The sequence below is a fragment of the Zea mays genome, chromosome 3 (genome assembly GCF_902167145.1).
Source record: "Zea mays cultivar B73 chromosome 3, Zm-B73-REFERENCE-NAM-5.0, whole genome shotgun sequence".
NCBI classification, from domain to species: Eukaryota; Viridiplantae; Streptophyta; class Magnoliopsida; order Poales; family Poaceae; genus Zea; species Zea mays.
In genome coordinates, this window is record NC_050098.1 from 77,719,925 (window position 1) to 77,792,013 (window position 72,089).

The window sequence follows — 72,089 nt, forward strand, 5'->3', positions numbered from 1 at the left end:
TGAAGAACCTTGGCAGTCATTCTGCTGAAGCTTCCTCCATCATTTTTGAGCCCCTCAGGCATCCAAAGGTCGCAATAGGTACCACTAGGAGTTATGAAGCTTGTCTTTGGCTCATCCTCTTTCTTCATCCAAATTTGGTGATAACCCGAGTAACAGTCCAATAGGCTCATGAGTTCCGATGAAGCTGCTGCATCTACAAGGGAATCTATTCTTGGTAAAGGGAACTCATCCTTGGGACATGCCTTGTTGAGATCTGTGAAATCAATGCACATCCTCCATTTTCCATTAGCTTTTTTCACCATAACGGTGTTAGCCAGCCACTCTGGATATTTTACTTCTCTGATAATACTGGCACTGAGAAGTCTCTTTACTTCATTTCGTGCACCTTTAGCTTTATCATCGGACATTTTCCGAAGCCTCTGCTTTCTTGGTCTGAAAGATGGGTCCACATTGAGTGAATGCTCAATAACATCTGTATTAACGCCACAAAGGTCATTGGCTGTCCAAGAAAAAACATCTTTGTTACTAAACAGGAATCTTAACAAAGTTTTTTCTTGTTCATCGAATAGCTGAGATCCCAACAATACTCTTGGTTCTGCTTTGTCTTCACAGAAAAGCATAGGCTTCAGTTGATCTGCTGAAGCAGCCTTCTCTATTTTGTGCTTATACTACTGATAAGCTTTGGCTTCACCTATATTATGAATAGCCTTCGAATCCGTCCAACTCCCTTCAGCCCTCCTGGCAGCTTCTTGACTCCCGTGTACAGAGATGGGCCCTTGTTCCGAAGGTATCTTCATGCATAGATATGCTAGATGAAGTATTGCTTCGAAGGCATTGAGTGTTCCTCAACCAATGATTGCATTGTATGGATACTCCATATCAACAATGTCAAAGACAACCTGTTCTGTTCTTGTGTTATGAACATAGTCGAAGGTAACTGACATTGTTATCTTACCAAGTGCCACAATCTGTCTTCCTCCGAAGCCACAAAGATGGTGTGTTGCATCATGTATCTTATCCTCTGGGTCTTGCATTTCCCTGAAAGCCTTTGCAAAGATGATGTCCACTACACTGCCTATGTTAACCAGGACATTGTGAACCAGAAATCCCTTGATGACACAAGATATAACCATTGCATCATTGTGAGGATAATCCTTGAGCTGAAGGTCTTCCTGAGAGAAGGTAATTGGAATGTGAGACCACTTGGATTTGACGAAGGGTCCTTGCACCGCGACATGATGTACCGTTCTTTGTGCTTCCTTCTTCTGCTTCTTGTTGGCTAGTTCGGAACTTGAACTCCCTGTGATTGGGAGCACCAGCTTCGTGGCTGAAGGTGCTACAACTTGGTTGTTGTGCGAAGCCATCGTCACAACTGTGGAAGTGAGTTCACCGGAGGTGGGCGCCAATATTGGTCATTACTGAACAAGGCAACACAATTGTTAATGGATAAGGACCTTTGTCCTTCGAAACATTATTTCCCATAGGATATAATGATTTTTGGACAAAGGTCATGAAGGGCGTACCTTCATCATCTTGCTAAATAAATATAAATAAATAAAGAAACATGAAACATACAAGAATGTAAATAATGGCAACATGGAAATAAATTATTTACATTCTCATTTCATTTTATAAACATGAACAAATGCTCATAATATTTATATTTCGCTGATACCTTCTGCTTGGCAGAAGGCGGTAATGTAAGAGACGTGAGAGCAATTACAATGCAGCGTGAACAGTACATGGGTATTGTTCATCTATTTATGGGCACGGGACGCAGCCCGGACGAAATTACATCCATGTCCTTGATAACTAATTTTGATCATAATACAGACTATCAAGGACTCTACAGTCTTTTCCTCTTTAAGTCGGTATCATCCTTCATCTTCAGCATGACACCAAGCCGAAGCTTTTTCAATCGTAGCTTCGACTTATATCTTCATGTCCCAATTGCCTTTGTACTGTCTTGTCGAAGGTGTTTTTTCCTAAAAGACCTTCGGCGGAGAAGAAGACCCCCAACAAGCCGTGCTCACGATCAAGAGCGACTCATGACTCTCTCATGATTAACTTATGGAACTAAACTTAATTTTTCATATGCATTGCATTGTGGGTGTTATTATTAAGTTTGATCTCTTATTTAATTGGGTTGGTCCATACTTATACTTAGTAACTGCTAATAAAATTTTGACCAACTTTAAAAGCAATACTTAGCTTTAACCATCTTCTTTGGTAAGCATTACACTTCACATGAGCTCCCACCTTTGGTGAGTTCATGCACATTATTCCCCACAACTTGTTGAGCGATGAACGTATGTGAGCTCACCATTGTTGTATTCACATCCCCCAGGTCAAGAACAGGTGCCACCGGATGAGGCACATGAAGGATGCTGTGATGAGTTCGTGAGTGGTCTTCGTATGATGTAATTATTTAACTATTTTGTACAGAACTCAGTTATATATTAAAGATGTGACATTCGTTTTTGTACCATGAGTCATCATATGTGTGAGACTTGATCCCAGCACACTTGGTGATGATTCGCGCCTGGGTTTGCACCCCTAAAACCCGGATGTGATAGAAGTGGTATCAGAGGAATGTTGACTGTAGGACGTAATCTAGATAGAACTGGACAACCCTTACCTAATTACCTTTGCTACTCTGATTCTTTCTAAGCTTTCCTTAATTCTTTCTCATCTATTGCCGCTTAACTCTGATTACTCTTACCTTTTCTCTTCTAAAGACAAAAGTGGATTTCAGGCTTTGAAATCTTGTACCTAAAGCGACACTTATGAATAGGAGACCTAATCTTAGGAACAAAAACAAAACTATTTTTGTAGGTATCTATATGCTTGAATGTTTGTTCTTCTGATATCTGTTTGATTTGGTTCTTTGATTGAGTGTGATGAGTTGTGGAGTAATGTCCACAATCACATCTACATAGATACTTAGGCAAAAAAAATATATGCTTATAAGATAACCAATCAACTTAAATTATTCACCATTAGAAAGAGATAGTTGAATCAAAACAAGAATATGTCTTATCCAAATAGATCACTGTTGGGGACTTGTTCTCAAATGCTATGAATTAAGAACAAGGCAACATAAAATGTTAAATGTTAACGTCCTTCGTCCATGAAGCATTATTCCCTTGAGGATAATGGGCCTTGGACGAAGGTTGATGAGAGTAAAATTACGAAGCTTAAGTCTTCGTAATTAAATTTCAATACATATTGTGAGATAACATAAAATGAAAGGTATAAAGAAGGTAAATGAATCATAGACGAGTTATGTTATATTTACTTAATATATTGAATCATTGGATACAATAATACCTCTGCCTTGGCAAAGGTTGGATTCCGAAAGATGCGATTGCAATTACCAGAATGTGTGAACAGTAAAGGAATACTGTTCACTATTTATAGGCACAGGGCGCAGCCTGTGGGGAATTACAAGTATGCCCCTTATAAAAGTTTACAACATTGACTCAGACCTTTATGGACTAAAAGGTCATTCTATCTTTAAGTCGGTTTGTAATACCGAAGCTTCATGAAGAGGAACCTTCGGCCATCTTATACAAACAGCTTCAGCCGAAAGCCGCTTCTTTCTAGAAGACCTTCGGCGACGAAGCATAGGCCCAACAGTAGCCCCTTTCGCGGTGCTAGATCGTTTTTCGTAACGAGCTTGATCCGTGAAAAAAGTCTCTTAGGCTTCGGGGAGCCGAAGGTCCAAAAAACACCTTCCCTGAGCTCGTTGTCGAGAAACGATTCAATTTCCCAGCGTGTAGCGGTCCCACCTTGCAGAGTTACTGTTTGGTCTCTGCGGTCCACCGCACAGCGAGTGCAAGCGGGTGTCCGCCTGGTGTAAAAATCCTGGCGCTTCGCCTTCTTTCCTGCAGTACTATATAAACAGATGAGTAGGTGTGAAGTTACCACAGCATTCATTGCTATTTGCACTGTTCTGCTGCCAAAATTTTTAACCATCGCCGAAGCTTGTCTGTCGGAATCAAACGAAGCTCCAGTTTGAAGCCTGCTTCGTCAGAAAAAACTTCGGAAGAAGAAAGTATTAAATCTCCACACATTCATAATTAAATGGCCAGAGTGCGTTCTACCGCCAGGGTTGAGCGTGAGGGGGGCGAAACTGAAGCTTCGGAGACTGTTCCCATCTCCGAAGCCATGCAACGATCCGGGCTGGTGACTTCGGAAAAGATCCCTAGTGATGATGCAGAACAAGCAGAACAAGCAATCGCTGAAGTAGAAGAAGAAGATATTGAGGAAACTGATCCCGAAGATGATTATCGCATTGCCATGCCAAGCAAGCCCAGCCACTTGGACTTCGGGAAATCTACTGTTTCGAAGGCTGATCTGTCCAAGATGGTAAAGTCAGGCTTTTTTACTGAAGACCAGAAGAAGCTATTACGCTTCGGGGGAGAAGAGACTACCCCAAAGCCGGAGAAGGATGAAATTGTTATTTTCAAGAGCTTCCTAAAGGCTGGATTAAGATTCCCTCTACATGGGATTATTGCAGAGGTACTGAAGAGGTTCGGTATCTATTTTCACCAGCTGACCCCTAACGCTATCGTTAGGCTTAGTGTTTATATCTGGGCACTCCGAAGCCAAGCGGTGGAACCGTTTGCGGACAGCTTTTGCCGAGTTCACGAACTGCACTATCAGACGAAGGCTAGAAAGGATGGATTACATGACAATTTTGGTTGCTATAATTTTGCTTATCGAAAAACTACGAAGTTTCCTGTGATCAGCTACCGAAGCAAATGGGTAGCAGGGTGTAAATCGGAGTGGTTCTATGTCAAGGTTGATGACGATAAGGAAAAGCTTGTGCAAAGTCCACTTGAACTAATCTTCGGAGAAACCCGCCCCCACTGCAACATGACACCAGAGGGTCCAACTCAAAAAGCAATGTATGAATTCAAAATAATTGCAGAGCATATCAGTACAAGGGACCTGGTCCAGGAGTTTTTGGCTTTCAAGGTTTTTCCTAGTGTAAAAGAGTGGGAAATGCCGAAGCTGAAGGGGGAGAAAAAAGAAGGTGAACTCGTGCGCTTACCTTACTACTTCAAGTTTAAGAAATACTTTAAAACACCTTGCCAAGAGTGGCTGGATACAATTGAAGTGATGTGCAATGAAATACTTGGCAATTATTCTAAAAAAGAAGATCAGTTGATGACCGTAGCCTTCGGCACCCGTCCGAAGCGAAGACTAAACCGAGTGCTGGACGCCCTGGGTTTCGAATACCCTGATTACGTAAATCTGAACAAAGGTGCCGGAGGCCAAAAAAGGAAAAGGATAACTGAAGCCTTAAATGAAGATGAAAAAGAACTACCAAAGAAGAAAATTCCGAAGAGGAAGAAAGCGTCTTCTCCGAAGCGTAAAATATCCGACGAAGAAGAAACCCCCGCATCACCCTCTGCCGCTGATGTTGAGGAAATTCTGAAGGTAATGACTGAATCCTTACCTGCGAAGCTAAGTCCACTGGGGCCCCAACTGACAAAGTTTTTTCAGAAGGACAAGGAGCCCGAAAAATCGAAGAAAATAATCAAAGCAAAGAGACAAAGAATTATCACTGTGACAGAAGTAATTGACAAGACACCACCAAGAGCTTCAGCTCAGAAAACACCAGCGGCTGCGGAAGGGACAGATATTGAAATTACACCTTCGGAGGTCGCAGCTGCCGAAGCTGCCTCGGCTGAAGATTTGAACCTGGAGAGCACAATCGAACACATTGACAAAATACTGCTAGACATGGCTGCGGAAGAAGCTACCACCGCCGCCGAAGAGGCCGCGACTGCAGCGTCGGAGAAAGGGAAAGAAATTGCTGATGAAGCTTCGGAAAACGAAGCCTTTATGTTCCAGAATTTAGTTGGAGAACAACTATCAAAAGCTGAAATAGAAGAGCTTAGAGAGTACGCCAAATCCTGCGGATACAAACCTGGGGCACTCCTCTTCGGAGGCGTTGATGATGAAAAATTAGGTTGTATTCGAGATCAAACTGGAGCCAAAGTTATCGGTACTCTGTCCAAGAGTATCGGCTTTCCGAAGCTAGAAACAGACAACAGCCGCTACCGACGACAACATATCGTTGGTAGTTTATTTTATTCCAACTTCAAGGTCAACTACTTTTCCCTTAACTTTTATTGTTTCTAATAATAAAAACATGTCTGACGAAGGTCGTTTTCGTGCAGAGTATGCTGTGGAGCAAAGCCTTGCAAATGCAGCAAGATTTTGAAGATAAGAAGCACGAAGTTATAATTGAAAATTTGGAAAGCAGAATAAAGGAGCAATAAGATGCTTTCGAGAAAAAGAACTTTGAGCTCCAGGCAACCGAAGGTTTATTGGCGGAAGCTGAAGCAAAAATAACAGAACTGAACACGAAGCTTCTCCGCCAGTCTGAGCAGTTCGAACGAGAAAAACAAGATCTTAATGCAAAGCTTGAAGCCGAAGCTCAACAAAATTCAGATTTGAGAAAACTATTGACGGACCTTCAAGAAAAATGCTTGGAATTTAGCAACAAATGCATTCAACGATTAAGAAAGATTTTTCACTCAGTTGGAGCCAGCAGTGAAAAATTCACCCCCTCAGTTGAAGATCTACCGAAAACCTTCGAACATATTGAGGGTGAAATTGACGAGCTCGACGAAGTCATAGCTGGGCACGGTGACTTCTGTGCCTGGGTGGCTTCTCGGGGCACTGCTGCAGCTTTCCTAAAAGCTGGCTGCGATCATGGAAAGATTGTCAATAGGCCAAATTTCACTTTATCGCCATCAATCCTAGATGATATTCCTGATCTCGCCCGAAGTATCTCTAATAGATTTGTGAAAATGATATGGACAAAAGGTGGCCGAGAAAAGGCTGGAGACGAAGCTCGGAGTCACCTTGAACCTGTAAGAAACCATACCTTGCGCTTACCTCTTCCTGCAAGCTCGATTTTTACTTATGACAACCTTATTCATGTAGGATGACGAAGCCGAAGCCGATGATTAAGAAATGATGCCGAAGCTGAAGCTCCTTGGAGATTAAATAGTAGACTTGTAATATATCCTTATCCTTCCATTGATGTATGAGAAGTGCTTTGATGTGGACGAAATTTTCTTTTTTGAGCCGAAGGCGAAAAAACACCTTCCCTTCTTTTCGTACGCAGCGAAGCATAGAAAACAACATTTTCCTTCTTTCCGAAGCTCTCCTTTTTGTACACGAAGCTCTTTCTTCCCCTTCTTTTTTTTTTCTTTTTGCCGAAGCAACCACTTATGCCATGAAGATGATTATCCTACATATGCCTGGATGAATGTTTATGAATGCAAATGATATGATGTAATGTGATGTGCAAATGAATGGCCAAACACGTATCCGAAGCCACACTCATAGCCATTATTTCCTTAAAAACAATCACACCTCAGCTCTGCATTCCCTTAGGAACGACTTTGGAGCTTCTTCGCCTTTACTTTTGGCGGAATCAGCGTTGACTTTTCGCTGTAAGCTCTGCATTCCTTTAGGAACGACTTTGGAGCTTCTTCGCCTTTACTTTTGGCGGAATCAGCGTTGACTTTTCGCTGTAAGCTCTGCATTCCCTTAGGAACGACTTTGGAGCTTCTTCGCTTTTTACTTTTTGGCACTCGATGGTGCGCTCTCAGCTTTTACATTTACATTCCTTGGGGGATTTTGCTCTTATAGAACTAAAAAAGGAAATTACATGTGATGGCCCCATTAAAAACCTTTCTCCCCCTTTAGAAAGGAAAAGGGTGCCATAAGAAAGAAAAAACATAAAAATTACATCAAGTTACACATAATATCGCCGAAGCTCATCCGCATTCCAAGATCTAGGAATGTCGTTGCCGTCCATATCCTTCAATCTGTATGAACCGGGTCTTGACGAGTATGCTACTAAGAAAGGTCCATCCTATTTCAACTACAACTTGCCCACTGTTTCTGGGTTAGCCACTCTCCAAAGCACCAAGTGTCCTGGCTCAATATTTTTTAGCCGAACCTTTCTATCTCGCCATTTGATTGTTTCGGCTTGATATTTATTGATGTTCTCCACGGCTTGCAGCCTGATCCCTTCTAAAGCATCCTTTTCTACAGAATAAGCAGCTTCGGAATCTGATTCTGCCGAAGCTACTACCCTTATTGATCCGGTTTTAGCTTCCTCCGGAGTTATTGCTTCGTCACCGAATAACAACTTGAATGGAGTAAAGCCTGTAGACCTTGATGTTGTTGTGTTGTGGCTCCACACCACTTTGGTTAACTGATCTGGCCACTTTCCCCTGGGTTGATTGAAGATTAACTTCATTATTCCTGTCATTATAATGCCGTTGGCTCTTTCCACGAGTCCGTTTGACTCCGGATGCCTGACTGATGCAAAATGGATCTTCGTACCAATTTGGTCACAGAAATCCCTGAAAGCTTCGGAGTCAAACTGTGTTCCATTATCCACAGTGATAGCCTTTGGCACCCCGAAACGACAAACAATATTCTGCCAGAAAAACTTTTGGACGGTGGCCGAAGTTATTGTGGCTAAAGGCTTTGCCTCAATCCATTTAGAAAAATATTCCACAGCTACTACAACATATCTCATGTTCCCCTGGGCCGGTGGTAACGGACCTAACAAGTCAAGGCCCCACCTTTGCAATGGCCAAGTGGGTTGTATGAGCTGTGTTAAGGACGAAGGTTGTTTTTTATCTCTTGCACATTTTTGACAACCTTCGCATTTTTGAACTAATTCCGCTGCATCTGAAGCTGCCTTCGGCCAATAAAACCCTTGGCGGAAAATTTTTCCAAGTAACGGCCTAGATCCAATGTGAGATCCACACAGGCCTGCATGTATTTCTTTCATTAAATCTATACCTTCGGTTCTAGATAAACACTTGAGTAGCGGAGCACAAACTCCATGCTTGTACAACTCCCCTTCTATCATGACATATGGACGAGCTCTTGCCTCTATCCTCCTGTTATAAGCTTCGTCATCTGAAAGGAATTTACCCTGAAGATAAGAGATGATCTCAGTTCTCCAATCTTCGCTATAAACAGGAGATATATTGAGGACTGCTCTTTCAAGAAGTTCCACCGAAGGTGCTTTTATTGTTTCGAAGAACACATCCGAAGGTAAGGGCAGCCCCTGTGCTGCTGACTTAGCTAGCAAATCAGCATGCTCATTTTGTCCTCGAGGGATATTTTTGACAGAAAATCCCTTGAAGGAAGCTTCAACTCTTCGAACCATATCCAGATACTTTTCAAGCTTCGGATCTTTAGCCTTGCAACTCTTGTCGATATGACCCGAAACAACTTGGGAATCAGTTTTAAGAATGGCCCTTCTGATCCCCATTGCTTTTAACTTCCGAAGACCCAGAAGCAGGGCTTCATACTCGGCAATGTTGTTTGTGCAACTAAAATCAAGCTTTGCCGCATAACAAGTTTTAACTTTGGAAGGTGAAACCAACACAGCAGCCGCTCCCGCTCCGAAGGTTCCCCAGGACCCATCGCAAAACACTGTCCATGCTTCGGCGTCTTTATTTGTTTCTTCCTCCTGAGCCCCTGGCGTCCAGTCAGCAATGAAGTCTGCTAACGCCTGGGACTGAATCGAAGATCTATGAACATATTCAATACAAAATTCATTGAGCTCTGCAACCCATTTTCCAATCCTTCCAGTAGCTTCTCGGTTCCTCATAATATCCTTCAGAGGTTGTGAAGAAGGAACAATTATGTTGTAAGCTTGAAAATAGTGCCGAAGCTTCCTGGATGCCATCAAAACAGCATATAACACCTTCTTTAATTCTGTGTAGTTTTTCTTTGATATACTAAGAACTTCAGATACAAAATATACTGGGACCTGCCTCCTAACTTGGCCATCAAGCTTCTCCTGGACAAGTGCTGCACTTACCGCTGAATGCGAAGCTGCTACATATAATAATAAAGGAGCCCCTGGCGTAGGTGGAGTTAGTGCTGTTAGATCTATCAAATACTGCTTCAGCTCTTCGAAAGCCTTCTGCTGGATTGGTCCCCATTGAAAGACTTCAGCTGACTTCAACACTTCGAAGAATGGTAAGTTTCTCTCTGCTGATCTGGATATGAATCTATTAAGAGATGCCAACCTTCCTGTCAATCTTTGAGCCCCCTTTTTTGTAGTTGGTGGCTCCATCCGAAGTATAGCTTCAATCTTACTTGGATTAGCTTCAATTCCCTTTGTTGAAACCAAGCATCCTAGAAATTTCCCCTTCTTTACTCCGAAGACGCATTTTTCTGGATTCAACTTTAAGCCAGCTTGTCTGAAACTGGCGAAGGTCTCCTGCAGGTCAGCAATATGATTCTCCTGCTTCGTGCTTTTTACAATGATGTCATCAACATAAGTTAGCACATTTCTGCCTATCTGAGACTGGAGAACCTTCGCAGTCATTCTGCTGAAACTTCCTCCAGCATTTTTGAGCCCCTCAGGCATCCGAAGATAACAATATGTGCCACTTGGAGTTATGAAGCTAGTCTTCGGCTCATCTTCCTTCTTCATCCAGATTTGATGATAGCCTGAGTAACAGTCTAACAGACTCATGAGCTCTGAAGAAGCTGCTGCATCAACTAAAGAATCTATCCTTGGCAGTGGGAATTCATCCTTCGGACAAGCCTTGTTAAGATCTGTAAAATCGATACACATTCGCCACCTGCCATTGGCCTTTTTTACCATAACAGTGTTAGCTAGCCATTCTGGGTACTTCACTTCTCTGATAACTCCTGCACTGAGGAGTCTTTTGACTTCGTTGCGAGCACCTTCGGCCTTATCATTTAACATTTTCCGAAGCCTTTGCTTTCTAGGTCTGAAGGATGGATCGACATTGAGCGAGTGCTCAATAACATCCCTATTAACTCCGTAGAGATCATTGGCTGACCATGCAAAAACATCTTTGTTGTTGAACAAAAACCTTATTAAGGTTTTCTCTTGTTCTTCGGATAACTGAGAGCCCAACAGCACCTTCTGCTCTGCTATATCCTCACATAAGAGCATGGGCTTCGGCTGATCTGCTGAAGCTGCTTTCTCCCTTCTGAATTTGTATTGTTCACAAGCCTCAGCTCCATCTATGTTATGGATTGCTTTTGAATCAGTCCAGTTTCCTTCGGCCCTTCTGGCAGCTTCCTGGCTTCCATGAATAGCGATGGGTCCTTGATCCGAAGGTATCTTCATGCAAAGATAGTCAGGGTGAAGAATTGCTTCAAAAGCATTGAGGGTGCCACGACCAATAATTGCATTGTAAGGGTATTCCATGTCAACAATGTCAAACACAACTTGCTCAGTTCTAGTGTTGTTGCTGAACCCGAAGGTCACTGACATGGTAATCTTGCCCAGTGCTACAATCTGTCTTCCTCCGAAGCCACAGAGAGGATGTGTAGCATCATGAATCTTATCTTCTGGCTCTTGCATTTGTCTGAAGGCCTTAGCAAATATGATATCAGCTGCACTTCCTGTGTCAACCAAGACATTGTGGACCAGGAATCCTTTGATAACACAAGAGATAACCATGGCATCGTTGTGTGGGTAATCCTTGAGCTGAAGGTCCTCTTGGGAGAAGGTAATAGGAATGTGAGACCATCTTGACTTGATGAAGGATCCTTGCACCCCAACATGCTGTACCCTTCTCTGTGCTTCCTTCTTTAGTTTCTTGTTAGCTGGCTCTGAGGACGAGCCACCTGTAATCGGGAGCACCAGCTTCGGGTCCGAAGCAGCTCCAGCTTGGTCGTTGAACGAAGCCATCAGCTCAAAAAGTGGAAGTGAGTTCACCGGAGGTGGGCGCCAATGTTGGGGACTTGTTCTCAAATGCTATGAATTAAGAACAAGGCAACATAAAATGTTAAATGTTAACGTCCTTCGTCCATGAAGCATTATTCCCTTGAGGATAATGGGCCTTGGACGAAGGTTGATGAGAGTAAAATTACGAAGCTTAAGTTTTCGTAATTAAATTTCAATACATATTGTGAGATAACATAAAATGAAAGGTATAAAGAAGGTAAATGAATCATAGACGAGTTATGTTATATTTACTTAATATATTGAATCATTGAATACAATAATACCTCTGCCTTGGCAAAGGTTGGATTCCGAAAGATGCGATTGCAATTACCAGAATGTGTGAACAGTAAAGGAATACTGTTCACTATTTATAGTCACAGGGCGCAGCCTGTGGGGAATTACAAGTATGCCCCTTATAAAAGTTTACAACATTGACTCAGACCTTTATGGACTAAAAGGTCATTCTATCTTTAAGTCGGTTTATAATACCGAAGCTTCATGAAGAGGAACCTTCGGCCATCTTATACAAACAGCTTCAGCCGAAAGCCGCTTCTTTCTAGAAGACCTTCGGCGACGAAGCATAGGCCCAACAATCACACTATCTTAATAGATCCATTTCATCTAGTAGATATAACTTATCCTAATAAGATCCATCTTACCTTAAAAAGATTCTATCTTATCCTTCCATCTTATCCCAACCACTATGCTTAACAACCATGATCTAATCGAAATTTAATTAGATCCTATACAATCTAAGTTATACCAATCTAATCTTGATCCCATCTAATCAACCATGATCTAATCCAAATTAATCAGATCTTATGTAGTATAATCTAGTCATACTCATCTAATCTTGATCCTATCTAATCTAGTATGAAGTACTTAATCGGTTAGTTAATGCTGCTTAAAAGAGATTAGGCTCTATAAATTGCTTTCTGACCTAACTCACTTAATCCTAAATTGGTGCTTTAGACCAACTCGGCCATGCACTACCTGACCTACCTGATAGGTTGCCTAATTCATCTATCCCAACCTAAAAGCAAAGTAAAACTCGATTTGACCTATCTACCTACCCCATGTACCCACAATTGTTATCTTAACTCGGATGGTAACACCAAGACCGAAGAAGGAAGACATCAACGCCAACAAGGAAGGATATGAGTAGAACCAGATCTTCAGAAGACTCAAGATCCACTATCCAAGATGAAGTAATTTTTTTGCTATAATCTTTCTTGCCTCAACCTATCCTTACTATAACCATCTCTCATCTTGCCTAACTGTGTGGCTAAACATAAAAGATACCCATGATTTTTCTAATCACCTGCTAATTAGAATTAAAGACTAAGAAAAAGGGGAGACTCATAATTTTTGGAACCAAATAGAAACTAGAACCTAAATTACAAACCAATCTTTCTATATCCCTTTTCTTACTAATCTCGAGGACGAGATTATTTCAAGGGGGTAGGATGTGTAACACCCTAAAATCCTATTTTGAGATTTAACAAAATCCTCTACAATTTTAAAATCTAAAAGTGATCTTAATAAGGATTTTCTCACCTAAGACAAACGAATGGAAAATTTAGATGATTCAAATTTAGATTTTGAATTCTAACACTGGAATTGAAATTAAGTAAATAAAAAATATGATCCTTTGTTTGAAGAAATTGTTTATGACATAAAAACTATTATTATTGAATTGCATATAAAGTTGGAAGCATTTATATACATGAGCAAGACAATAAATAAATTAAAACAAAACCTTTGCATTCATGCTGGAATTTTGGTTGTGAATTTATCTTGAAATTGACGGTTGTGAATTTACCTTGAATTTGAAACATGAAATCAAGTTTGAGATTTGGAAATTTGAAATCAGAACACCAAACACAAATTGAGAAAAAAAATAAAAGCAAAAAAGAAAGAGAGCCTACCTGATCGATCCATCTCTAGCCCCAGCCCTTTTATTCCCTACCGCAAGCAGCCATATCGCTTTGCATTTTTTTCTATTTCTTTATTCCCCTTTACGTGCATGACATTAGCATTAGGCAAGCATTGGATCATCATGCAAATCAGATACGTCTTCCTGCTCGCGTCTGTTGCCAACAAACCGACCACCAGATGAGTTTATTAGGGTCCGTTCACACAAATCTCACCGCTTAGATCCTTGGTCGTTCAAGTCCTAGGTTCCCGTGGTATATGTAGTGCACTCCCTCTCATCCCATTAATTCATGTAACACCCGGATTTACGGAACAAAGCCGGGTGCATTTCATATATGCGCCAGAGAAGACAACATATATAATAACAGAGTGCATAGAGATAAATGTCATAAATATTATAAATATACTTATTAATTAGATGAAGACTTACAAAAATAAATTATAAAATAAAGCGAAATAAATATTATTCCCTGACGCCACAAAGCTGACTGGGAGACATCACCTAGATCAAGTCGAAAGCCTCAGTGTTAGGCGGCTCCTTTTCGAGCACCTGTTCTTCTCCTGTGGAGGTGTGAGACAGCAAGAGTGAGCTCACATACGATCATAGCTCAACAAGTTGTGGGAAATAATGTGTGTGAACTCACCAAAGGTGGGAGTTCATGTGAAGTGTAAGACTGATCAACAAAATAAAGGCTGAAGCTAAGCATTGCTTTTATAAGTTGGTCAAAATTTTATTAGCAGTTACTAAGTACAAGTAAATACCAAACCTTAGTAATTATAAGTAAAAGTAATAATAAAATAATCTCAAATGCAATGCAAATGACAAATTAAGTTTTAATTCCATAGATTAATCATGTGAGGGTCCGAGCTGCTCATGACCGTGAGCACGGCTAGTATACCAGTTTTACACTCTGCAGAGGTTGCATATCTTTACTCACAAGTCATGTTACCCATCTGCCAAGAGACGGCCAATCCCATACACTTCTACCGAGGAGGCGAGGCAGGGTAACACTACGAGGCCTTTACAAAGTTCCACTAACTTCAAAAAACTAGCTACAGTTTATAGGAAGCTCCAGTGCAGGAATCCCTCGCCTGACTGTCATCGCAGCAAAATCAACCCAAAGACCTCCCTACACTGACTACTCTCCTACTGCCCTTGCCCCTTTCTGGTAAGAAAGTCATCCACTAGCCTTCCTAGTTAATCAGCTAAGAGCATCACATACTACCCTTGTGGTAGCATTGTTTTCCCGGATGGTCGCTCCATGTTCCCATTAACATAATTAACTTAACATGAACAGTAATAATAAACAAATAATAAAAGTGTAATCATAAATAGTGTACCTCCATACCCAAATCCACATAAAGCAATAGCAGGTACTACTCAAAAATATTTCAGTGGTAAAACAAGGTATAAACAAATAAGTAATCAAGGGCACAGCTTGCTCGTCTACTCACATGAACGAAATACATACATAGTATAGAAAAAATTAACATCATACCAAACATGTAAATAAAATACACAATAAAAATCTCCACATTAAAATAAGAACCTAAGAACATGAATCATTAATTTTGGAGTTATAGATTTTAAGATATGAATTTCCAAAGGTTTTATGAATTTATTACAAGGTTAAGTGAGAGATAAATTTTAATGTGTATTTCATGTCAAAATAGTGGCACTAATGGATAAACAATAATATTATAAAATTTTAGGAACTGGAATGGATCAATTTGGAATTAAAATGAATTAAATATGAATTTTCCAAGTTTCTAGAATTTATTTTGTATTAAAAACCAATTTCTATATTTATTTCTCTATTTCTAACTTTCTCTGGGCTGGGCCTTGAATTTTAGAAAGGTCAGGGGCCTTGGCGCAAGATTTTCTAGACTCAGCGCACAGAAGCCCAAGACTGCGGGTTGATTTGTGTATTGGTTAGGGTCTCTTCAACAAAATGTACCCGCGAAGGGGTATCAAGGATTTCTGACCGTTGGATCAATAGGTGACGCACGAGATTTGTCGGGTACCATAATTAGGGGGTACCCCCAACACTCCTAAACTCGGCTGGTAATCACCATCAACACAAGCTGCAGAGACTGATGGGCGCAATTTAGGTCAAGGCTTCGTCTACTCAAGGGACGCGATCTCGCCTCGCCCGAGCCCAGCCTTCGGCCGGAACAGTAGTCCCAGGCAAATTCACGCCTCGCCCGAGGGCCTCCTCAAGCAACAGGCGCACCCTCGACTCGCCCGAGGCCCAGCTCGGGCAGGCTTCGCAGTGAAGCAACCTTGGCCGGATCGCCTCGCCAACCGATCGTATCGCAGGAGCATTCAATGCGAGGATCGCATGACACCTTATCCTGACGCACGTTCCTCAGTCGGCAGGGCCGAAGTGACCGCAGTCACTTCACCCTTCCACTGACCGACCTGACAGGAAAACAGCGTCGCCTGCCTCGCCCCGACTGCTGTGCACCCGCCAGGGTGAGGTTGACAACAGCTAAGTCCAGCCTTAGGTGCAACAGGAAGCTCCGCCTCGCCCGACCTTGGGCCTCGGCCTCAGAAGGAGGTCTCCGCCTCGCCCGACCTCAGGGCTCGGCCCCGGCCTCGGCCTCGGAAGGTGGTCTCCGCCTCGCCCGACCCCAGGGCTCGACCTCAACCTCGGCCTCGGAGGATGGTCTCCGCCTCTCCCGACCCCAGGGCTCAGCCTCAACCTCGACCTCAAAAGGAATCGCGTCCTCACCCCACCCCAGCCTCGGCCTTAGGAGGAGTCTCCACCTCGCCCGACCTTGGTCTCGGACCGACCACGCCACAGGGGGTACATCATTACCCTACCCCTAGCTAGCTCAGGCTACGGGGAACAAGACCGGCGTCCCATCTGGCTTGCCCCGGTAAACAAGTAATGATGGCACCCCGCGTGCGTCCATGACGATGGCGGTTCCCAAGCCCCCTACGGAAGCAAGGAGACGTCAGCAAGGTCCCGGCAGCCCCAACAGCTGTGCTTCTACAGGGCTCAAGCGCTCCTCCAACGGCCACGACACCGCGTGCACAGGGCTCTAGCGCTTCTCCGACAGCCACGTTGGCATGTACATAGGGCTCTGGCTCCTCTCTGCCGGACACGTTAGCATATAGCTACACCCCCATTGTACACCTGGACCCCCTCCTTGCATCTAAAAAAGGAAGGTCCAGGGCCCACATACGGGGGGGTGGTCGCGCGGGAGGACGGACCGACGAACAGGCTCACACACACTCTCTCTCTCTCCCTCGCGAACGCTTGTAACACCCTACTGCAAGCGTATCCACCCTGGGCGCAGGATAACACGAGCCGCGGTTTTTCCCCCCTTGTGTCCCATCTCACGCCAACCCATCTGGGCTGGGACACGCAGCGACAATTTTACTCGTCTGTCCAGGGACCCCCCGGGGTCAAAACGCCGACAGTTGGCGCGCCAGGTAGGGGCCTGCTGCGTGTTGACGAACAACTTCCCGTCGAGCTCCAGATGGGTAGTCTCCAGCAACCTCTTCAGCCCGGGACGCTGCTCCGTTCCGGGAGTCTCGAGTTCATGTCCCTCGACGGCGGCTACGACATGGTAGTCCTTCCTCCGCAGTGCGACAGCAACAACGGCGGCCGTCAGCCCGCCCGGCGGCGGCGGACTTGACGACATCTTCCCCCCGTGGCGGAAGAGCAGCATCTGGGTCTGTCCCACCACCTTCCTCGCCGCAGGAGGAGGCGGCGGGGCAACCGTGGCCAGGCAGGAGGCGACATCTCGTCGGCTGTCGAGCGAGTCGACGACGCTGGCACCCCAGCGGGGGACATGTCGGGCGTTGACCTCGCGCCTAAGACGACGACGAGTGTCGTTTCCCCGCAACACGCCAACCCCAAGCAGACAGATGACGCCAGCACTCTCGCGGAGGACTTGCTGGGCGTTAGCCTCGTACCTGAGATAAGGGTGCAGTCCGTCCCCTACGCGACTTCGTCACCGTCCGTCGATCAAGAGGTACCTTCCGTTTTCCACCCTGTGCCTTTTAGATTCAGGTTCGATCCACCAAGCGATCCTGCTTCGGTGAGCGCTTTCATAAAGGCATATTCTAACCTTCCGGGGTGCCATATGTGGTCAACCTAGGACCGACTGACGGCTGTCTCGACCTACGGGCCCCCGGGTTCCAAGGAAGACGACGAACCTGACTCTGGATGGGAATTCTCCGGGCTCGGTAATCCCAGTGCCATGCGAGACTTCATGACCGCATGTGACTACTGCCTCTCCGATTGCTCCGATGATGGCCACAGCCTTGACAACGAGGGTTGTGGCCCAAGTCGTGAATGTTTCCACATCGATCTAGGGGGTCTCGACGAAGGCAACCACCTTGGTATGCTGGAGGACGACGATCCCCCTAGGCCTGCACCTCGCGTTGACATCCTGCGGGAGCTAGTTGTGGTCCCAGTCCCTGCGGGGGGTCAGGACACACAGCTCGAGCAAATCCGCGAGATGCAGGCCAAGCTCGATGAGGAAGCAGGACAACTTGTGCAGCTCCGGCAAAACATCGAGCAGGAGTGGGCAGGTCGAGCACTCGCCGGAGAAGCGCGTCATCAGGCCCGGGATGTCCAGCACCGCATCGCAGACGATGCCAGGGCACGGCTGCCCCCGGCCTCCAGCGGGGTCGGCCAGAATCTGGCTGCAGCGGCAATACTACTACGAGCGATGCCGGAGCCATCCACCACCGAGGGGCGGCGTATCCAAGGAGAGCTCAAGAATCTCCTGGAGGATGTCGCGGTCCGACAGGCCGAGAGCTCTGCCTCCCGAAGGCAAGGGTACCCCCAAGAGCATCGCGCAACAACTTCCCGATTCATGCGGGAAGCCTCGGTCCACACCGAGCGCACGCGGGACGCAACGCCTGCAGCCCCGGGTCACCTCGGCAACGAGCACCACCGCTGCGACCGTCGAGCCCGCCTCGACGAGAAGGTGCGTCGAGGCTACCACCCCTGGCGTGGAGGACGCTACGACAGCGGGGAGGATCGAAGCCCCTCGCCCGAACCACCCGGTCCGCAAGCTTTCAGCCGGGCCATACGACGGGCACCGTTCCCGACCCGGTTCCGAGCCCCGACTACCATCACTAAGTACTCGGGGGAAACAAGGCCGGAACTGTGGCTTGCGGACTACCGACTGGCCTGCCAGCTGGGTGGAACGGACGATGACAACCTCATTGTGATGGAACCTCCCAAGTAATTAGGCCCACCTATAGTTGTCCTTGTCCAACGGACCTCAGACAACCCTGTAGGTGCCCCTGAATCACTTGACAAGTTCGGTATCTGCTTTTCTCACCTTTCCCAAGAGTGTTTCACCCGTCACGCAGACATTACAAGCATCAGAGTTACGAGAATGCGGAAGCAATTACATAAACTTACCTTTATTTTAAAGTAAGATAAAGTTGAATATGTACAGACCAGATTATGTCCTAGGAGTGAAGAGTAATATTATTACATACCAAGGGAGGCAAAAACTCTCCCGATAAGTTCTTACATAAAAGTTCTAATGGAGGATCCTTTCCTCCCGCACTTCATTCCTTGCATTCTTCTTTTGGTACCACCTTAGAACAGAAGCAACAAAAGTTTGTCGCTTCCTCACCTAAAAACAACGGGGAATAAAACCCTGAGTATGGAATTACTCAGCAAGTCTTACCCGACTAAAGAAAAGACTCTCAAGGGTATGCTGGTTAAGGGAGTCAAGGTAAGGGTTCTCAATAATCAATGACTCTGTTTTGCAGAAATGCTTACTAGAGTGGATCCTTAAAAATCCAGTTTTATTTGTCAAGTTAAGTAAAATTACCTGCAACTAGAGTTCTTTCTACCCTAGTTCAATCACTTGACCTGCACTAGCCAATTTCTTAACAAACCTTTCATCTTTACTGGATTGCTACGTGTAAGTCAGTGACCAAGTCTTCATAACCGCGAAGGTACGGCGATCCGAATCGATTATACTCAGCTGAGGATCTCCAATAACATGACATATGTAGCACTTAACCCTTGCATATGTCAACCCGCCACCGGGGTTCTTAAGACCATATCAGGTTCACGCGAACCGAGAGCACAGATACACCACCGTCCAACCTCTTGCTACGGAGGGTACACGCTACTCTCGCCACCGCTCCACACCCATTCCATGTTATCTTATTCTAGCCTTACTGTGCCCGAGGCAAGTCTTACCCATGACGAGGCATGTGACCAGTTAAAGGGTCCCCGGTCAGCAGGCCTACATCGAGACGGTCCTTAATCGACTCAGACGGAGACACTACACCGAGACTCCTTTCTCGTGCAAGTCACCCGCCCAGTCTCGGCTTAATCATTTCAAACCCAAAGTTTGGTACCTGGCAGAGGTACATCTTTTCCGATGTTGAACCCATCACGGCCGTGATGGATCCACCATCAAGTTTTATTTTTGAAAACATCCCATCCACTTTTGCCCCATCATCTTTTGTAAAAACAAAACATTTTGTTTTTCTAAATCAAGGCTAAGCATCAAAAATCTTTTGTAAAATGGGTGATCAAGGAAGGTAATCAAATTCAAGGAAGGTAATGCAGGAATTGTTTTAGCAATCAACTCCTATCACCTAATGCATCAAGCAAGTGAGAAATATTTTAAAAACACAAGGAGGTGGCAAATGCACCGGGGCTTGCCTTCGTTGATAGGTTAGTCAGGCTCGGATCCACAGATATCAAAGTAGAAACAATTTCCTGCCTGAGATTCCGAAGGTGGTGGTGTCTTCTCTTCGGTTACTTCGACTTCTTCTTCGTTTTCTAAATATAACAATATAGGTATATATAAGAATGAATGCCATGTAATGCTCATGAGAGTGCAAAGATAATAAGGATTTATTATCTAAAGTCTTGAATACAACTTTCCTTCACGGAACTCCGAGAACTTAGGGTTTCAGGAGTCAGTAAAGGAGTTCAAAGGGCAGGGGGTGGGGGTTTTGGGTTCTAAGTATCAAACAAGGGCCAAATCAAACCAAACTCTACCCAAGGCTTCTAAATAATGTGTAGAGATCATATAAAAAGTTTGGGCATTTTTGGAATTACCTTTTATTTTCTAAAAATCCAGAACTAATGTTTTAAGCTACTTTAAATACTCCAAAATTTCTTTATTAATCTAAAAATCATGAATTTATTTTTATTAAATACTATGAAAAATAAGAAATCTAGGAAAATTAGTTTGACATTTTAGGATTTTTCTACCATTTTCTAGAATTTATTTCGCTCTGGAAGAAAAAGAAAAAGAAAACCTGCAATAGTATTGGAGCCAATCTAATCCAGGACGACCCAGTAACGGCAGAAACGCGCGCGCGCCCGTGGTGAAGATTTTGCATAAAGGCCCTTGCCTTTCTGAACAACCAGAAACAGAACCGAAGCACTATTCAATGAGTCACTGACGTATTACAGAAAACCCCTCCACGTTCTAATTCTTCACAAGGTGAGGTCCCCGACGACGACGAGCGCAGCCGAGCTCCGGTGAGCTCCTGGACCGGCCGAATGGGGCAACGACTGGGGTTCCCGAGCGGCTAACACCAAATTGGACCCTCCTCGAACCATTCCCCTAACTTAATTGCACGAATGGTGACCTATTCTACTCTGCCCACGAGAACAGCGAAGGTTATGGGCATTTGCTCGTGTTCCCGGTGATTGGTGAGCTCTCAGTCCAAATTGGTGGTTTGGCAAGCATCACAGAGTTATGAGAATGCTCAAACGAGGGAGAGGGGAGGATGAACTAAACGGAGTTGTACTGGCCACGGTGAGGTAGGTTTCACGGTGGCGGAAACCCAAATTGGGGAGACTCCAAAATTCGTGAGCTCCGGCGAACGATTGCTAGCGATTTTCGGTGGCTGGGTGGGCGATGACCTTGCGGGGCTGGCGGGGGGCTCAATTTATAGGAAGCAAGAGCGGCGGTCGGGAATTTTAGCGGTGACGCGCAGCGGTCGGAGGGGCAGGGAGTTACTGGCGCGCGTGAACTCGTGTCTACCGTCGTGGCGACCTCACCGGCGACGATTAGACGGCCATAGAGAGTCACGGCGACGCGGTGGAAAGGCAGGGCCACGCGGCACAAGGCCGAGAGGCGGCGGTCACCGGCAAAGTTATCGGATTCTACCACGGTGAATATGGTACGACGACCGGAATTGTTTATCGGCCGGAGTTTATCCCCGGCGACGTACACCGGGTGTTATCCACTCACCCTGAGAACAGATTGGACCGGCGGCGGCACGAATCATGGTGGAATTCGATCGTCGGCGATGAAGCGGCTGCGCTGGCGGTCTGATCTAATTCAGGGTACTGTACCATCGTGAACCCCCATCAGAGCACCTGACAGCCAATCTTTGGGCTGGTTTTTCTCTCAAATCTTCATGTCAACTCATACCAAGTTCTGTAGCAAAGTTGTTCCTGTATAGTAGCTCCACAATTTTGTTATAGCAACCCTAGGTAGATTCTCACTGGATCTTAGTCGGAATGGCTCTCAAACTTGGATCAAAGTCATTGTTAATCTGAAGTTCAGACTGTACCAGCCTAACAGTCCAACTTTGAACCTAATTATCTCCAATTTATTCTCAACAACTATGCTTACACCCTTAAGCAAAGTTGTTCTCCTTTGATAGGTCTATAATTTTGATGTGGTGACCTAGGGCAAATTCTTATTAATTTAAAAGATACAAGGGCTCAAAGTTGAAGCAATCACATGAGTCAAGTGTGGCTCTTTTGCACTTAAGTCCAAATCTCAAGTTTTGGATTGCACACCCCCATGATTGGGAACCATATGACTTTATATGCTTTAAAATTGTAGTTTTTACATTTTAGTCCAAATGTGCACTATTTTTGCACATAGACCCCTAGGGTTTGGATTTAGGGTTTTTTCCAGGGTTCCAATTAGGGTTTTTGGTATCCCAGGGGTACAAATGTAATTCAAGTCCATTCTTGGGAGCATTTTATGACTATTCCTCTAAAGCTTTTGGGTTTTCTCAATTTGGGTCATGTTTTACCCCTTAATCCCTATTTAGGACTAACTATCCTATTCTAGGGTTCTATTTGCAAAACACCAAAACAGTACAACTTGCTTGAAATTTTTGCCTAGTGAATGCACTCTAAGTGTGTCAAACATATGCAATGCCAATGCTTATGATGTTATGCTCAAGTTTTAGTAGCAGTAACACCATGGGTGTTACATCCTTCCCCCCATAAAAGAATCTCGTCTCGAGATTAAAAGTCCTAGGGTAAGTAATGGTAAAGGAAACACATCACGTCTTTATTTCCTTATTCTTCGTACAAGGCAGAGATGGTTTGGGACTCACTCCTTTATTACAGCAGCTATACATGCTTTACAAATTACAAGAGGCTAAAAGGCCTGGGAAATTCTTATCTAAAAAGTCTTGAGTTTCCCATGTAGCCTCATCTTCTGAATGTTGGTTCCGCTGTATCTTATAAAACTTGAGAGTTTTTCTCCGGGTAATCCTGTCCTTTTGATCCAAGACTCGAATAGGATGTTCAGAATATGTTAAGTCTTGTTCAAGAACAACATCTATCACTTCAATGGTTCGATCGGGAACCCGAAGATACTTCTTCAATTGTGACACGTGGAACACATTATGCACAACAGACAAGGTTTTGGGTAATTAGAGTCGGTATGCTACTGGCCCATATCTTTCAAGAATAAGAAAAGGACCAATATATCGTGGTGCAAGCTTTCCTTTAACTCTGAAATGCGATACGCCCTTTATTGGTGAAACCTTTAAGTAGACATAGTCTCCCTCAAGGAAATATAAGGGCATTCGCCGTTTGTCTGCATAACTCTTCTGACGAGCTTGAGCTTTCTTCAACTTATGAATTATTTGTTGAACTCTTTCTTCGGTCTCTTTCACCATATCAGGCCTGAAGAAGTACCTTTCACCAGGTTCAGACCAATTTAGCGGAGTACGACATCGTCGTCCATATAAAGCTTCGAAGGGTGCCATCTTGATGCTTTCTTGATAGCTATTATTATATGAGAACTCCGCTAACGGCAAACATTCATCCCATTTTTGTGGGAATTCCAGAACACATGCCCGCAAATATCTTCAAGTATTTGGATCACCCTCTCTGTCTGCCCACTGGTTTGAGGATGGTAGGCCGAACTATGGAGCAACTTAGTACCCAAGGATTTGTGAAGTGCTTCCCAAAACTTGGCTACAAATTGAGGTCCACGATCCGAAACTATAGTCTTTGGAACACCATGCAGACTAAGAATACGAGCAATGTACAATTGGGCATAGACAGTAACCGGCTGATCTGTCTTGACTGGCAGAAAATGAGCAATTTTCGTAAGCCGATCACCTATAACCCAGATAGAATCACACCCTTTTGTAGTCCTGGGTAATCCCACAATGAAGTCCATACTAATATCTTCCCATTTCCATGTTGGGATAGGTAAAGATTGTAATGGACCGGCAGTCTTCATGTGTATGGCCTTGACACATCTGCAAGTGTCACACCTAGCCACATAGCGTGCAATTTCGATCTTCATTTTCGTCCACCAGTAGTGCTACTTTAGATCATGATACATCTTAGTGATACCCGGATGAATAGAATAGCGACTAAGATGTGCTTCATCTAAAATTTGCTGGCGGATCTCTTCATTCTTCGGCACCACTATGCGGTTGTTGAATCATACCACACCTTGATCATCTTCTTTGAAACATTTGGCTGTTCTAGCCCTTATCTTCTCACGTATGTGTTTCATACCCTCATCATCTTTTTGTGCGTCAATTATCCTTTGTAAGATGACTGACTCCAACTTCAAATGATTTGAAGTCCCATGCTGAATCATTCCTAGGTTTAATTTCTCCATCTCCTGTCATAATGTAATGTCAGAAGTCCTCACTGTTAGACAATGGCAGGAAGCCTTGCGACTGAGTGCATCTGCCACTACATTTGCTTTGCCTGGGTGATAATGGATTTCTAATTCATAATCCTTGATCAGCTCAAGCCATCGCCTTTGTCTCATATTCAATTCTGACTGGGTGAAGATATACTTCAAGCTTTTATGGTCTGTATAAATATGACAGACATTACCCAGCAGATAATGACGCCAGATCTTTAGGGCATGAACCACTGCAGCTAGCTCCAGATCATGAGTAGGATAATGTTCCTCATGTCGGCGCAACTGCCTTGAAGCATACGCAATTACTCGGCCTTCATGCATTAACACACAACCGAGACCACTGCCTGATGCGTCACAATACACATCAAAGGGCTTATTGATATCCGGTTGAGCCAATACCGGAGCAGTGGTTAATAATACCTTCAATTGCTCAAAAGCTTCCTTACACTTTGAAGACCAATTGGATTTAATATCATTCTTCAATAAACTTGTGATTGGCTTCACAACCTTAGAAAAATCTGGTATAAATCGGCGGTAATATCTAGCCAGTCCAAGGAAACTTCGGACTTGATGAACAGTGGGCGGGGATTTCCACTCCAAAATGTCCTTGACTTTGCTAGGATCCACCGCAATCCCCCTGGCAGACAGTACATGTCCCAGAAACTGAATTTCCTCCAGCCAAAACGTGCATTTACTGAACTTGGCATAAAACCGATGTTCTCTCAAGCGCGTTAATATGATCCGTAAGTGTTGGGCATGCTCCTCTTCATTCTTGGAATATATTAAAATATCATCTATGAAGACCAGCACAAACTTGTCCAACTCGGGCATGAATACCGAGTTCATAAAATACGTGAAGTGGGCAGGAGCATTTGTCAATCCGAAAGACATTACCAGGTATTCAAATAATCCATACCGCGTAGTGAATGTGGTCTTTGGTATATCCTCGGGCCGAATACGGATCTGGTGATAGCCTGATCTGAGATCAATCTTGGAGAATACCCTCGCTCCAGTCAGTTGATCAAATAAAATGTCAATCCATGGAAGAGGGTACTTGTTCTTGATAGTGACCTCATTCAGGGGTCGATAATCCACACACATCCATAAAGTTTGATCCTTCTTGACGAATATGGCTGGACAACCCCATGGCGATGAGCTTGGCCGGATGAATCCTTTCTCAAGTAGATCTTGTAATTGAATCTTCAATTCTGCCGATTCATTTGGAGGCATTCGGTACAATCTTCTAGATATGGGAGCCGTACCGGGCTTCAACTCAATTACAAACTCTACCTCCCTTTCAGGTGGCAATCCAGGCAAATCCTCTGGAAAGACATCGGGAAACTCGCATACTACCAGAATATCCTTGATCTCTGGTATAATGGCTTCATAAACTCTGCCAGTAGCTTTGGTTGGAATGGGGATAGGCAAAAGAATTTCTTCTTGGTTATGACTCAACCTGATAATTCTTTGATCAGTGTTGAGGGTTTCTTTGTGTCGGGCCAACCAATTCATGCCCAAAATGACATCTATGTCTTGGCCTTTCAGAACAATCATATTAGTAGGAAAGTCCCGTCCGGCTAATGTTACGGGCACTTGATAGGCCACTTCTCTAGTAAATATTTGTCCCCCAGGTGAGTGAATTTTAAACCCTTCTTTTGATTCATGGCATGAAATGCAATGTTGCTCCACAAATTTCTTGCTGATGAATGTATGCGAAGCACCAGAATCAAAGAGAATAACTGCGGGATGATTGGCCACAAGGAACGTACCCATCGTTACCGGCTCACCGTCCGGTGTAGTGGCCACTTACGTATAATATATGCGTCCCGTCTTCTTTGTATTTTTGCCCATAGTATTTCCCTTGGCTTGAGATGAATTCCCAGATCCTTGTGGATTGTTTGACTGGTTCTGCTTTGGATAAGGGCAATCTTTGATAAAATGCCCAGACTTCCCACAATTGAAGCATCCCGTTGATGAATTGGGAAGGGCAGGGAATCGAGTGCCTGGGGCACCCGACTGATTTGATGCAGTGGGGGCATTATTGGGACGAATAAATACTGGTTGCTTAAAAGGGAAGGAGGGTGGACGAGAGAAAGAGCGATTCTGGTTGCAAGGCCGGATAACAAACTGTTGCCTTTTCACCGGGCCCTGACTAGGCCTGTCACCTCCAAAACCCTTGGATTTTCCAGCGCCTGCATACTTTGCTTCTACTGCCAATGCTGTACTGACAGCTCTTCCATAAGTAAGATCTATGCAGGTTGCCATCTTTCTTTGCAGTCGATCATTTAAACCTCTCATAAAACAATTCTTCTTTTTCAAATCTGTGTTAACTTGATCGATTGCGTACTCGGATAAATGATTGAATTTATTGAGATACTGATTAACAGTATCCCCTCCTTGCTTCAGCTTCATAAATTCCTCCTGCTTCAGGTGGAGGACTCCCTCAGGCACATAATGTTCTCTGAAGGCTAACTTGAACTCATCCCAAGTTATTTGATGACTAGCCGGTTGTACGACAACAAAATTTCCCCACCAGGTGCTGGCAGGTCCACGCAATTGTTGTGCCGCAAACAGGGGCTTCTGGATTTCGGAACACCGAATAAGTCCAAATTTCTGCTCGATGACGCGGACCCATTCGTCCGCTTCTAGAGGGTCTTCCGCCTTAACGAACAACGGTGGGCGTGTCTCGAAAAAGTCCAAATAAGAGGTTTCACGGGGGCCCTGTTGATAACCCCACCCGCCTTGTTGTTGGAACTGCTGACCCGCCATCTCTCACCGAAAACGGGTATTATCCGCGGTCGCGTTTACCAAGGCGGCGATAGCCTCGACAAGTGTGGGAGGGACTGGAGGTGGATTCAGCGTTGCCTTCCTCCCACGGGAGGTACTAGCTCCGTCCTGTGCGCGAGTCCTGGAAGGCATCTGTGGCAACAACATTTGGAAACAATATGACATGCCAAAGAAAACCATCCATTTTACATTACCAAAAAGAGTAATGTTACAGACTCGAATTTTTACAACAGGATACATTACCTATTATACAATAGCACTACCTATCATACAATAGTACAATCTATTATACAATACACTACTTCTATTTCTACTACTACACCACTATTCCTGCTTCCGGTTGCCCCTGGCAGCCTCGTCGTCGGGTGTGGGAGACCATTCATCGACCAGCCTCATAGAGGGATGGGGCCTGAAAAGGTCCAACTCACCACCAAGCGCTTCTCCCGCAACATGCTAGGGTCCGGCTTCCGATCCGATAGGATCCACAGGTTCACTGGGGTGCAGTTGCGAATATAATACATGAACTTCTTCATGTAAGGTATTGCAATATGTCTGCAGGGTATCAACGGCCAAGTTGAGCTCTGCTACTCGAGCTTGAGTTGTTTCCTCCTTGGCCCAGGCAAGCGAACGAGATTAAACTACTCAGTCGAGTGCCAAATCTTGGTCCGCGAGCTGATCTCGCAGGTGGCGAACGTCTCTTCTCAATTCATTTATTCGGTCGCCATCTGCGACCCATATATCTGTCCTGCGGCGGAGTTCCGCTTGGAGCCGACTCACTTCTGCTTCGAGATCCCCTATCGTATCGTTGCTTCCACTACTACTATTACCATGTCTTGGGGCCAGCTAGTGACATGGCACACCAATCGGTCCAGTATGTTTGCGCGCAGTTCTCCTCGTGCGTGGCGGCATTTTTCTAAGGGGGAAATTTGATTAGTATAGTTCTTAGCATGATGCATGTATAATTACAGAATCAACCTTAGTTGATTCACACCTTCTATATGTTGCACTCTTACTACCTGGTCTTTAAGATAAACTCTTCAGAATACTTAGGTAAGAAGGGAAGAGATTTTCTAGACAAGTCTTTTAGAAAATCCTTTTGAAGATGCTTCATAATATCTGCAGAGAAGGGCTTCGCTCCGATACTAGCTGTGACGGAATCTCCCAAGTAATTAGGCCCACCTACAGTTGTCCTTGTCCAACGGACCTCAGACAACCCTGTAGGTGCCCCTGAATCACTTGACAAGTTCGGTATCTGCTTTTCTCACCTTTCCCAAGAGCGTTTCACCCGTCACGCAGACATTACAAGCATCGGAGTTACGAGAATGCGGAAGCAATTACATAAACTTACCTTTATTTTAAAGTAAGATAAAGTTGAATATGTACAGACCAGATTATGTCCTAGGAGTGCAGAGTAATATTATTACATACCAAGGGAGGCAAAAACTCCTCCCGATAAGTTCTTACATAAAAGTTCTAATGGAGGATCCTTTCCTCCCGCACTTCATTCCTTGCGTTCTTCTTTTGGTACCACCTTAGAACAGAAGCAACAAAAGTTTGTCGCTTCCTCACCTAAAAACAACGGGGAATAAAACCCTGAGTATGGAATTACTCAGCAAGTCTTACCTGACTAAAGAAAAGACTCTGAAGGGTATGCTGGTTAAGGGAGTCAAGGTAAGGGTTCTCAGGCTGCCCACACCGGAGAGCTGGAAATGGAACCCGTAAATTTTTGCAGTAGCTGGAGGCCTGCAGCGGTGACTATAAATCTAACTCTATCTTCTCTCTCCAGCACTGCGGATGCCAAATACAGCGCTCGTGATCGCCTACGCTAAATGCTGCTGCTCTCTCTCGCCGGAGCAGAGGTGGGCCCAGGGACGGGACAGCAGCGCCTGCCTGCTATGCCTGCTGGTGGGTCCAGGGACGTATAGGGTGGATATATAGGGTAATCGTGACCGCGGAGATTTGTTGGATAGAGTAGAGAATCTCACTGACCAGGATGGAATATTCCTTTTAGGGTAGAGAAATAGGGTAGTATGAGTGCGGATAGCCTCAATAATCAATGACTCTGTTTTGCAGAAATGCTTACTAGAGTGGATCCTTAAAAATCCAGTTTTATTTGTCAAGTTAAGTAAAATTACCTGCAACTAGAGTTCTTTCTACCCTAGTTCAATCACTTGACCTGCACTAGCCAATTTCTTAACAAACCTTTCATCTTTATTGGATTGCTACGTGTAAGTCAGTGACCAAGTCTTCATAACCGCGAAGGTATGGCGATCCGAATCGATTATACTCAGCCGAGGATCTCCAATCACACGACATATGTAGCACTTAACCCTTGCATATGTCAACCCACCACCGGGGTTCTTAAGACCAGATCAGGTTCACGCGAACCGAGAGCACAGATACACCACCGTCCAGCCTCTTGCTATGGAGGGTACACGCTACTCTCGCCACCGCTCCACGCCCATTCTGTGTTATCTTATTCTGGCCTTAGTCTGCTCGAGGCAAGGCTTACCCATGACGAGGCATGTGACCAGTTAAAGGGTCCCCGGTCAGCAGGCCTACATCGAGACGGTCCTTAATCGACTCAGACGAAGACACTACACCGAGACTCCTTTCTCGTGCAAGTCACCTGCCCGGTCTCGACTTAATCATTTCAAACCAAATGTTTGGTACCTGGCAGAGGTACATCTTTTCCGGTGTATAACCCATCGCGGTCGTGATGGATCCACCATCAAGTTTTATTTTCGAAAACATCCCACCCACTTTTGCCACATCATCTTTTGTAAAAACAAAACATTTTGTTTTTCTAAAGCAAGGCTAAGCATCAAAAACCTTTTGTAAAACGGGTGATCAAGGAAGGTAATCAAATTCAAGGAAGGTAATGCAGGAATTGTTTTAGCAATCAACTCCTATCACCTAATGCATCAAGCAAGTGAGAAATATTTTAAAAACACAAGGAGGTGGCAAATGCACCGAGGCTTGCCTTCGTCGATAGGTGAGTCAGGCTCGGATCCGCAGATATCAAAGTAGAAACAATTTCCTGCCTGAGATTCCGAAGGTGGTGGTGTCTTCTCTTCGGTTACTTTGACTTCTTCTTCGTTTTCTAAATATAACCTTATAGGTATATATAAGAATGAATGCCATGTAATGCTCATTAGAGTGCAAAGATAATAAGGATTTATTATCTAAAGTCTTGAATACAACTTTCCTTCACGGAACTCCGAGAACTTAGGGTTTCCTGAGTCAGTAAAGGAGTTCAAAGGGCACGGGGTGGGGGTTTTGGGTTCTAAGTATCAAACAAGGGCCAAATCAAACCAAACTCTACCCCAAGGCTTCTAAATAATGTGTAGAGATCATATAAAAAGTTTGGGCATTTTTGGAATTACCTTTTATTTTCTAAAAATCCAGAACTAATGTTTTAAGCTACTTTAAATACTCCAAAATTCCTTATTTAATCTAAAAATCATGAAATTATTTTTATTAAATACTATGAAAAATAAGAAACCTAGGAAAATTAGTTTGACATTTTTAGGATTTTTCTACCATTTTCTAGAATTTATTTGGCTCTGGAAGAAAAAGAAAAAGAATAACCTGCAACAGTATTGGACCCAATCTAATCCAGGACGGCCCAGTAACGGCAGAAACGCGTGCGCGCCCGCGGTGAAGATTTTGCATAAAGGCCCTTGCCTTTCTGAACAACCAGAAACAGAACCGAAGCACTATTCAATGAGTCACTGACGTATTACAGAAAACCCCTCCACGTTCTAATTCTTCACAAGGTGAGGTCCCCGACGACGACGAGCGCAGCCGAGCTCCGGGACCGGCCGAATGGGGCAACGACTAAGGTTCCCGAGCGGCTAACACCGAATTGGACCCTCCCCGAACCATTCCCCTAACTTAATTGCACGAATGGTGACCTATTCTACTCTGCCCACGAGAACAGCGAAGGTTATGGGCATTTGCTCGTGTTCCCGGTGATTGGTGAGCTCTCAGTCCAAATTGGTGGTTCGGCAAGCATCACAGAGTTATGAGAATGCTCAAACAAGGGAGAGGGGAGGATGAACTGACCAGAGTTGTACTGGCCGCGGTGAGGTTGGTTTCACGGTGTCGGAAACCCGAATTGGGGAGACTCCAAAATTCGTGAGCTCTGGCGAACGATTGCTAGCATTTTCGGCGGCTGGGTGGGTGATGACCTTGCGGGGCTGGCGGGGGCTCAATTTATAGGAAGCAAGAGCGGCGGCCGGTAATTTTAGAGGTGACGCACGACGGTCGGAGGGGCAGGGAGTTACTGGCGCGCGTGAACTCGTGTCTACCATCGTGGCGACCTCACCGGCGACAATTAGACGACCATAGAGAGTCACGGCGATGCGGTGGAAAGGCAGAGCCACGCGGCACAAGGCCGAGCGGCGGCGGTCACCGGCAAAGTTATCGGATTCCACCGCGGTGAATATGGTACGGCGGCCGGAATTGTTTATCGTCCGGAGTTTATCCCCGGCGACGTACACCGGGTGTTATCCACTCACCCTGAGCACATATTGGACCGACGGCGGCACGAATCGCGGCGAAATTCGGTCGTCGGCGATGAAGCGGCTGCGCTGGCGGTCTGATCTTATTCAGGGTACTGTACCATCGTGAACCCCCATCAGAGCACCTGACAGCCAATCTTTGGGCTGGTTTTTCTCTCAAAGCTTCATGTCAACTCATACCAAGTTCTGCAGCAAAGTTGTTCTTGTATAATAGCTCCACAATTTTGTTATAGCAACCCTAGGTAGATTCTCACTGGATCTTAGTCGAAATGGCTCTCAAACTTGGATCAAAGTCACTGTTAATCTGAAGTTCAGACTGTACCAGCCTGACAGTCCAACTTTGGACCTAATTATCTCCAATTTATTCTCAACAACTATGCTTACACCCTTAAGCAAAGTTGTTCTCCTTTGATAGGTCTATAATTTTGATGTGGTGACCTAGGGCAAATTCTTATTAATTTTAAAGATACAAGGGCTCAAAGTTGAAGCAATCACACTGAAATTCAGATTTCATCACATGAGTCAAGTGTGGCTCTTTTGCACTTAAGTCCAAATCTCAAGTTTTGGATTGCACACCCCCATGATTGGGAACCATATGACTTTATATGCTTTAACATTGTAGTTTTTACATTTTAGTCCAAATGTGCACTATTTTTGCACATAGACCCCTAGGGTTTGGATTTAGGGTTTTTTCCAGGGTTCCAATTAGGGTTTTTGGTATCCCAGGGGTACAAATGTAATTCAAGTCCATTCTTGGGAGCATTTTATGACTATTCCTCTAAAGCTTTTGGGTTTTCTCAATTTGGGTCATGTTTTACCCCCTTAATCCCTATTTAGGACTAAGTATCCTATTCCAGGGTTCTATTTGCAAAACACCAAAACAATACAACTTGCTTAAAATTTTTGCCTAGTGAATGCACTCTAAGTGTGTCAAACATATGCAATGCCAATTCTTATGATGTTATGCTCAAGTTTTAGTAGCAGTAACACCAGGGGTGTTACACTCATCATCCGCAACCTCCCCCTGTTCCTCTCCGACGCCGCCCGAGCCTGGCTGGAGCATCTACCTCCTGCGCAGATCTCCAACTGGGACGACCTGGTCAAAGCTTTCGCTGGAAACTTCCAGGGCACATACGTGCGCCCTGGGAACTCTTGGGATCTCCGAAGATGCCGCCAACAGCTGGGGGAATCCGTGCGAGACTACATCCGGCGATTTTCGAAGCAGCGCACCGAGCTGCCCAACATCACCGACTCGAATGTCATCGAGGCGTTCCTCGCCGGCACCACTTCCCGCGACCTAGTGAGCAAGCTGGGTCGCAAGACTCCCACCAAGGCGAGCGAGTTCATGGACATCGCCACCAAGTTCGCCTCTGGTCAGGAGGCGGTCGAAGCCATCTTCCAGAAGGACAAGCAGCCTCAGGGACGCCAGCAGGAAGACGTCCCCGAGGCGTCCGCCCAGCGCGGCACGAAGAAGAAGGCCAAGAAGAAGTCGCAAGCGAAACACGACGCCGCTGACATAGATCTTGTCGCTGCTGCCGAGCACAGGAACCCTCGGAAGCCTCCCGGAGGGGCCAACCTGTTCGACAAGATGCTCAAGGAGTCATGTCCCTATCACCAGGGTCCCGTCAAGCACACCCTTGAGGAATGCGTCATGCTTCGGCGCTACATCCTTAAGGCCGGGCCCCCGGCGGAAGGTGGCAAAGGCCAAGACAACGACAAAAAGGAGGGCGACAAGGCAGAAGAGTTCCCCGAGGTATATGGCTGTTTCATGATCTACGGTTGGCAAGTGGCGAACGCCTCGGCTCGGCATCGCAAGCAGGCGCACCAGGAGGTCTGCTCGGTAAAGGTGGCGGCACCAGTCTACCTAGACTGGTCCGACAAGCCCATCACCTTCGACCAGGGCGACCACCCCGACTGCGTGCCGAGCCCAGGAAAGTACCCGCTCGTCGTCGACCCCGTCATCGGCAACGTCAGGCTCACCAAGGTCCTCATGGACGGAGGCAGCAGCCTCAACATCATCTACGCCGAGACCCTCGGGCTCTTGCAAATCGATCTGTCCACGATCCGGGCCAGTGCGGCGCCCTTTCACGGGATCATCCCCGGGAAGCGTGTCTAGCCCCTTAGACAGCGCGATCTGCCCGTTTGCTTCGGGACTCCCTCCAACTTCCGAAAGGAAACCCTCACGTTCGAGGTGGTCGAGTTCCGAGGAACCTACCACGCGGTGCTGGGGAGACCATGCTACGCCAAGTTCATGGCCGTCCCCAACTACACCTACCTCAAGCTCAAGATGTAGGGCCCCAACGGGGTCATCACCATCGGATCCATGTACCGACACGCGTACGAATGCGACGTGGAGTGCGTGGAGTACGCTGAGGCCCTCGCCGAATCCGAGGCCCTCATTGCCGACCTGGAGTGGCTCTTCAGGGAGGTGCCTGATGCGAAGTGCCACGCCGGCAACTTCGAGCCAGCGGAGGCAGTTAAGTCCATCGCCCTCGACCCCAGCTACGACGCCTGCAAGCAAGTCCGGATCGGCCTTGAGCTCGACCCCAAATAGAAAGCAGTGCTCGTCGACTTTCTCCGCGCGAACGCCGAGGTGTTTGCATGGAGTCCCTCGGACATGCCCGGCATACCGAGGGATGTCGCCGAGCACTCGCTGGATATCCGAGCTGGAGCCCGACCCGTGAAGCAGCCTCTGCGCCGATTCGACGAAGAAAAGCGCAGAGCCATAGGCGAGGAAATCCACAAGCTGATGGCTGCAGGGTTCATCAAAGAGGTATTCCATCCCAAATGGCTAGCCAACCCTGTGCTTGTGAAAAAGAAAGGGGGGAAATGGAGGATGTGTGTAGACTACACTGGTCTAAACAAAGCATGTTTGAAGGTTCCCTACCCTCTGCCTCGCATCAATCAAATTGTGGATTCCACTGCTGGGTGCGAAACCCTATCATTCCTTGATGCCTACTCGGGTTATCACCAAATCAAGATGAAAGAGTCCGACCAGCTCGCGACTTCTTTCATCACACCTTTTGGCATGTACTGCTATATAACTATGCCATTTGGTTTGAGGAATGCAGGTGCGACATACCAAAGGTGCATGAACCACGTGTTCGGAGAGCACATCGGCCGAACGGTCGAGGCTTACGTCGAAGACATCATAGTCAAGACGAGGAAAGCCTCCGACCTCCTCTCTGACCTTGAAGCGACATTCAAGTGTCTGAAGGTGAAGGGCGTAAAACTCAATCCCGAGAAGTGTGTCTTCGGAGTCCCCCGAGGCATGCTCCTGGGGTTCATCGTCTCCGAGCGGGGCATCGAGGCCAACCCGGAGAAAATCACAGCCATCACCAACATGGGGCCTATCAAAGACTTGAAAGGAGTACAAAGGGTCATGGGATGTCTTGCGGCTCTAAGCCGCTTCATCCCGCGCCTCGGCGAAAAAGGCCTACCCTTGTACCGCCTCTTAAGGAAGACCAAGCGCTTCACTTGGACCCCCGAGGCCGAGGAAGCCCTCGGAAACTTAAAGGCGCCCCTTACAAGCGCGCCCATCTTGGTGCCCCCCGCTGCGGGAGAAGCCCTCTTGATCTACATAGCCGCAACCACTCAGGTGGTCAGCGCTGCGATCGTGGTCGAGAGACGAGAAGGACATGCATTGCTCGTCCAGTGGCTGGTCTACTTCATCAGTGAAGTACTGTCCGAGACTAAGATCCGCTACCCGCAAATTCAGAAGCTACTGTACGCAGTAATTCTGACGCGGCGAAAGTTGCGACACTACTTCGAGTCTCATCCGGTGACTGTGGTGTCATCCTTCCCCCTGGGGGAGATCATCCAGTGCCGAGAGGCCTCGGGTAGGATAGCAAAGTGGGCAGTGGAGATCATGGGTGAGACAATCTTGTTCGCTCCTTGGAAGGCCATCAAGTCCCAAGTCTTGGCGGACTTCGTGGTTGAATGGGTCGACACCCAGCTACCAACAGCTCTGATCCAACCGGAACTCTGGACCATGTACTTCGATGGGTCATTGATGAAAACAGGAGCAGGTGCGGGCCTGCTCTTCATCTCACCCCTTGGGAAGCACCTCCGCTACGTGTTGTGCCTCCATTTCCCGGCGTCAAACAACATGGCCGAGTACAAGGCTCTGGTTAACGAGTTGCGCATCGCCATCGAGGTAGGGGTTCGGCGCCTCGACGCTCATGGCGACTCGCAGCTTGTCATCAACCAAGTCATGAAGAACTCCCACTGCCGCGACCGGAAGATGGAGGCCTACTGCGACGAGGTTCGGCGCCTGGAAGACAAGTTCTACGGACTCGAGCTCAACCACGTCGCCCAACGGTACAAGGAGACTACGGATGAGCTGGCTAAAATAGCCTCGGGGCGGACAACGGTTTCCCCGGACGTCTTCTCCAGAGACATACATCAACCCTCCGTCAAGACCGACGACACGCCCGAGCCCGAGGAGGCCTCGGCCCAGCCCGAGGCACCCTCGGCCGCCGAAGGTGAGGCACTGCGTGTCGAGGGCGAGCGGAATGGGGTCACGCCTAATCGAAACTGGCAGACCCCGTACCTGCAATATCTCCACCGAGGAGAGCTCCCCCTCGACAAAGCCGAAGCTCGGCGACTGGCGCGGCGCGCCAAGTCGTTCGTCTTACTGGGAGATGAAGAGGAGCTCTACCACTGCAGCCCCTCAGGCATTCTCCAACGATGCATATCCATCGCAGAAGGGCAGGAGCTATTGCAAGAGATACACTCAGGGGCTTGCGGTCACCATGCAGCACCTCAAGCCCTCGTCAGGAACGCCTTCCGACAAGGCTTCTACTCGCCCACCGCGGTGGCCGACGCCACTAGGATTATCAATTCTACGCGAGACAGACGCACCTGCCCGCTCAGGCCCTGCAGACAATACCCATCACTTGGTCGTTTGCTGTGTGGGGTCTGGACCTCGTCGGTCCCTTGCAGAAGGCATCCAGGGGCTTCACGCACCTGCTGGTCGCCATCGACAAATTCTCCAAGTGGATCGAGGTCCGACCCCTAACCAGCATCAGGTCCGAGCAGGCGGTGGCATTCTTCACCAACATCATCCATCGCTTTGGGGTCCCGAACTCCATCATCACCGACAATGGCACCCAGTTCACTAGCAAGAAGTTCCTGGACTTCTGCGAGGGCCACCACATCCGTGTGGACTGGGCCGCCGTAGCTCACCCCATGACGAATGGGCAGGTGAGCGTGCCAACGGTATGCTTCTGCAAGGACTAAAACCGAGGATCTACAACGACCTCAACAAGTTCGGCAAGCGATGGATGAAGGAACTACCCTCGGTGGTCTGGAGTCTAAGGACGACGCCAAGCCGAGCCATGGGCTTCTCGCCGTTCTTTCTAGTCTATGGGGCCGAGGCTATCTTGCCCACAGACTTAGAATACGGTTCCCCGAGGACGAGGGTGTACAACGACCAAAGCAACTAGACCAGCTGAGAAGACTCACTAGACCAGCTGGAAGAGGCTCGGGACATGGCCTTACTACACTTGGCACGGTATCAACAGTCTCTGCGATGCTACCACGCCCGAGGGGTCCGACCCCGAGACCTCCAGGTGGGAGACTTGGTACTTCGGCTGCGGCAAGACGCCCGAGGGCGCCACAAGCTCACTCCTCCCTGGGAGGGGCCATTCATCATCGCCAAGATTTTGAAGCCCGGAACATACAAGCTGGCCAACAATCAAGGCGAGGTCTACAGCAACGCTTGGAACATCCGACAGCTACGTCACTTTTACCCTTAAGATGTTTTCAAGTCGTTCATATACCTCGTTTTCTATACATACAGAAATAAAGTCTAACCGTCAAGGAAGGGTCAGCCTTGCCTCAGCAAAGCCCGACCCTCCCTCGGGGGCTAGAAGGGGGGGACCCCCTCTGCGTCAAAATTTTCCTCGGAAAAAGTCTTTCTGCCATAACATCTTTCGCGCTTTTCGACTGCTTCGATAGCGGGGTCCTGAAAACGACGGAGTACACGTAAGCGGCAAGGCCGACCGAGCCGAGGGACTCCTACGCCTCCGGGATACGGATACCTCACTCATCACCTTCCGCGATAAGTAACTCGTGCTCGGATAAGCGATTCTGCTAGCCAAACAGGTCTTAACGCTCGAAAACTTTTCTGCCAGAATGATTTTTGTGCCTTCTCGACTATATCGATAACAGAATCCTGTGGACGAGTAAGAGTACACGTAAGTGGCAAGGCCGACCGAGCCGAGGGACTCCTACGCCTCCGGGATACGGATACCTCACTCATCACCTTCCGCGATAAGTAACTCTCGCTCGGATAAGTGGTTCTGCTACCGACAAACAAGTCCTACTACTCGAAACAAGAGGAAAGGAAACACAGCTTTACAACACGACAATAATATGTTTGGGCCTCAGCGGCCGCGAAAAACATACGCACACTACAGACAAACTGTTCCTGCAGGTTCAGACATCAACAGAGGGAGCAGCAGCACCCTCGGCGTCGTCTCCACCTTCGGCAGAATCTGGCCCAGCCTTGGACAGCGACACGGGCGGAAGGATCTCCACCTCGAAGGAAGACGCCAGCACCGAGCTCGAGCCATCATAGACAAGGTCTCTACAAGGGTCCCGGCCCGGGCAGACACCTCGACCGGCCGCTCCGTAGCCTCAGCCAGCTATCCCCCGAGGACATCAGCCCGGCTCACGGCCTCGGCAGCGTGACTCCGGGGTTGGTCCCGCTAGCGAACGACCTGGCCAAGCTCCCGCTGCCGCTGCTGCACCTCCTCGGCCAGGGAGGCCACGTGCTCCTAGGCCGACGAAGCCCCTTTTCGAGTCGACTCCGCCTCTGTCCATGCTTACACCGCTGCCTCCGGCTCCGCCTCATCGTAGAGCAGCCGAAGGTTCTATAACTGAGCAAGAGAAGCCTTCGGTGGCAAGGCCGACTGAGCCGAGGGACTCCTACACCTCCGGGATACGGATACCTCACTCGTCACCTTCCGCACAGGGCAACTCACACTCGGTTAAGCGGTTCAGCTAGCCGACAGGCGAGTCCTAGTGCTCGAAATGAGGAAGAAACACGATATTACACTCAAATACCTAGATGTTTAGGCCCCGACAGCCACAATGAACATACACCGACACTCAAGGTGCCATTACAAACGGAACTACGGTTCCACTCCCGCGAGTATGAACAACCTCCACATCGGAGGGCCTGCGGGACGAAAAAATCCAGGTGGCTCGCCGTCGACCACTGCAGCAGCAGCGACAACGACCTCCGCTCCGGGCGGCTAAACAGCAGCAGCGATGACCTCAGGGCAGACGCTGCTGCGATAAGGCCCTTGCCCACGTCCCCACTCGAGGGGCGAGGACAAGCTATCAAAGCCAAAGAGCCGGAGGTCAATCCGTGGGTGGCGCCGACGGTCTCGTCGGCGGAGAAACCTTCTCCGGCTGCCACCACCTCACCACCGACGGCAGCATCCACCTGCCCACCAACACCGCACCAGCGAGCGCCGGCTGCCCCAAAGCGCAGCGGCAGGTCCTCACTCCCGTCCTCGCCACGAAAACGAGAACGGGACCGTCCCAGAACACGAGTACCGCCCTCCGGCGTACGACATGTTGTGCGACCCCCCGGTGCAGCCGGCCACATTCGCCCGGACGGAGGACGGAATGCTGCACCCTGGCCAGGCAGTAGCAGTTCGCCTTCCCCCGCATGGCTGAAGGACGCCTCCTCCGCAGAGCTGGAGGATGGTTCCCTCCCCCAGATGCCGGAGGAAGAAGCGGGTCGCTAGCCCACGCGGAGGCGGGCCCCGACTTGCCCCGCCCTCCTCCCCAGCTCAGGTGATGAAGATCCTTGAAGCTGAGGGCGGGGCAGAGGTCGTAGCCCAGCTTGCTTCTCCCCACCATCGAACCGGGGAAAATCTTTGAAGCCAAGCGATGGCTGAAGGGTGTCAACCTCCGCGAGGGAATGCAGCCGGAGCTGCCTAATGAAAATCCTTGAAGCCAAGCGATGGCTGGAGGGTGTCAACCTCCACGAGGTTGCGCTCCTCCAACAGCAGCAAGACGAAAGCAACGCGGGTGCTCCCCATCCAGGGGCTCAGAAGGAGGAAGGGCGCAATGCATGAGGGCAGTGCGAAGGCATGGCTACCGCCCGGGGGATCGATCCCTTTTTAAAGGCGGTTCTCCCCACTCATGTCCTCAGGCGTCACGGACTAAGTCTTCACCGACGTGCTCCAGGGTCATCCCCCTACGACACGGGGGCTGGGTCCCACACGTCATGCAAGCTGGCCCGGAACAGAAGAAGTCAAACCGCCGCGCGTGGAGCGTGTAACCGCCCCGCAGTTACAAGCACTCCTCCATCCTCGCCGAAACCAACGGTTGAAAGGGCGGACCGCCATGCAGGTGGCGTGCAACCGCACCATGAGGGCGCACCCCTTCGACTTCGACGCATCCAGCATGGAGGCCCAGACCCACACGTCATGTAACTGGCGTGCCGGTTACTACGTGCGAGAAACTGCACCACCAATTGCGCCAATGTCGTGCCTTCTCGACTGCGGAACCAGTGCCGCGACTCGAGGCAACCCTGCGCGTGGCCCAACAGTGCCAGTCGAGCACATCGATCACGGGTCAGTCAGCCGCGGGAGGAGGCGTGACGGTCGATATGGCCAAAAGTGGACCGGCAGTAATGGCGGCAGCAGACGGGCGGAAGCGGCAGTCAAATCGTCTGCAGGCTCACGTCCCCTCCTGGAGCAGCAGGGGAGCCCCCTCCCACGGCATGAAGACGACACGCCCGTGTTCCGTTCCTCGAACGGCTCGCGCAACAACCGGCCCGCGAACCACTCGTCCCGTCGCATTAACTCCGCGGCAGGGCAAACGACGCCTTTGGCAGGCGAAACGGGCGACGTTTCGCGTCCACCATGATGACCTCGTCAAAAAAGGTGCGCCACGCCATTTAAATTCATATCCTTTTCCTTCTCCCCTTTCTCTCTCTTGCTACAGGGACCGGGAAAGGGGATACTCCGAAAGGGATCCTTCTCCGCGAAGGAAGCGGGCCCCGAGCCCTCCTACTGATCAAGGGTTCGAAGGCTGGCCCCTCGGAAGGGTTCGACAGCCGCCGCAGAGCACTCGGGCTTCAGGCTCATTACTGATCAGGGGTTCGAAGGCTGGCCCCTCGAAAGGGTTCGATAGCCGCCCCAGAGCACTCGGGCTCCGCGCCCACTACTGATCAGGAGTTCGAAGGCTGGCCCCTCGAAGGGTTCGACAGCCGCCCCAGAGCACGCAGAGCGAGGGATGACTCTGGGTACATCCGATACATGGCCGAGGCTCGGGCTATGCTCCCGAGGTACCCTAGGACATTTCCGAGACCAGCAGGAGCAATTTTGTAACGGAATCCCACCAGGGGAGGCATCGAGCCCTCGGACCCTATCGAACGGGACCGGGTCCGGCAAATCACCTGCAGGTACTTTTGGAGCGTGCCTCTGGGCCACTAGCCGACCCTTATCGAATGGGGCACGGGCGTCCACTCGGATCACCCATTGCAACTCACTGGAGACACCATGTTCGGCGCCCTCCGAGGGCAACATGGCGCTTCCCCCCTCCTCCTTGCGGAAAGGCGACGAAGGGGCGTATGATAAAAGTCGAGTCAGTCCTTGATCGTCCTCTCGCTCCGTGCAGAGGCTCGGGGGCTGCTCTCGCAAACCTGGCTATGGCCAAACCGTTGACAGCGTCAACAGACCAGCCTGAAAACTCGGAACCCGACCGTGCACCCGGGCTACCATTAGATCGCATGAGGGAACAACTAGACCGGCCAAGGCATCGCGAAAGGCATTAAGACCTCAGAGGAGTCAAACCACTCCTCCGAGGCCTCGGGGGATACACCCGGCGGGTGCGCTCGCGCGCGCCCACCGGAACAAAATGTAACCGAGAAATACTGGTCCCCTTGCAAAAAAGTGCGACAAAGCCTCCAAGCGAGTACCAACACTCCCTTTGAGGCTCGGGGGCTACTGTCGGGTACCATAACTAGGGGTACCCCCAACACTCCTAAACTCGGCTGGTAATCACCATCAGCACAAGCTGCTGAGATTGATGGGCGCAATTCAGGTCAAGGCTTCGTCTACTCAAGGGACGCGATCTCGCCTCGCCCGAGCACAGTCTCGGGCAGGAACAGTAGTCCTAGGCGAATTCACGCCTCGCCCGAGGGCCTCCTCAAGCAACAGGCGCACCCTCGACTCGCCCGAGGCCCAGCTCAGGCAGGCTTCGCAGTGAAGCAACCTTGGCCAGATCGCCTCACCAACCGACCGTATCGCAGGAGCATTCAATACGAGGATCGCTTGACACCTTATCCTGATGCACGTTCCTCAGTCGGCAGGGCCGAAGTGACCGCAGTCACTTCACCCTTCCACTGACCGACCTGACAGGAAAACAATGCCGCTTGCCCTGCTCCGACTTGTAATACCCAACTTGTAATTGTGGAGGATAACCAAAAAGGGAGAAATGATATTCCTTTGTATATATGTGTGTTGTCCATATTTATCATTTCATGAGAACATCACCTGAAAACAAATAAATAAATAACAAAAAGGTATACCATTAAATCATGCAACATGCTGGCGTTTATTGTTTGTGCATTTAATGAAAAGAGTAATACCGCTAATAGAAATAAATTAGTGGCAGAAGCAAGGATTTAATACCTAATTTGAGAGTTTGAAGAAAAGAAGATATATAAAATATAAAGAAAGTTTATGTGTATTTCCAAAATTAGTACCTTAAGGTCACAATATAACTTGAAGATAAATTTTGGCACAAGATTTGAATGTAAATTTGAATTCTAGAAATTGAAAAGGGAGAAAAAGAAAACAGAAAACAAAAGAAAAAGAGAAAGAAGCTTACCTGGGCCTCTGTCACCAATTCGGCCCACCCAGAGAAACCTCCCGCGCGGCCCAAAACCCTTCCACGCGCGCCACTCCCTCTGTCTCGCGGGACCCACTGCCAGCCACACCTTTGCTTCACCGCGCGCTCACTGGTTCTCCCCTGCGCCACTTCCACGTGGGGGCCACATGTCATCGCCCACCTGCTCTGGTTCTCTTCCACCCGCCGTTCTCGGATGCGGCTGACTGAGCATGGTGCCGTCCTCCGTAGATCTCGGCTAGGTTGGTTATTCCGCTTCCACTGCGGCCGTGGGCACGCTCCGGATATAAAGTCACCAGGGCCGCAGCTCGGAGCAGCCGATATCGTTAGGGTAATCGCTAGCCGCCAAATTAACATCGCCGGGCGTGAAGGTGTGCCGCCACCGACGACATTCGTCCGCGAGGGCGCTCCAGGTCCGGAGCTGGAACCGTGGTGCTCTAGCGCGGGCAGCTCGTCTTCGCCCGCCAGTTCTGTGCATCGCGTGCCATTGTCGCCGGAGACCAGGGGAAGAACAGCGAGGGTAGCAGCCATAGCGGCGGGTCAGCGCCACCTTCATCGCGTAATCAGGTAAGAAAACCCCCCGTATGTTCGAATCGACCTCAATTATACACTAGGAAGTCGAAATTGGGGCATAGGATCGTGGCTTGACGGCGAATTTCGTCTGGCGGGGTTAGTGCAGCCGCGAATCAGAGCTCCTCCGTGGGCAGGGCCCAGGGCGCATTGTTTCGGGATTGTGAGTCAGCCGTGTGATTCGTAGTAGTCATGTGTTCATGGAAACCGAGTTCGGTGCGTGAATGGGGTGGGGATTCACCGTGGGGCGCGTTGTCGGACTTCTCCACCGCGCGGTGTGTGCGCGCCGCCGCCCGGGGAAACGGAGGTAGGTGATGGCTCCTGGTCCGTCGATCGGGATTCATACGGCTAGGATTAGTTTCGTGGTATTCCTTCGCTGCGTGGATGTGAGCCGTTGATTCCGTATTGTGCGCATCAGATTAGATCGGGTCTCATTAAACCGGGGTCGTGGATCTCGGATCCGGCGGCTAGTATCGTGTACCGCTTCAGTGAAGTTAGATCTAATCTGCGCCCTAGAATTCTAATCGAATGGCCGACGTTTGTCCATACCCCTTCGCGGGTCAGTTTTATTAAAGAGCCCCTGAGATTTCAGAGAATCAACCCGCCATCCACGGGAGCTGTGCTCTGTGTCTGCAGATTTTTACCCCGAGCCCCCTGGGTTTCTCTAGATTTTAGGCCCAGTCCAGAATATAATAAAATCAGGGAAAATGATTTATAAATAGATTTTTAATAGGAAAATAATTGCTAGAACTTCAATAATTCATAGAAAATGCATATGAACTCCAAATTACTTCATTCCAGTTCCTAAAATTTTGTAATTTTATTCTCTAGCACTTAGTGTCTCTGTTTTATCATGACAACAGTAAGAAAATTAAATCCACACTTAATCCTATTTAAAGCACATAAAACCTTTGAAAATCCATAACTTAAAATCTATAACTCAGAAAATTATGAATTCCTGTTCCTAGGATTTTATTTCAATGTGTAGATTATTACTGTGTATTTTGTTTATATGTTTGGTGTAATGTTAATTTCTCTATATGCACTGTGCTTGTTTGTATTGTGGCGAGTAGAAGAGCCCGTTGCTGAGGATACTGGTGAGCAGCAGGTTGAAGTAGCTGAGCAGGAGCTCATTGAAGGCAAGTTGTGCCCTTGATTCACTTTTGTTACCCAATAATGTTCTTTATAATCATCTACCATGCATAGGTTAATTTTGATGGGACCCGATAGGTCACCCTAGATTGTTTATCTCATTACCTTGTTTACCCCTGAATCACTTGGGTAGTTTTGCTATTGCTTTACATGGTTTTGGGATAATCATTTATTATATCTATGTTCCAATTTTTTTGTTATTCTATTTATGTTCATGTCAAAATCATTAATGTTAATTGGAACATAGAGCTTAACTTGAGAAACACGTGCCACCACAAGGGTTTATGGACGCCCTTGGCTGATTAATTAGGAAAGCTAGTGGGAGACTACCTTACCCGAAAGGGGCAAGGGCAGTAGGGGAGTTGCATGCAAGGAGGTTCTCGGGTTGATTTAGCTGCGATGGCGGTCGGACGGGGGATTCTTGCAAGTGCTCTTCCCATAAACTGTAGTGGGTTTTCGGAAGCTAGTGGAACTTTGTAAAGGCCTCGTAGTGGATCCCTAGCCATTCACCTCGGTAGTGTCTAAGGGCCTAGCTAACCCTGGCGACATGGGATACACGACTTGTGGGTAAAGGGTACAACCTCTGCAGAGTGTAAAACTGGTATACTAGCCGAGCTCACGGTCATGAGCAGCTCGGGACTCTCTGATGATTAAATTATGGAACCTAAACTCAATTTGTCATTTGCATATGCATGGGTTTATTATTAATTTTGTTCTTTTACTTTATTTAAGGTTTGGTATTTACTTACACTTAGTAATTGCTAATAAAATTTTGACCAACTACTTAAAAGCAATGCTCAGCTTTAACCATTCTCTTTGATAAGCCTTACACTCCATGAGCTCCCACCTTTGGTGAGTTCATGTCACATTATTCCCCACAACTTGTTGAGCGATGATCATGTGTGAGCTCACCCTTGCTGTCTCACACCCCCCCACAGGAGAAGAGCAGGTGGTTCAGGAGGAGCCACAAGGCGAGGAGTATGATCTGATCTAGGTGGCGTTTCTCAGTTGACATTGGCGCCGACGATCCTTAGTTCGTTTTATCTTTATTATTTTATTTTGTAATAAGTCTTCCGCTATGTAATAAATACTCTGATGTTTTATGACATTTATCTCTATACACTCTGTTATTATATATGTTGTCTTCTTGGCGCATGTATGAGATGCACCTGGCTTTGTTCCTTAAAGCCGGGTGTGACAGAAGTGGTATCAGAGGAAATGTTGACTGTAGGACGAAACCTAGATAGAAATGGACAGACCCTTTCCTACTTGCCTTACTCTGACTCATTCTATACTCATCTCATCTTGATCTTGTCTCACCTTCTACTGTTCTACTCTGATCATTCTTACCTTTTCTACTCTAAGACAAGATGGATTTCACACCTTGGAATCCCTACCCTTATGACATTTTTAAGAGATAGGGAACCTAAGATGAAAATAAAACTATTTTCTCTATTTTAAAAATGTTGGTTGATTGTTCTGATGATCAATGTCTGATTTGCTTCTTTGATTGATTGAAATATTATAGTTGGGCATCTTAGCATGTACCACCATAAGGTAATGTATTAGCTTCAGTGGATAACACACTAATCTCCTTAGCTAATAAATCCCCCGCAGAAACATTTCTCGTAAATAATCGCCTTGTCTACAATTCTTCCTTTCTTACCCTGTGTTTCTAACCCAGATGGGCTACCCCTATAATGTTAGAAGAGAGCAGTATAGACGTGATCCTTGGTATGTCATGGTTAAGAAAGGCAAAGGCAGTATATACACCGTGCTAAAGGAACCATAGAACTCACCAGTTCCAAAGGAAAAAGGTTTGAAGTTGGAATTGCAGTAACTATCGCCACCATACTAGCGACATTCTTAGTAGATGAGAAGTTTGTTGGTGTCCACATCCGTGTGGTTAGAGATTTTCCGGATGTCTTCCCAGAAGAGTTACCAGGGATGCCACCAGATAGGGAAGTTCAGTTTGTCATTGATCTCTTACCTGTGACTACTCCTACTCCCAAAACGGTCATACAGGATGTGTGTAGAAGAGTTAAAAGAATTTAAGAAGCAGTTAACGGAGTCACAAGAGGCTGGGTACATTCGTTCGGATTCTTCACCTTGTGGAGCACCGGTTTTGTTTGTACAGAAGAAGGATGGATCACAAAGAATGTGTATGGATTATAGATCTCTTAATGATGTTACTATGAAGAACAAGTATCTGTTACCCCGTATTGAGGATTTGTTTGATCAAATGAGAGGAGCAAGAGTATTTTCGAAGATTGAACTCCGACCAGGTTATCACCAAATGAAGATTAGGCCATCGGATATTCCCAAGACGATTTTATCGACCCGATATGGTTTATATGAGTTCACCATTATGTCATTTGGACTAACCAATACACCAGCCTATTTTATGGAACTGAAGAATAAGGTGTTCATGATTTGGACAGATTCGTCGTGGTTTTCATCGACGATACTCTTATTTATTCCAAGAGTGATAGCGATCATGAGGAACATCTAAGGTTGGTGCTACAGAACCTACGAGATAACCAGCTATATGCCAAGTTCAGCAAGTGCGAGTTTTGGATTGGCGAGGTGCCATTTCTTGGTCATATTATTTCTAATGGAGGAATTTCAGTGGATCCTGCTAAGGTTAAGAAGATAATGGAGTGGAGAGTACCCACTAGAGTTATTGAGATTCGAAGTTTCTTGGGACTAGCAGGATATTATCGGAGATTTATTGAAGGATTTTCTAAGATTGCTAAACCTATGACTTAACTTTTGGAGAAAGGAAGAGAATTTAAGTGGGACGAGAAGTGCCAAGACAACTTTGATCAATTGAAGAAGAGATTGATGTCGCCACCAATGTTGGTTATGCCAGATCTACAGAAGGATTTGACATTTATTGTGAAGCATGTGGCCAAGGCTTGGGATGTGTGCTCATGCAAGAAGGACATGTGATCGCCTACGCGTCTCGTCAGTTGCGGAAACATGAATTGAACTACCCCACTCATGACTTAGAACTGGCAGCTGTTGTGCATGCGCTTAAGATTTGAAAACATTATGTCATGGTAACCAAGTGTCAAGTGTACACGGATCATAAGAGTTTGAAGTATATATTCACTCAGAAGGATCTCAACCTTAGGCAACGCCGTTGGTTGGAGCTTATTAAGGATTATGATTTGGAGATTCACTATCACCCGGGCAAGGCAAATTTGGTTGCAGATGCCTTGAGTCGCAAGGAGCATGTTCATTCAGCTATTGTTGCTTAGCTACCCGACGAGATTGTTGAGGATTTCAGGAGACTTAACCTGGGGATAGTTGCTCATACTGAAGGAGTTACTATTGATGTGGAACCTACCTTGGAGCAAGAGATCCGCAAAGGCCAAATTGGTGATGCAAAAATACAAGAGATTAAGGATCTGATTACTGAAGGTCGAGTTCCGGAATTTATGGAAGATGAGCAAGGCACTGTATGGTTCAAGGACAGGATGTGTGTTCCTGATATTGAAAGCCTTCGTGAGACTATATTGAAGGAGGCCCATGACTCGGACTATTCTATTCATCCTGGTAGTACCAAGATGTATCAGGATTTGAAACGGAAGTATTGGTGGTATGGATTGAAAAGAGATGTAGCTGCACATGTGGCTATGTGTGATGTATGTCAAATAGTTAAGGCTGAACACCAGAGGCCAGCTGGACTATTGCATCCCCTGTTGGGGACTTGTTCTCAAATGCTAAGAGTTAAGAACAAGGCAACATAAAAAGTGTTAAGTGTTAAAGTCCTTCGTCCTTCGAAGCATTATGTCCCTTCGGGAAATAATGAGTTTCGGACGAAGGTCATAAGAGACATACCTTCGTAAACATAACAAGTAATGACGAAGGATTCATATAAAGCATGAAATATAATATAAGCATCATCATAGAATCATTTCTATTTTATTAACATGGAAAAATAGAAATGATTTCAAATTACAAATGTACCTTCGGTCCTGAGAGAAGGTAAAAAGTACAAGCGTGACGCAAAAGCAAATGCCAAGTCAGCGTGAACAGTACGGGGATACTGTTCACCTATTTATAGACACGGGACACAGCCCTTACAAAATTACATTTATGCCCTTTACATCTGACAATAACTCTATAGTAATCCATCGAGGTCCGAATAGCCTTTTCATCTTTAAGTCGGTTTCCTTTCCTGCCACCATGCCGAAGCTTTTCTGCTCACAGCTTCGGTGCTGTATCAACCTTCGTATGCTTTGAGCTTCTCCCTCTGTGATACCGATTCGAGTCCGAAGATACCTGTTTGCACATTATACTCCAGAAACACTATTAAATCATGTTTTTGAGGACCTTCGGACGCCGAAGGTCCCCAACAGTAGCCCCTCGCAATATTAATTTGTTTGAAATAATAAATTCAGATTGCGATATGAACGAAGGCTTTATGCCGAAGGTCCGAAAAAACACCTTCCCTTTGCTAGAATAGCAACATTCAATGACAAGTGGGGTCTTTCAACTTTCAACGCATCAAGCGTATAAATACGGCCATACCGCAAACTTATTTTGCACGCTTTCTGGCCAACCACTCCTGCTCACTGAGTTTTTAGCTCTTGTGCACTGTGATCTGCTAAGCTTTTAGCTTTGAAGCTTCGGCTTTGAAAACAGTTTTTTAGTGTTTCCGAAGATGTCTGAAGCTGCTAAGAAGGCTGCTGCTGAGATGAAGCTGAGTCTTGATGAAGAGAAGAACTTAGGGTTTCTTATAGCAATGTCGAAGACCAACACAGAAAAGATCACCAGGGAAATTCTGGAAGGGCTGTCTGAAGATACTGGTGACAGTGACAGTTTTGATGTGGACAGCGGTGGCGAAGACTCCGAAGATCGCCCCTGGCGACCAAGCCATTCAGTTTATGGTAAATCAACTATCAAAGAGAATCATCTTGTTAATATGAGAGGAAGGTATTTCCGGGATCTGTCCATTGTGAGGGCGGACGAAGGGGAAAAGACTTGCCCAGACCCCGAAGAAAATGAAGTCGTGGTATTCCGAAGCTTTTTGAAGGCTGGGCTGCGATTGCCCTTGAGCAGCTTCGTCGTGGAAGTGCTGAAGATCTTTGAAGTCTATCTTCACCAACTTACCCCCGAGGCAATTATAAGGCTGAATATCTTCGTGTGGGCCGTGCGAAGCCAGGGTCTGAAGCCTGATGCAAGAAGCTTCTGCAATATTCACGAATTATCATACGAGACAATACCTTGGGGTAAGGAACAGTATCACAATAACTTTGGCTGCTACAAATTTGTTTCTCGGTCTGGGTCAAGCTGCCCCGTGCCAACTTTTCGGAAAAAATGGCCCAGCGGCTGGATGACAGAGTGGTTTTATGTAAAAAATGATCTGAAAACACGAGAAGACATCAAAGGTATAATCATGCGTCCTATTTGGCAAAGCTTCGGCCTTCGGAGGCCGAAGGTTGAAATGAATGAAGCCGCCGAAGAGTGCCAAAGAGCCTTCGGCGTTGTCTGCTCTTTTATGGGAACAAGGGACTTAGTACAAGAGCATATTGCCTTCAGGGTGTGGCCGCTTGCGGAGAAATGGGAAATGCCACAAGAAACCATTAAAGAGGCCGACGAAGGTGGACTTGTCAGGTTTAAGTACACTTTTAAATTTGGAGATAAATTTATTGAGCCAGATGATGAGTGGTTGAAAAGCATTGACAATTTAAGTGATGAGCTGCTTGGGACCTACTCGAAGGCCGAAGATACTGCAATGTCAGCAGCCTTCGGAGGCCGAAAAAAGAAAAGGCTGAATCGGGTATTTGATGCCATCGGGTTTGTCTACTCTGACTATTGCTACCCCATTCGAAGGCAGAAGAGAAAAAATACAACCTCTGCAAAAGAAGAAACTGCAGCTGCTCCTAGCGAGCCAGAACCAAAAAGGAAGAAGATAAAGGTTCTTACGCATCGGCCGCGTTATATTGAACCAGCTTCGGTGCCTGAGTTTACCGGAGAGACTTCTTCGGCCACCGAAGCTGAAAAACCAGCCGAGCCAACTTTGCTGCCAGAAGTCGCAGAAACAGCCGAAGTACCAACGAAGACAAAATTGGAGCAATCAAAAATTTTGTTACCGGAAACGAAAGAGAAGGCCGAAGCGCCATTCACAGAAAAAATGGAAGAGGTAAAGGAAGCAACCGAGGACTCCAAAACATCAGAAGTTTTGAGTCCTTCAGCAATTATTGGGACATCAAAAAATGAAAAAGTGCCAGCTGCAACTCCGAAGAGAAAAAGAATGGCTAATGTGCTAGATGTACTGGAAACGATCATATCTTCGAGCACACCTCCGAAGAAGGCTGCTATTACTTTTGAAACAACAGCTGAAATTTCTGGTTCTGCAGCTCCAGAGCAAGAAATTGAAGCCGAAGCTGGGCCCTCAGAGCCCACAAAGGCAAAAACCTTGGAAAGTGAGGCAGAAAAAATAACAAAGCCAACTTTTGCTGAAGAAACTGGTGTTGTTACCCCCGAAGCATCCCCCAAAATTCGTGATTATATTTTTCGTCATGCTTCGGGGAAAAAATTATCAGAAAAAGAAGAACAAGAGGCCCAACACTATGCCCAAAGGTTGAAATATCCAAAGGGGGCGTTGATATTTAATGGCAGTGGAGAAGAAGATTTCTTGTATTGCCTCCCCGACAGCAAGGAAATTTCTGTCTGTCGGGAGATGAGCAGAAGCTTCGGATTCCCAACTTTAGAAGACGGACTTTCGGTGCTGTCAAAGAACGATCTGGCTGACAGCCTAGCTTACAACAGTTTAAAGGTGCGACAAATAGAATTCTTATATTTTTGTTGAGTTCAAGATTTTTCGTTTGTTTAAAACTATTGACACAGACATATTCCTGTCTGCAGGGCCTGATACTCAGCAATGCCCTCAGAGCACAGAAAGATGCTGAGGACGAAGGATGTACTATAGCCCTGAGCAACCTTCGTTCCGAAGTAATTGAACTGAGGAACGAAGGTCTCGAAAAAGACAAAATATTGCATACCTTAATAAATAAAATAAAAGAAGACGAAGCTATTTTCAAAGGTCAGGCCGAAGCTCAGAAGCGTGAAATTGAAAACCTTCGTAAACAATTAGCCAGAGCTAAAGAGGAATGCATACTTGAAGAAACAAGGCGAGAACTCAGCGACCAATGGGCAAATCATTTAGAAGAAACTGTTAAAGAGCTTCGGTCAGCCAAGAAGAAATGCTTCGAGAAATCTATGGAGTGTGTCAAGAAAATAAAAACTAGCTTCGCCAGCGTTGGCGCATTTTCGCAAGAAGAAAACTTTATAAGAGGTAACCCCGAAGGTCCCCTGGAATGGATCAATCATGAGGCGGAGGCCTTTGAAGAAATTTTAAATAGTCGCGGAGACATCTGCGCTTTTTCTGGTGCCAGAGGGATTGCCACCATTTTGGAGGGGAAAGGATGTGAACATGTAAAGATTTTATCGTGGTCCGAAGCCACCTTGTCCACTGAAGATATAAAAGATCCTTCAGCCGAAGCTAACGCGGTTGGGGGAAAATTTTTCACCGACATCTGGGACAACGGTGGTAGAGAAATGGCCCAAGAAATCATTCAGAAAAGCGAGAAAGGGATTCATGAGGCTAGAAAAGTAGCCGAGGCTGCTGAGAAAAACGCAGAGCCTGAAGGGCAAATAGGTACTAACGAATAGTTTTCATTGCGTTATAACTTTTAATTTTATAGTTCGTTCGCGATCTGTAATAGTGATGTAATAATATCCCGTCCTCACTCAGATCCTACTAAAGCATCTTCGGGCCCTCAGCCTAAAGATGACGACGAAATTAAAAAGATGGCCGAAGCTATCATGGATCAGGTTGTCGATCGACTGCTGAACGAAGCTGCAGAGATAGTACTTAGGGAAGACTAAGTGCTATTGCAAAAAACATTTGATATATGATTTGTGTAATATTCTGTAATCCTGTATGTAATATACTTGTTTTATGATTCAATTCTTTACGATGCATGAAACTTTAAACACGTACCATTTTTGAGTCTTCGACGAAAAAAACACCTTCCCTTCTTTTCATGCTTCGTGAAGAAGAATTTATCATTTATCACGACAATATCCATAGTGTTCTGATAAGAAATATCCAAGCTTCGTAAAAATAATCCCCGAAGCTATGCCTCGAAGATCAATATTGTTTCTCCCTGTAACTTGGCATGATTTGCCCTTTCTCAAAGCATTTTCCGAAGATCGATAACATGCCCCCTTCTTGTGCCACATGCAGCATGATGTATGATGATTATGCTATGCAAAATGATGTGATGATGTTATGTTATGCAAAATGATATTTTGTGCCGAAGATACGCACATTCCTGCAATGGAGCACAATCTTTTGTATCAATACTGACTTTTTCATTATAAGCCTCCCTTAGGAGCTTCTTCGCTTTTTACTTCAGCGGAATCAGCGTTTATTTTTCGCTGTAAGTTCTGCATCCCCTTAGGAACGTCTTTGGAACTTCTTCGCCTTTTACTTTCGGCGGTATCAGCGTTGACTTTTCGCTGTAAGTTCTGCATTCCCTTAGGAACGTCTTTGGAACTTCTTCGCCTTTTACTTTCGGCGGTATTTAGCTCTGCATTCCCTTAGGAACGACTTTGGAGCAGAAAACCTACGCTGCGCTCCCTTAGGAACGACTTCTTGTAGCTTCGGCAAGCTTACTCTGCGTCCCTTAGAACGACTTTTTGTAGCTTCGGCAAGCTTACTCTGCGTCCCTTAGAACGACTTTTTCCTTGCTCCGAAAAATACATATCGTGGTGGAGGCAAGCTTATTCGCCCTTCTCTTGCAAATTCTTACAATTTGAACCTGTGAAAAAGATTTACTTTCCTCGTGGCAAACGACAAAACCATTACATGAAGTTTAAAAAGTGTTCTTTATTACATGAAAAATGAAACTTGAATAGAGAAGACTTCTATCAGAGTAGGATACTTGTCAATAGATGTGCTTTGACTCTGGCACAGTGCTATTAACTGTGCGAGCTTCGGACTGTTCTCTGAAATCCCGTTGATTTTGAGTATATTGGCCCCCTTCTGGCTGCTGGCCTTGTTGTAGCGGTGGTGGAGGCGGAGGTTGTTGCCAGGAAGCCTGAGGCTGACTCGCCGAAGCAACAGAAGCTGCAGGGTGATTGCCTACATATTCTGGGATGTAAGGCGAATGATACGAAGCAGTGTGCATGACCTGCTTCGGCTGAGCCTGTTGCGCGGCAGCTTCGGCTATCTCTTTTTGCTTCTGAATGGTAACATGGCACATCCTGGTAGTATGACCTTTGTTTTCACCACAGAATAAGCAAAATATTCTTCTGGGTTGATCCCCGAATCTTCCGCCGAAGCCCCTGGCGCCTCTGCCTCTTGGAGCTGGTGGTCGGAAGGAGCTTTGCTGTTGCCCCGAAGCCTGTGAGGAGTACTGTGGCCTTTGCTGCTGGCTCCCCTTATCATCATTTTGATTGGAATTATGAATTGATCTGACATGCCTCGGATAGAATCTTCCTCCGAAGCCCCTGGTCATCTCAGAAAATCTGAAGGCCTCCTCCCTTCTTTGGCGAAAATCATTGTCAGCTCGAATATATTCATCCATCTTCTGGAGCAGCTTCTCCAGCGTTTGTGGTGGCTTCCTGGCAAAATACTGCGCTGATGGCCCTGGCCGAAGCCCCTTGATCATGGCCTCAATGACAATCTCATTGGGCACTGTCGGCGCCTGTGCTCTTAAACGCAGAAACCTTCGGACATATGCCTGAAGGTATTCTTCGTGGTCCTGGGTGCACTGGAAAAGGGCCTGAGCAGTGACCGGCTTTGTTTGAAACCCTTGGAAACTAGTTATGAGCATATCTTTCAGTTTCTGCCAAGAAGTGATTGTCCCTGGCCGAAGAGAAGAGTACCAGGTCTGAGCAACACTTCTGACGGCCATGACGAAGGATTTTGCCATGACTGCCGTATTGCCACCGTATGAAGATATTGTTGCCTCGTAGCTCATTAGGAATTGCTTCGGGTCTGAGTGACCGTCATATATGGGAAGCTGAGGTGGCTTGTAAGTCTGTGGCCAAGGTGTAGCCTGCAATTCTGTTGAAAGAGGAGAAGCATCATCAAAAGCAAAGTTTCCATGATGGAGATTTTCATACCAGTCGTCCTCATTGCGGAAATTTTCCTGATGAAGCTCTCTGCGTGGAGGCCTTCGGGTTTGATCATCTTGAACGAAATGACGGACCTCTTCCGAAGCTTCATCTATCTGTCTCTGAAGATCAGCTAGACGAGCCATCTTTTCCTTCCTGCGCTGAACTTGTTGCTGAAGGATCTCCAAATTTTGAATTTCCTGATCAAGATCATCATCCGGAGGTGTTGGACTGACAGCCTTCCTTTTCTGGCTTCGGGCTTCTCTAAGAGAAATAACATCCTGATTGGGATCCAGCGACTGCAATGTGCCAGCTCCTGTTGTTGAAGCCTTCTTCGGCGGCATGACGAAGGTGACGCTCGCCGAAGGTATTCAAAGCTCAAGAAATGGAAGTGAGTTCACCGGAGGTGGGCGCCAATGTTGGGGACTTGTTCTCAAATGCTAAGAGTTAAGAACAAGGCAACATAAAAAGTGTTAAGTGTTAAAGTCCTTCGTCCTTCGAAGCATTATGTCCCTTCGGGAAATAATGAGTTTCGGACGAAGGTCATAAGAGACATACCTTCGTAAACATAACAAGTAATGACGAAGGATTCATATAAAGCATGAAATATAATATAAGCATCATCATAGAATCATTTCTATTTTATTAACATGGAAAAATAGAAATGATTTCAAATTACAAATGTACCTTCGGTCCTGAGAGAAGGTAAAAAGTACAAGCGTGACGCAAAAGCAAATGCCAAGTCAGCGTGAACAGTACGGGGATACTGTTCACCTATTTATAGACACGGGACACAGCCCTTACAAAATTACATTTATGCCCTTTACATCTGACAATAACTCTATAGTAATCCATCGAGGTCCGAATAGCCTTTTCATCTTTAAGTCGGTTTCCTTTCCTGCCACCATGCCGAAGCTTTTCTGCTCACAGCTTCGGTGCTGTATCAACCTTCGTATGCTTTGAGCTTCTCCCTCTGTGATACCGATTCGAGTCCGAAGATACCTGTTTGCACATTATACTCCAGAAACACTATTAAATCATGTTTTTGAGGACCTTCGGACGCCGAAGGTCCCCAACATCCCCTAAAGATACCCGAGTGGAAGTGGGAAGAGATTGGTATGGATTTCATTACCGGATTGCCGCGCACCCAGAAAGGACATGATGCTATATGGGTGATTGTGGATAGATTGACTAAAGTAGCTCACTTCATTCCTATCAAGACTACTTATAAGTGATCTCAATTGGCTGAGTTATATATGGCTTGGATTGTGTCTCTACATGGTGTACCGAAGAAGATCATTTTGGATAGAGGATCACAGTTTACCTCCAGAATTTGGAAAAGTTTTCATGAGAATATGGATACGAAGTTGAATTTTTGTCCGGCCTACCATCCTTAGACTGATGGACAGACTGAAAGGACTAACCAAGTATTGGAGGACGTGTTGAGAGCTTGTGCCCTTCAGCATGGTAGTAGTTGGACAAGAATCTACCTTATGCTGAATTCTCATATAATAATAGTTATCAGGCCAGTCTGAAGATGTCACCTTTTGAAGCTTTGTATGGGAGGAAGTGCAGGACTCCTCTATATTGGGATCAGACTGGAGAAAGACAGTTCTTTGGGCCTAAACTGATTCAAGAAGCAGAAGAACAAGTCCGTATAATTCGACAGAATTTGAGAGTGGCTCAAACCAGGCAAAAGAGCTATGCTGATAATAGACGAAGACCACTGGAATTTGAAGAAGGAGATTATGTGTATCTCAAGGTGTCACCACTTCGTGGAATGGGGAAATTCAAAGTTAAGGGCAAATTGTCCCCTCACTATATTGGACCATTCTTGATCTTTAGGCGAGTTGGGGAGATGGCATACCAACTTGAGTTACCTGCTACTCTATCGGATGTGCATAATGTGTTCCACGTATCTCAACTGAAGAAGTGTCTCCGTGTCCCTGAGGAACAGTTACCAATGGAAGAGCTCAGTGTTCAGGGCGATTTGACTTATACGGAATACCCGATCAAGATTTTGGATACATTGACTCGAGTTACAAGAAATAAGGTGATAAAGATGTGCAAAGTGCAATGGAGTCACCACGGAGAAGATGAAGCAACGTGGGAAAGAGAAGAAGAGCTTCGCATAGATTTTCCCCACCTTTTCCCTCGTTCCTCCTAAATCTCGAGGACGAGATTATTTTTAAGGGGGGTAGGATTTGTAATACCCAACTTGTAATTGTGGAGGATAACCAAAAAGGGAGAAATGATATTCCTTTGTATATATGTGTGTTGTCCATATTTATCATTTCATGAGAACATCACCTGAAAACAAATAAATAAATAACAAAAAGGTATACCATTAAATCATGCAACATGCTGGCGTTTATTGTTTGTGCATTTAATGAAAAGAGTAATACCGCTAATAGAAATAAATTAGTGGCAGAAGCAAGGATTTAATACCTAATTTGAGAGTTTGAAGAAAAGAAGATATATAAAATATAAAGAAAGTTTATGTGTATTTCCAAAATTAGTACCTTAAGGTCACAATATAACTTGAAGATAAATTTTGGCACAAGATTTGAATGTAAATTTGAATTCTAGAAATTGAAAAGGGAGAAAAAGAAAACAGAAAACAAAAGAAAAAGAGAAAGAAGCTTACCTGGGCCTCTGTCACCAATTCGGCCCACCCAGAGAAACCTCCCGCGCGGCCCAAAACCCTTCCACGCGCGCCACTCCCTCTGTCTCGCGGGACCCACTGCCAGCCACACCTTTGCTTCACCGCGCGCTCACTGGTTCTCCCCTGCGCCACTTCCACGTGGGGGCCACATGTCATCGCCCACCTGCTCTGGTTCTCTTCCACCCGCCGTTCTCGGATGCGGCTGACCGAGCATGGTGTCGTGCTCCGTAGATCTCGGCTGGATTGGTTATTCCGCTTCCACTGCGGCCGTGGGCACGCTCCGGATATAAAGTCACCAGGGCCGCAGCTCGGAGCAGCCGATATCGTTAGGGTAATCGCTAGCCGCCAAATTAACATCGCCGGGCGTGAAGGTGTGCCGCCACCGACGACATTCGTCCGCGAGGGCGCTCCAGGTCCGGAGCTGGAACCGTGGTGCTCTAGCACGGGCAGCTCGTCTTCGCCCGCCAGTTCTGTGCATCGCGTGCCATTGTCGCCGGAGACCAGGGGAAGAACAGCGAGGGTAGCACCCATAGCGGCGGGTCAGCGCCACCTTCATCGCGTAATCAGGTAAGAAAACCCCCCGTATGTTCGAATCGACCTCAATTATAAACTAGGAAGTCGAAATTGGGGCATAGGATCGTGGCTCGATGGCGAATTTCGTCTGGCGGGGTTAGTGCAGCCGCGAATCGGAGCTCCTCCGTGGGCAGGGCACAGGGCGCATTGTTTCGGGATTGTGAGTCAGCCGTGTGATTCGAAGTAGTCATGTGTTCATGGAAACCGAGTTCGGTGCGTGAATGGGGTGGGGATTCACCGTGGGGCGCGTTGCCGGACTTCTCCACCGCGCGGTGTGTGCGCGCCGCCGCCCGGGGAAATGGAGGTAGGCGATGGCTCTTGGTCCGTTGATCGAGATTCATACGGCTAGGATTAGTTTCGTGGTATTCCTTCGCTGCGTGGATGTGAGCCGTTGATTCCGTATTGTGCGCATCAGATTAGATCGGGTCTCATTAAACCGGGGTCGTGGATCTCGGATCCGGCGGCTAGTATCGTGTACCGCTTCAGTGAAGTTAGATCTAATCTGCGCCCTAGAATTCTAATCGAATGGCCAACGTTTGTCCATACCCCTTCGTGGGTCAGTTTTATTAAAGAGCCCCTGAGATTTCAGAGAATCAACCCGCCATCCACGGGAGCTGTGCTCTGTGTCTGCAGATTTTTACCCCGAGCCCCCTGGGTTTCTCTAGATTTCAGGCCCAGTCCAGAATATAATAAAATCAGGGAAAATGATTTATAAATAGATTTTTAATAGGAAAATAATTGCTAGAACTTCAATAATTCATAGAAAATGCATATGAACTCCAAATTACTTCATTCCAGTTCCTAAAATTTTGTAATTTTATTCTCTAGCACTTAGTGTCTTTGTTTTATCATGACAACAGTAAGAAAATTAAACCCACACTTAATCCTATTTAAAGCACATAAAACCTTTGAAAATCCATAACTTAAAATCTATAACTCAGAAAATTATGAATTCCTGTTCCTAGGATTTTATTTCAATGTGTAGATTATTACTGTGTATTTTGTTTATATGTTTGGTGTAATGTTAATTTCTCTATATGCACTGTGCTTGTTTGTATTGTGGCGAGTAGAAGAGCCCGTTGCTGAGGATACTGGTGAGCAGCAGGTTGAAGTAGCTGAGCAGGAGCTCATTGAAGGCAAGTTGTGCCCTTGATTCACTTTTGTTACCCAATAATGTTCTTTATAATCATCTACCATGCATAGGTTAATTTTGATGGGACCCGATAGGTCACCCTAGATTGTTTATCTCATTACCTTGTTTACCCCTGAATCACTTGGGTAGTTTTGGTATTGCTTTACATGGTTTTGGGATAATCATTTATTATATCTATGTTCCAATTCTTTTGTTATTCTATTTATGTTCATGTCAAAATCATTAATGTTAATTGGAACATAGAGCTTAACTTGAGAAACACGTGCCACCACAAGGGTTTATGGACGCCCTTGGCTGATTAATTAGGAAAGCTAGTGGAAAACTACCTTACCCGAAAGGGGCAAGGGCAGTAGGGGAGTTGCATGCAAGGAGGTTCTCGGGTTGATTTAGCTACGATGGCGGTCGGACGGGGGATTCTTGCAAGTGCTCTTCCCATAAACTGTAGCGGGTTTTCGGAAGCTAGTGGAACTTTGTAAAGGCCTCGTAGTGGATCCCTAGCCATTCACCTCGGTAGTGTCTAAGGGCCTAGCTAACCCTGGCGACATGGGATACACGACTTGTGGGTAAAGGGTACAACCTCTGCAGAGTGTAAAACTGGTATACTAGCCGAGCTCACGGTCATGAGCAGCTCGGGACTCTCTGATGATTAAATTATGGAACCTAAACTCAATTTGTCATTTGCATTTGCATGGGTTTATTATTAATTTTGTTCTTTTACTTTATTTAAGGTTTGGTATTTACTTACACTTAGTAATTGCTAATAAAATTTTGACCAACTACTTAAAAGCAATGCTCAGCTTTAACCATTCTCTTTGATAAGCCTTACACTCCATGAGCTCCCACCTTTGGTGAGTTCATGTCACATTATTCCCCACAACTTGTTGAGCGATGATCATGTGTGAGCTCCCCCTTGCTGTCTCACACCCCCCCCACAGGAGAAGAGCAGGTGGTTCAGGAGGAGCCACAAGGCGAGGAGTATGATCTGATCTAGGTGGCGTTTCTCAGTTGACATTGGCACCGACGATCCTTAGTTCGTTTTATCTTTATTATTTTATTTTGTAATAAGTCTTCCGCTATGTAATAAATACTCTGATGTTTTATGACATTTATCTCTATACACTCTGTTATTATATATGTTGTCTTCTTGGCGCATGTATGAGATGCACCTGGCTTTGTTCCTTAAAGCCGGGTGTGACACGACTGTTGTGCCACCCACCAGGGTGAGGCTGACAATAGCTAAGTCCAGCCTCAGGCGCAACAGGAAGCTCCGCCTCACCCGACCTTGGGCCTCGGCCTCAGAAGGAGGTCTCCGCCTCGTCCGACCTCAGGGCTCGGCCCCGGCCTCGGCCTCGGAAGGTGGTCTCCGCCTCACCCAACCCCAGGGCTCGGCCTCAACCTCGGCCTCGGAGGATGGTCTCCGCCTCGCCCGACCCCAGGGCTCGGCCTCAACCTCGACCTCAGAAGGAATCGCGTCCTCACCCCACCCCGGCCTCGGCCTCAGGAGGAATCTCCGCCTCGCCCGACCTTGGGCTTGGACCGACCACGCCACAGGGGGTACATCATTACCCTACCCCTAGCTAGCTCAGGCTACGGGGAACAAGACCGGCGTCCCATCTGGCTCGCCCCGGTAAACAAGTAATGATGGCACCCCGCATGCGTCCATGACGACGGCGGTTCCCAAGCCCCCTACGGAAGCAAGGAGACGTCAGCAAGGTCCCGGCAGCCCCGACATCTGTGCTTCTACAGGGCTCAAGCGCTCCTCAACGGCCACGACACCGCGTGCACAGGGCTCTAGCGCTTCTCCGACAGCCACGTTGGCATGTACATAGGGCTCTGGCTCCTCTCTGCTGGACACGTTAGCATATAGCTACACCCCCATTGTACACCTGGACCCCCTCCTTGCATCTATAAAAGGAAGGTCCAGGGCCCTCATACGGGGGGTGGTTGCGCGGGAGGACGGGCCGATGAACAGGCTCGCACATTCTCTCTCTCCCTCGAGAACGCTTGTAACCCCCTACTGCAAGCGCATCCGCCCTGGGCGCAGGATAACACGAGCCGCGGTTTTTCCCCCCTTGTGTTCAATCTCGCGCCAACCCATCTAGGCTAGGACACGCAGCGACAATTTTACTCGTCGGTCCAGGGACCCCCCGGGGTTGAAACACCAACAAGATTAAAACCAGGCGCTCTACTCACCCGCGCACCTCCCTAGACGACGGATCCGAGATCGATGGCCAATAACACGCTACGTCAAGATCCAATCTCTACTGGACGATTTGCATCCTACGGTCAAGATTTAATGAAGCGAAGGGTTGTCTTGACTTCTAATCGCAGCCAACCGAGAAGGATCGGACGACCCCAGTCATTCCCACCTAATTGGCGCCCGAAATCTAATCTAAGTCGTTCGAGGAGAAACCTATGGTCACTACACTGTATCCTTCCTCGGACTGAAGCGCGCGACTATTCCCCTATGACGGCGGAGGCGGCCGATTTGGCGAGCACCCAAATCGCCGCGCCAGGGCCCGAGACTCAAATTGATGGCTACAAAACGAAGTGCACAGCTCCAGGAATGAAACAAGACAAGGGTTACCTGTGAAAGTAAGGCGGTGCTGCTCGGCTACGGTACCAGGCGAATCTGCGGCGAGCTTGAATGACCGGCGAGCAATTCCCAATCCTATGGTGGTTTGCTGACTAATTAATTCCCCTGATGGCTTGGTTATGACCCGGACTACCACCGAGCAGACACTAATGCGCCTCATTTCTACTGCCGACGCGGAATTGTAGTGGCGGCTGAAACCTGCCCCGCCCCTTTCCTGTCCGGAGTGGAAAAACCATGATCACAGGTGGCTAACGACGGATCACGATACAACAGATCAAGGGGGCACCCCACGTTCCAGGTTTTATGGGGGAGAGCGAGCCTGGAGCGATCGGAGCTGCCACGGCCAGCGTGAGGAGCAGCTCCGGCGGTTTCGCGGTATAGTTGAAGACGCCTGACCTCTGGGTCCCACATTCCAGTGACGCACGTGGCAGGTTAGGCTGCGTAGAGCATGACGAGTCGGTCCCACGGTGCAGCGCAACCCTGGTCACGACGTGGGCACAGAAGGCGGCTGGCCAGTGGGCCCACAAGTCGGCGCGGTTACACAATGCGCGCGGAGAGGCTGACCAGTAGCCCCTAGTTGTCAGTGCCTGCGGCGCGTGAGAGCTTTGGTAAGCGGGCCGCACGGTGAGATGTGGTATTGGGCCGCACGGTTGGTTTTGGCTGCTGGGCCGAATTGAGGAGAGGAGCCCAACTGGCATTTTTCCTCTTTTTATTTTATTTTCTGATTTTTTTTGTTTTCTATTTTCTTTTCTTTCTCCCCAAATTCCAATTTAATTTCAAAGTGTGTGGCAAATTCATCCTCACATTTATATGTTCAACTTTTTTGAACATAGTATGGATAAGTTTTTTTATTTATAAATTTTGTTTTGCATAGTATTTCCTCTCTTACGTTATATATATTATTTCCTATTCCTAAATTGCACCTTTTTGTTTAACTTCAAATTCTCAACTCAATTACTTTTATTTATTGCACAAACATATAAACTCCAACATGCACATTCTTTTATTTTAGTATCATTTGTTTTAATTAATCACTCTTAATTATATGTATGCTCTTTTATGAGGAAAATATGGCACACAACATGTGGAAATCACTATATATTCCTTGTATACAATTTTGAGTATTACAAATCCTACCCTCCTTAATAAGAATCTCGTCCTCGAGATTTAAGAAGGACTAGGGAAAAGATGGGGAAAATCTATGCGAAGCTCTTCATCTCTCTCCCAAGTTGCTTCATCTTCTCCATGGTGACTCCATTCTACTTTACACATCCTTATCACCTTATTTCTTTTAACCCGAGTTAGTGTATCAAGAATCTTGATGGGATATTCTGCATAAGTCAGATCATCTTGAACACTAAGGTCCTCCATTGGTAGCTGCTCTTCAGGTACCCTGAGACACTTCTTCAACTGTGATACATGGAAGACATCATGTACATCCGCAAGATGATCAGGTAGCTCCAATTGATATGCAACCTCCCCCACTCGCTTTAGGATTAGGAATGGTCCAATGAAGCAAGGGGATAACTTTCCTTTAACTTTAAATCTTTGCATACCCTAGAGTGGTGACACCTTCAAATAGACATGATCACCCTCCTTAAACTCTAGCAGTCTTCTCCGGGTATCAGCATAGCTTTTTTGCCTTAACTGTGCAGTTCTCAAATTCTCTCTTATTTGATGGACTTGTTCCTCTGCCTCTTGTATAATTTCAGGTCCAAAGAACTGCCTTTCACCAGTTTGATCCCAATATAGTGGAGTCCTACACTTTTTGCCATACAAAGCCTCAAACGGTGACATCTTCAAACTGGCCTGCTAGCTATTATTGTAGGAGAACTCCGAATATGGTAAACTCTTATCCAAACTACCTCCATGTTTAAGAGCACAAGCTCTTAACATATCTTCTAGCACTTGGTTAGTCCTCTCGGTCTGCCCATCAGTTTGGGGATGGTAGGCCGAACTAAAATTCAATCTTGTATCCAAGGACTCGTGCAACTTCTTCCAATACCGAGAAGTAAGCTATGATCCTCGGTCTGATACAATCTTTTTAGGCACACCATGTAGGCAGACAATCCGTGCCATGTACAACTCTGCTAGCTTGGCTCCAAAATACGTGGTCTTTACTGGAATAAAGTGGGCTACTTTAGTTAGCCTGTCCACAATCACCCATATAGAGTCATACCCAGCAGATGTGTGGGGTAATCCAACAATGAAGTCCATGCCAATCTCTTCCTATTTCCATTCAGGTATCTTAAGCGGGTGCGGTAAACCAGCAGGTCTTTGATGTTTCGCTTTCACCCTCTAGCAAACATCACATAGAGCCACATATGAAGCAACATCCTTATTTAGCCCATACCACCAATACTTCTGCTTCAAGTCCTGGTACATCTTAGTACTATCAGGGTGGACAGAATAAACTGAGTCATGTGCCTCCTTCAATATGGTTTCACGAAGATTATCGATATCAGGAACACAAATCCGATTCTTGAACCATATCGTGCCTTGCTCATCCTCCGTGAAATCTGGGCCTCTACCTTATGTTATCAAATCCTTGATCTCTTGAATTTTGGCATCACCGATCTGACCTTTTCATATTTCTTGCTCTAAGGTAGGTTCCACTTCTATGGTAATTCCTTCTGTATGAGCAACTATTCCCAGATTGAGCCTCTCAAAATCTTCTGCTAACTCATCAGGTAACTGAGTAACAATAGCTGCATGGACCTGCCCCTTCCGACTCAAAGAATCTGCAACCAGATTCGCCTTGCCCGGATGATAGTGAATTTCTAGGTCATAATCCTTGATGAGCTCCAACCATCAGCGTTGCCTAAGGTTAAGATCCTTCTAAGTGAAAATGTATTTTAGGCTCTTGTGATCAGTGTAGATTCAGCACTTGGTTCCCATAATATAGTGTCTCCAAATCTTGAGAGCATGCACAACGGTTGCCAGTTCTAAGTCATGAGTGGGGTAGTTCAACTCATGTTTCCGCAACTGACGAGATGCATAGGCAATGACATGTCCTTCCTGCATAAGCACACATCCCAGACCTTGATGACTTGCATCATAATATATATCAAAATTCTTCTGCATATCTGGCATGATCAGTACTGGAGAAACCATCAACTTAGATCTCAACTGATCAAAACTCTCTTGGCATTCATCAGTCCACTTAAACTCCTTACCCTTCTCCAACAATGAGGTCATAGGCTTAGCAATCTTGGAGAACCCTTCAATGAATCGTCGGTAATAACCTGCGAGTCCCAGGAAACTCCGGATCTCCGAAACTGTACTTGGTGTCTTCCAATCCATTATTGCTGTTACTTTAGCCGGATCAACAGCAATTCCTCCTTTGGAGATGATATGCCCGAGAAAATGTACTTCATCAAGCCAAAAGTCACACTTGGTAAATTTGGCACAGAGCTGATTATCCCATAACTTCTGTAGCACCATCCGCAAATGCTCCTCATGCTCGCTATCATTCTTGGAATAAATAAGAATGTCATCGATGAATACCACGACGAATTTATCGAGATACTCCATGAACGTGTTCATCAAATTCATGAAGTAGGTTGGTGCATTGGTTAAGCCAAACGACATGACTGTGAATTCATATAGACCATATCGGGTTGAGAAAGTCGTCTTGGGAATATCAGATGGCCTAATCTTCATTTGATAGTAAACCGACCTGAGGTCAATCTTAGAGAAGACCCTAGCACCTCTCATCTGATCAAATAAGTCATCAATACGAGGTAACGGGTACTTGTTCTTAATGGTAACATCATTGAGTGATCTATAGTCCACACACATCCGTTGCGAACCATCCTTCTTCTGTACAAACAATACCAATGCTCCCCAAGGTGAGGAACTCGGATGAATGTACCCTGCCTCCTGCAACTTCGTTAACTGCTTCTTAAGTTCTTGTAACTCTTCTACGGACATTCTGTAGGGGCGTTTACAAATTGGAGCAGTCCCAGGTAAGAGATCAATGAAAAACTCAACTTCCCTCTCCAATGGCATCCCTGGTAACTCCTCTAGAAAGACATCTGGAAAATCCCTAACCACACGGATGTTGTCACCAACAAACTCCTTAGCTATAAAGAACATCACACGTCTGGAAGAGGTGGTTACTATAATTTCAACTTGAAATCTTTCTCCTTTAGGGTTGGTGAGTTCTACAATACCCCTACCACATAGTATACTGGCCTTTGCGTTTCTTAAACATGACATGCCAAGGATTAGATCTATACTGCTTGCCTCTAATATTAAAGCGGTAGCCCAGAACTCTCTTCCCATAATAGTTAATGTCAATCTATGTGTCATATGATTTGCCTCAATGGGCCCTTTAGGTGTAAGTACTATCATTGGTGTTTTCATATTTTGCAGTGGTATTTCATTTGTGTGGGCATATCGAGAAGACATAAATGAATGTGTAGCACCAGAATCAAATAATATGGTTGCAGGAACTGCATTAATATAAAACATACCAAGTGTGATGTCAGCACCATCCAAAGTAGCATCAGCGGTGACTTGATTAACCCTGGCAATAGAATATCCCTTGCCAGGAGTCTGTTGCTTGTTCTGAGCTGGTGTACCAGAATTCCCCACTGGACAAGCATTAGCATAGTGCCCAACCTGACTGCACTTGAAGCATGTAGGGCCAGTCTTCTGTCCTGTAGGCCTCGCCGGGGTGCCAGTGGGGGCAGCCTGACGAGTGGGAGGTGTCCGTGGAGACCCCTGTGGAGTGTACTAAGCTGGGCGTGGTCCTCCTCCTGGACGAGTCGGTGTACCCTATGGCAGAACATAGCGAGGTCGAACACTGCTGCTACCCTGCCCCTGGGTAATGGCCTTCCTCTTCAAATCTCCCAATTAAACACGCTTGTGTTCAATAGCAAGAGCCTTATCTACCAGTCTGTGAAATGATGGAAATGTTTGAGCAACCAGTGCATACTATAGGGGCCCATTGAGTCCTTCTGTGAAGTTATCTTGCTTCCTTTCATCATCTGCCACTTCATCAGGAGCATATCTTGACAACTGAATGAATTTGTCTCTGTACTCGCTGACAGACATGTTGCCTTGCTTCAATGACAGAAACTCCTTCTTCTTGATCTTCATCAATCCAGCACGAATGTGGTAGTTTCTAAACTGAGTTGTGAATTCCGCCCAATTAATAGTGTCAGCAGCATCATGGGCAGCAACATAAGAATCCCACCAGTCAGTAGCAGGACCTGTCAGACGACCAGAAGCATAAAGAACCTTCTCCCGGTCAGAGCATTGGGCGATGTTGAGCATCTTCTCAATTGACTTCAGCCAATCATCAGCATCTAGTGGATCTGGCGAACTGGCGAGTGTTGGCGGCTTAGGGCTCATGAATTCCCGGTGATTATCCCGGGGTGGAAGTGGAGGTGGTGGTGGTGGCAGTGGTACATGTTGTTGTTGCTGTTGTTGCCGCGCCCTTCTCTCCTGGCGTATCTCCTCTCGCTCTTGGCGCATCTCCTAACGTATATCCTCTCTCTCCTTGCGCATCTCTTGGCGTTCCTACCGCATCTGTGCATGCATGTCCTCCATGGTATCTGCCATCTGATGCATTATCCGCATCTGTGTAGTAACTGCGGGATCAGCTCCGGATGGTGGAGGATCCATCTCAGCTAGTTGTGGTTGGGGTTGCCTAAATATCCTCCCAGTGTGTCAATTAGGAGGTAGATCAATTCCACCACCCTTCCTGGTATTGACCATCTGAGTTAGAAACATATGGTAAGAAAGAATAGTAGACAAGGCAGGTGATTATGAATCATGTTACTTTGGGGGATTTATTAGCTAAGTGTGTCACCTACTAAAGCTAATTCATTACTGTTGGGGACTTGTTCTCAAATGTTATGAGTCAAGAACAAGGCAACACAAGATGTTAAATGATAATGCCCTTCATCCTTCAAAACATTATTTCCCATAGGATATAATGAATTTTGGACAAAGGTCATGAAGGACATACCTTCATCAATGCATTATGCGATAAAATAGAAGAAGAAACATATGGCATATAGAACACAAAACAAACAATTATATTATATTATTCATTCTTAATTATATAATCATGAAAAGATAGATACAATACTGAATCACAAAAGTACCTTTGGCTTGATAGAAGGCAAGAGAGTACAAGTGTGACGCAAAAGAGAGTACAAGTCAGCGTGAATAGTACGGGGGTACTGTTCATCTATTTATAGGCACAAGCACAGCCTATGAGAAATTACAATCATGCCCTTTACATTTACTATTGGCTTATAGAAAAATCTATGAGGACTGAATAGCCTTTTCCCTTTTAAGTCGGTTCCCTTTTCTGCGATTTAGCCGAAGCTCCCTTTCGCACAGCTTCGGAGCGACGACAACCTTCGTCACGATCATGCTCCTCATCGTGTACGCTTTTATCATGAATCCGAAGATACCTGTCCATAAACCATACTTGGAAGAAATTGTTAAATTATGTTTTTGAGGATCTTCGGAGGACGAAGGCCCCCAACAGTAGCCCCTTGCAGTATTAATTTGTTTAAGATAACGAATTTAGACTGCGACATGGACGAAGGCCTTAAACCGAAGGTTCGAAAAAACACCTTCCTTTTGCTAGAATAGCAACAGTCAATGACAGACGGGACCCTCCAATTTGGAGCGCGTCGACCATATAAATAAGAACTCACCCTGACCACATTTGGTACGCTGTTTGTGTGACTTGCTTTGTTTGCTCAATTTTATAGCTCTTGCTCACCAATGCTTGCTTAGTTTCTCAGGCTTTCTAAGCTTCGGTTTTAAGGACACATTTTCGTCATTTTCGAAGGAAAGATGTGTCAAGACAAGAAAGTTGCTGCTGAGACGAAGCTTACTGAAGAGGAGAAGCTCTTTGAGCAGAAGAAGGCTGCTAATCCTTATATAGTTGGGTTTATCGAGTCAATGGCGAAGTCAAATACAGAGAAGATTACCAAGGAAATCCTGGAAGGCCTGTCTGAAGACACTGGTGACAGTGACAGTTATGATACAGAGAGTGGAGGCGATGACTCCGAGGATCGACCCTGGAGGCCAAGTCATGCAATTTTCGGAAAATCGACTATCAAACAAAGTCACCTTGAAAATATGAGGGGAAGATACTTTCGATACATGTCTATCGTGAGGGCTGGCAAAGACAACAATGTTCCTGCACCTGAGGAGAACGAAGTTGTGATTTTCCGAAGCTTCTTCAAAGCTGGGCTTCGGTTCCCTTTGAGCAGGTTTGTGGTCGAAGTGTTAAAAATTTATCAGATCTTCCTCCATCAAATTACCCCCAAAGCTATATTAAGGATGGGGATTTTTGTCTGGGTAGTAAGGAGTCAGGGACTAGAACCGAGTTCAAAGTGCTTTTGTAGCATGCACGAACTCATGTATGAGATGAAGGCCTCGGGGAAGGAACAGTATCACAACAACTTTGGTTGTTACGGGTTTATCGCCCGTCCCAACGCGAGTTATCCAGTGTCAACATTTAGGAAAAGATGGCCGGGAAATTGGATGGAGGAATGGTTTTATGTGAAGAACGACTTGGTAGCTAGGGAGGATGTTAAGGAGGTTATTATGCACCCCATTTGGTCCCGCTTCGGTCTTCGAAGGCCGAAGGTTGAAATCGATGAAGCCGCCGAAGCATGCCAGAAGGCCTTTGGCACTGTATGCTTCTTCATTGGTACAAGAGACTTGATTCAAGAACATATAGCGTTCAGAGTATGGCCGCTTTTAGAGAGCTGGGAGATGCCAAAGGAGACTGTCACCAAGTCTAGCGAAGGTGAGCTGGTTCGACTAAAATATACCTTCAAATATGGAGATAAATTTGATGAACCGAATGATGACTGACTGAAATGTATCGAAGCTACAAGTGATGAACTGCTTGGGCCGTATTCAAAAGCGAAAGATGATGCGTTATCCACATCCTTCGGGGCCCGGGGAAAAAGAGATTAAACAGAGTTTTTGATGCTATTGGTTTTGTTTACCCCGACTACAGCTACCCGCTGCGGGGACGGGGAAAGAAGAGGAAAGTTGCTGCTTCGGCCAAGATTGCTGCTTCGGCCGCCCCCGATGAGCCTACGCCGAAGAGCAAAAAATTGAAAGTCCTTACCCACCGGCCGCGTTATATTGAACCGGCCGTGGTACCTGAGCTTGGCGATGAGACTTCTTCAGCTGCTGAATCAAAGGAGCCCATTCTTCCTACGCAGAAAGCTGAAGAACCGGCTACCATGCCGAAGGCACCCTCAGCCGAGCAAGCTGAGGCAAAGACTGGTAAAGATAAGGCCGAAGAGCCAAAAACTGAAAAAATCTTAGAATATTTAAGCCCTTCGGCGGAAGTAATAGTGCCGAGGATACAAAAAGGTCTTGCGGCAACTCCCAAAAGAAGAAGGATGGCAAATGTACTAGATGTGCTAGAATCAGTAAAGGCTTCAAGCTCTACTCCTTCAGGGAAAATTGCCGAGGCTTCAAAAATGCAAATAAAAGCTGAAACAAAACCGGCCGAAGTTGAAGCTGCAGTGAGCCAGGCTAGTGCCAAAGCTGGGCCTTCAGAGCCAGCTGATAAACAACCCTCGGAAATTGAAGTTGAAGCTGCTCCCGAATCTTTAAAAGAAAGTATTGAATATATCATCCATCATGCTTCGGGAAAAAGACTCTCTAAATAAGAAGAACGAGAAGCTCAACACTATGCCCAGAAGCTGAAATATCCGAAGGGGGCATTAGTGTTCAACGGCAGCGGAGAAGAAGATTTTTTGTACTGTCTCCCGGATAGCAAAGAGATATATGTTTGCCGAAAATTGGGTAGAAGCTTCGGATTCCCAACATTAGAAGATGGGCTCTCAGTACTGTCGAAGGATGAATTGGTCGATAGTTTGCCATATAATAGTACAAAGGTGTGAAAATCAATTTTTGTATTTAAAAATGATTTTTTTCATTTGTTTATACTTAATACTATGTTCCTCTTGCAGGGATTGATTCTTAGCAATGCCCTCAGGGCACAGAAAAATATCAAAGATGAAGGGTGCACAATGGCTCTGAACAACCTTCGCTCAGAGGTGATTGAAAAGGATAAAATATTAATTTTATTGGTAAACAAGATAAAAGAAGACGAAGCTAGTTCCAAAGTTCAAGATGAGGACCAAAAGAATGAAATTGAAGACCTTCGGAAACAATTAGCTGAGGCCAAATTAAAATGCGCTGTTGCCAAAGCTGATCGAGATGCCAGTGAGTACTGGAAAAATTATTTTGAAAAAACAGTTGCAGAGCTTCGCGCATCAAAAGAAAGATGTTTTGAAAAATCTGTGGAATGCGTAAAAAAGATAAAGACTAGCTTCGCCAATGTGGGCGCCTACTCAAACAAAGACAACTTCATACGGGGCGACCCTGAGGGCATCATCGAGTGAATCAGTAGTGAAGCCGGAGCTTTTGAGGAGATTTTGAGTGACCGTGGGGACGTATGTGCATTCTCTGGTGCTAGGGGAGTTGCAGCCGTTTTGGAGAAGGTAGGTTGCGAACATGTTAAAACATTAGCCCAGGCCGAAGCTGCCTTCTCTGTTGACGATACGAAGGACCCCTCGGCCGAAGCGAGTTTAATAGGCAGAAATTTTTTCACTAATATCTAGGAAAATGGCGGCCGAGGGATGGCTCATGAAATAATGAAGAAGAGCGAAAAAGATATTCATGACGCTCGAGAAGCAACGAAAGAAGCTGTGGAACTCGAAAGACGGATAGGTATTACTTAATGGCTTTTAGCTTTGTTGTTTATTTTTGTAACTTCGAACTGATTTATGTCTTCTACCGCAGCTGAACTATCTCCTCCCCTAGAGCCATTCGACCCACTGGCTGACCCAGAGACAAAGAAAGCAATAGAAATTATTAATATGGCTGAAGCTATTGTAGACGAAGTTGTTACCAAACTGCTAACCGAAGCTGCAGAAAAAGTTCTGAAGGAAGAAGAGTAGCTATTGTAAAAACATTTCTAGGATATTAATGTAACATTTGGTGAACTATGTTTGTAATATTTGGTGCTTATAGATTTGAATGTAATATATGAATTGTTTGTAATTCAGTTCTTTGCGATGCATGAAACTTTATGTACATACCGTTTTTAGCCTTCGGCGAAAAAACACCTTCCCTTCTTTTCATGCTTCGTAAAGAAGAGTTTTTGTGTCTCGTAAGAATCATCCACACTTTATAAAAACTTCAATGCTTCGTAAACAATAGATCCCTTCTTCCACTACAGAACTGATGAAACTGTAATTCTTAGCTTACTTTGTGCCTTGGCATTTTTTCATTTTTTGTAAAGCATTCTCCGAAGATCGGCTTCGTTTCCAATTGATGTCATTGATGTGATATGATGTATGATGTGATGTCATGCGATATGATGCGATGATACGATGCAAAGAATGATGCTAATGTCGAAGACACATACCCACACTGAAACACAA